The sequence below is a fragment of the Somniosus microcephalus genome, chromosome 4, assembly GCF_052327205.1.
Source record: "Somniosus microcephalus isolate GS21.2 chromosome 4, FLI_Smic_1.0, whole genome shotgun sequence".
Taxonomy (NCBI): domain Eukaryota; kingdom Metazoa; phylum Chordata; class Chondrichthyes; order Squaliformes; family Somniosidae; genus Somniosus; species Somniosus microcephalus.
In genome coordinates this window covers 82,304,086-82,375,595 of record NC_140990.1, presented here as the reverse complement: position 1 = coordinate 82,375,595, position 71,510 = coordinate 82,304,086, and the positions used below count along the sequence as shown (strand labels likewise).

At 49.0% G+C, this 71,510-nt stretch overlaps 2 protein-coding genes across 2 annotated transcripts; one reads left to right on the top strand and one right to left on the bottom strand.

Moving 5' to 3' along the window:
* Positions 1–28,068: 28,068 nt before the first annotated feature.
* On the top strand, positions 28,069–70,285 carry LOC147119356 (uncharacterized). The gene is made up of 5 exons (XM_085984081.1): positions 28,069–28,457; positions 28,533–28,732; positions 36,607–36,614; positions 68,332–68,705; positions 68,787–70,285. Exons 1-5 carry the CDS (start codon positions 28,069–28,071, stop codon positions 69,619–69,621), a joined length of 1,806 nt encoding a protein of 601 aa, XP_085840207.1. The 3' UTR covers positions 69,622–70,285.
* On the bottom strand, positions 48,744–57,271 carry LOC147119357 (uncharacterized). Its single transcript, XM_085983641.1, has 2 exons — positions 57,235–57,271; positions 48,744–50,144 (listed from the first exon to the last, which is right to left on the bottom strand). The coding sequence occupies exons 1-2, from the start codon at positions 57,269–57,271 to the stop codon at positions 49,300–49,302; spliced, it is 882 nt and encodes a 293-aa protein (XP_085839767.1). The 3' UTR covers positions 48,744–49,299.
* Positions 70,286–71,510: the final 1,225 nt, after the last annotated feature.

Sequence of the window (71,510 nt, the reverse complement as noted above, 5' to 3'; positions counted from 1 at the left end):
AGACAAATGAAGGAGATGAGAAGAAAAGAATTTGAGGAGAAAGTGAGTGATGATAAGAAACATTGAAATTCCAAAAATGAGACAGGAGAGCAGAAGATAAGTAAGAAGAAAGAAAGATCTTGACTATCGCTCCTTTCACAATTTCAGGACATCTCCAAGCGCTGTGCAGCAATTGCAGGACTTCTGAAGTGTGGTCATGTAGGAATGTAATGTAGCAGCCAATTAGGGAGAGATGTGGAGAGGAAAGGCAAGAGAAAGAGCAGGAAAGGAAAATATACGGACAAAAATGGGAGGCAGTTTTAAAAAATTTGTTCATGGGACCTGGGTGTCGCTGGTAATGCCAGCATTTACTGCCCATCCCTGATTGCCCTTGAGAAAGTGGTGGTGAGCCGCCTTCTTGAACCGCTGCAGTCCGTGTGGTGAAGGTACTCCCACAGTGCAGTTCGGGAGGGAGTTCCAGGATTTTGACCCAGCGACGATGAAGGATCGGCCGATATACTTCCAAGTGAGGATGGTGTGTAACATGGAGGGGAACTTGGAGGTAGTGGTGTTCCCGTGCGCCTGCTGCCCTTGTCCTTCTAGGTGGTAGAGGTCATAGAGTCATAACGGCACAGAAGGAGGCCATTTGGCCCATCGAGTCCGTGCCGGCTCTCTGTAGAGCAATCCAATCAGTCCCATTCCCCCGCTCTATCCCCGTAACCCTGCAAGTTTATTTCCCTCAAGTGCCTATCCAGTTTCCCCTTGAAAACATTGAGTGTCTCCGCTTCCACCACGTCCGTCGGCAGCGAATTCCAGGTCTTCACCACTCGCTGCGTAAGAAAGTTTTTCCTCACATCGCCCCTGTATCTCTTACCCCAAATCTTAAATCTGTGTCCCCTAGTCCTTGTACCATCAACTAGTGGGAACAGACTCTCCCCGTCGAGCCTTTCCAAACCCGTCATAATCTTGTACACCTCTATCAAATCATCCCTCAACCTCCTTTGCTCTAATGAAAACAAATCCAGCTTCTCCAACCTGTCCTTGTAGCTAAGATCCCCCATCCTCAGAACCATTCTGGTAAATCTCCTCTGCACCCTCTCAAGGGCCTTCACATCCTTCCTAAAGTGTGGTGACTAGAACTGGATGCAAAACTCCAGTTGTGGCCTAACCAGCACTTTATAAAGTGCAGCATAACTTCTCTACTTTTGTACTCAATACCTCTATTTATGAAGCCCAAGATCCCAAATGCTTTGTTAACCACTCTCTCAATATGTCCCGTCACCTTCAGGGACCTACGCACATTAACTCCCAGGTTCCTCTCTCCCTGCACACTGTTTAAAACTGTGCCATTAAGTGTATATTGCCTCTCCCTGTCCCTTCTGCCAAAATGCATCACCTCACACTTCTCTGCATTAAATTCCATCTGCCACTTGTCTGCCCATTCTACTAGCCTTTCTATGTCCTGTTGCAGTCGATTGGTATCATCCTCACTGTTTGCCACACCCCCAAGTTTGGTGTCATCGGCAAATTTAGAAATTCTACTCTGCATTCTAATATCCAGGTCATTTATATATCAAAAAAAGCAGTGGCCCCAGCACTGACTCTTGAGGAACTCCACTGTCTACCATCCTCCAGTCTGAAAAACAGCCATTTACCACAACTCGCTGTTTTCTGTCCTTAAGCCAATTCCTAATCCAAGCTGCCACTGACCGACCTATTCCATGAGCCTCAGTTTTGATATCCAGCCTTCTATGTGGTAACATAGGAACTTTCAAAGGCAATTGGACATGTACTTGAAGAGGACTAGTTTGCAGAGTTCTGGGGATAAAGCAGGGGAGTGGGACAAAATTCAACAGCTCTTTCAAAGAGCCGGCACAGACACGATGGGCCCAATCACCACCTTCTGTGCTGTAAGATTCTATGAACAGTGTGAACTCGCTGGTGTCTCTTCAGGCTTTTAAAGCTCTTCCCACAGTCAAAACATTTAAATGGTTTCTCATCAATGTGAACTCGCTGGTGTCCCTTCATCTCCCCGGTGCTTTCAAAGCTCTTCCCACAGTCAGAACATTTAAACGGTCTCTCATCAGAGTGAGCTCGCTGGTGCCTCAGCAGGTGGGATGGATAAACAAATCCCTTTCAACACACGGAGCAGGTTAACGGACTGTCCACGGTGTGACTGCGCCAATGAACTTCCAACAGACGGGGAACTGAAGCCCTTCCCACTGTCCCCACCGTTACCCGGTTTCTCCCCGGGGTGACGGTGCACGTGTCTCGCAAGGTCAGGCGATCGGCTGAAACCGAGTCCACACACGGAACACGTGTGCGGTTTGTCCGCGTTGTGATCGCTGCTCTCTCCTTCCATGTGCAAAGGCCGATGATATTCAGGTCCCGATGAATCCATCAACTCTATCAGATCTTAACGTCAGTGCTGGACCTGCCCTGGGAGTGTTTGATGGGGACAGTGTAGAGGGAGCTTTACTCTGTATCTAACCTATGCTGTACCTGTCCTGGGAGTGTTTGATGGGACAGTGTATGGAGAGCTTTACTCTGTATCTAACCTGTGCTGCACATGCCCTAGGAGTGTTTGATGGGACAGTGTAGAGGGAGCTTTACTCTGTATCTAACCCGTGCTGTACCTGCCCTGGGAGTGTTTGATGGGACAGTGTAGAGGGAGCTTTACTCTGTATCTAACCCGTGCTGTGCCTGCCATGGTAGAATCATGTGAGACTCCAGAATTTTTATAAATAATTGATAGTCAGACATGACATAAGAAAGTCAAACAACCTTATTCTGGGGAACACCACTCAGAACCGAGGGTGATCAGGACCCTGTTCTGGGCGAGTTGACGATGTTCTTGTTCTTCTTGCTCGAATGTCGCTCATGGTTCTCACTAAGCCTGGATGTTTTCTACCCTTACTTTCCTGAGTCTGTTGCTGGGCAGAATACAATATGTAGCCTTGTTTTACCAATAGTTCAACAGCTGCCTTTGTTACGTTTCACCTTTCACAGCTGTCAGCAGATTGTGTAAGCTTTGACCTTGAATAGTCTAACAGTCTAGACAGTGCGGCGCTCCCTCAGTATTGCTCCTCCGACAGTGCGGCGCTCCCTCAGTACTGCCCCTCCGACAGTGCGGCGCTCCCTCAGTACTGCCCCTCCGACAGTGCGGCACTCCCTCAGTATTGCCCCTCCGACAGTGCGGTGCTCCCTCAGTACTGACGCTCCGACAGTGCAGCGCTCCCTCAGTACTGCCCCTCCGACAGTGCGGTGCTCCCTCAGTACTGCTCCCCCGACAGTGCGGCGCTCCTTCAGTACTGCCCGTCCGACAGTGCGGCGCTCCCTCAGTACTGCTCCCCCGACAGTGCGGCGCTCCCTCAGCACTGCCCCTCCGACAGTGCGGCGCTCCCTCAGTACTGCCCCGCCGACAGTGTAGCCCTCCCTCAGCACTGCCCCTCCGACAGTGCGGCGCTCCCTCAGCATTCCCCCCCGACAGTGCGGCGCTCCCTCAGCACCACACTGGAGTGTCAGCCTCGCTTTATGTGCTCAAGTCCCTGTAGCGGGATTTGAACCCACAACCTTCTGACTCTGCTATCCACTGAGCCACAACTGACTCCAGTCTTTTACACAGTTTCATCATAACTTCCTTGCTTTTGCACTCTACGCCTCTCTTAAAGCGGGGGAGTTATGATGAATTGTTAAACAGTTTTTTTTTGCAGCGTGACCAAGGCTGTCTGTAGGAAACAATTTTGCATTTGAAAGAAGGTTGTATTGTGAAGCTTCTGCCCCTTCGGCCCCTCTCGCAGATTCCAGCCCCAGCTCTGTGCTGACTGAGCTGCTCTCACCTGGGGACAGCGCGTCACAATCGGCCCCAGCGCACCTGAGCTGGAAAGGAGGCGCCACGCTGCCATTGGTTGGAGGACCAGGACGCCCAGTTCAGTCCTCCCACCTCAGCCCTTGTCCTATTGCTCAGAGCTCCCGTCAGTCACAGGCCGGGCCGGCCCTCCATCCCTGAATGGCCTCTTCCTGTGATGACGTCACAATCGGGCCCCAGCCTCAGCGCCGGGGAGGAAGGTCCCGGCCCCTAGCCGCGCTGCCATTGGTTGGAGGACCAGGCCCCCCAGTTGTGTCCTCCCAGCTCAGCCCTCTTCCTATTGGTCAGCGCTCCCGTCAGTCAGAATCACATTGCTCCGGCTCACTCCGCCACCCCGGGCGGCTCAATCCGCTCCGTTCGGCATCCGCGGAGGTCCCGCCCGCCCGACTCTCAGGTTTGGTTTTTCTCATATTTTACTTTATAATATCGCTCTCCGCTCCCCCCCTCACCTCGATTTAAATCGATTCCCCAACACTTTACTTTACCCCGGCCGCTGATTCTGCCTCTTCCCCGGGCCCAGCCTTCCGTCTGCTCCCCGGAGGCCCCGCGCAGGCGCACTGGCAGCCTCGTGTTATGGTGGGGCCGAATGAGCATGCGCGGCCCCACCTCTCCACATTTAAAGGGACACCCACCCCCTCCACATTTAAAGGGACTCCCTCCCCCCTCCACATTTAAAGGACACCCACCCCCTCCACATTTAAAGGGACACGTACCCCCTCCACATTTAAAGGGATACCCACCCCCTCCACATTTAAAGGGACACCCACCCCCTCCACATTTAAAGGGACACCGACCTCCTCCACATTTAAAGGGACTCCCTCCCCCCCTCTCGTGTTCTTCAGATTAAACAAAGAAGAAACATAGAAGATAGGAACAGGAGTCGGCCATTCGGCCCCTCGAGCACTGCCCTCGAGCTCGGACCCTCAAGCAGCGGCGGCAGGCGGGCGGACTTGCGAGGGACGAGGTGGCTGAGCGGCGGCGGTTAAAAGCGGCTCCGAGACCAGGTAGGCCTCAGAGCAGCGGCGGCAGGCGGGCGGACCTGCGAGGGAATGAGGCGGCTGAGCGGTGGTGGTTAAAAGCGGCTCCGAGTCCAGGTAGGCCTCAGAGTAGCGGCGGCAGGCGGGCGGACCTGCGAGGGAATGAGGCGGCTGAGCGGCGGCGGTTAAAAGCGGCTCCGAGTCCAGGTCGGCCTCAGAGTAGCGGCGGCAGGCGGGCGGACCTGCGAGGGAACGAGGCGGCTGAGTGGCGGCAGTTTAAAAGCGGCTCCGAGACCAGGTAGGCCTCAGAGCAGCGGCGGCAGGTGGGCGGACCTGCGAGGGAACGAGGCGGCTGAGCGGCGGCAGTTTAAAAGCGGCTCCGAGACCAGGTAGGTGTACTAATCTGCAGTCTCCGAGCTCAGAGGGAGTGAGAGAAGTAAAAAGTAATCGAAGTGTGATGTCATCAGAAAGCAGGTACGTGATTGGTTGGTGAGTAGTTCTCTCTTTTTAAACTTTAACTCTTTGGTTTATAGTTACTAAGGTCTCTCTGGTGTAGCAGGACTGCTGGTAAACCATTTAACTGTAGTGTAATTGGTGGGATTGATTTAATTTAATTTAATTTCAATTAATTAAAGGGTAAGTCATGGCAGGACAGCCCGGCCACGTGGTCTGCTCCTCCTGCGCTATGTGGGAACTCAGGGACACTTCCTGTGTCCCTGACAACTACGTGCGCAAGAAGTGTATCCAGCTGCAGCTACTGACAGACCGCATTGCGGTGCTGGAGCTGCAATTGGATGCATACTGGAGCGTTCACGATGCTGAGGACGTCGTGCATAGCACATTTAGGGAGTTGGACACACCGCAGGTAGAGGTGGACAGGCAGAAAGGGAAGGGGTGACCAACAGGCAGAGTACTAGGCGCAGGCAGGTAGTGCAGGGGTCCCCTGTGGACATCCCCCTCTCAAACAGATACACCACTTTGAGTACTGTTGGGGGGGATGGCTTATCAGAGGAAGGCAGCAGCAGCCAACTTCCTGGCACCAGGGGTGGCTCTGCTGCACAGGATGGGAGGAAAAAGAGGGGTAGAGCTATAGTAATAGGGGATGCTATTGTAAGCGGAATAGATAGGCGTTTCTGCGGCCGATGGTGTGTTGCCTCCCTGGTGCAACGGTCAAGGATGTCTCAGAGTGGCTGCAGAACATTTTGGAAGGGGAGGGTGAACAGCCAGTTGTCGTGGTGCATATAGGTACCAACGATATAGGTAAAAACTGGGATGAGGTCCTAAAAGCAGAATATAGGGAATTAGGAGGTGAATTAAAAAATAGGACCTCAAAGGTAGTAATCTCAGGATTGCTACCAGTGTCACGTGCTAGTCAGAGTAGAAATAGAAGGATATTTCAGATGAATACGTGGCTAGAGGAATGGCGCCAGGGGGAGGGATTCAAGTTCCTGAGACATTGGAACCGGTTCTGGGGGAGGTGGGACCAGTTCAAACCGGACAGTTTGCACCTGGGCAGGACTGGAACCGATGTCCTAGGGGATGTGTTTGCTAGTGCTCTGGGGGAGGGTTTAAACTAAAATGGCAGGGGGTTGGGAACCTGAGCAAGGGGACAGAGGAAAGGGAAACAAGGATAAAAGCAAAAGGAAGGAGAAAAACAAATATGGCAGTCAGAGAAATCAACAGTTTAAATCAAACATGGCCACAGTAAATAACAATTCTAATAGGTCTAAGAGCATTAAAAAAATAAGCCTGAAGGCTTTGTGTCTTAATGCGAGGAGCATTCGTAATAAGGTGGATGAATTGGCTGTGCAAATGGAGGTAAATGAATATGATTTGGTTGGGATTATGGAAACATGACTCAAGGATGGCCAAGGCTGGGAACTCAACATCCGGGGGTATTCGATATTCAGGAAAGATAGGCAAAAAGGAAAGGGAGGTGGGGTAGCATTACTGGTTAAAGAAGGGATTAACACAATTGTAAGAAAGGATATTAGCTCTGATGATGTGGAATCTGTATGGATAGAATTGAGAAATACCAAAAGGCAGAAAACGTCAGTGGGAGTGGTATTTTGACCTCCATACAGTAATGCAGAGGTTGGGGATGGCATTAAAAGGTAAATTAAAGAAGCGTGCAATAAGGGCACAGCAGTCATCATGGGTGGCTTTAATCTACATATACATTGGGCTAACCAAATTAGTAACAATACTGTGGAGGAGGAATTCCTGGAGTGTTTACGGGATGGTTTCCTGGACCAATATGTCGAGGAACCAACCAGAGATCAGGCCATCTTAGACTGGGAATTATGGAATGAGAAAGGATTAATTAGCAATCTTGTTGTACGAGGCCCCTTGGGTCGGAGCGATCATAATATGATCGAATTCTTCATTAAGATGGAGAATGAGGGAGTTGACTCAGAGACTTGGGTCCTCAATTTAAATAAAGGAAACTACGATGGTCTGAGGCGCGAGTTGGGTAGGATTGATTGGGGAATGTCACTCAAAGGGTTGACAGTGGATAGGCAATGGCAAACATTCAAAGACCGCATGGATGATCTACAGAATTTGTTCATCCCAGTTTGGCATAAAAATAAAACAAAAAAGGTGACTCAACCGTTGCTAACAAGGGAAATTAGGGACAGCATAAGATCCAAGGAGAGGACATATAAATTGACCAGAAAAAGCAATAATCCTGAGGATTGGGAGCAATTTACGATTCAACAAAGGAGGACAAAGGGATTAATTAAGAGGGGGAAAATAGAGTATGAGAGTAAGCTTCCATGGAACATAAAAACTGACTGTAAAAGCTTTTATAGATAAGTGAAGAGAAAAAGATTGGTGAAGTCAAGCGTAGGTCCTTTGCAGTCAGAATCAGGGGAATTTATAATGGGGAACAAAGAAATGGCAGACCAACTAAATACATATTTTGGTTCTGTCTTCACAAAGGAGGACACAAATAACCTCCCAGAGATGCCAGGGGGCATAGGGTCTGATGAAAGGGAGGAACTGAAAGAAATCAGTATTTGTAGGGAAATGGTGTTAGGGAAATTGACGGGATTGAAGGCCAATAAATCCCCAGGGCCTGATAATCTACATCCTAGGGTACTTAAGGATGTGGCCCTAGAAATAGTAGATGCATTGCTGATCATCTTCCAACATTCGATGGAATCTGGAAAAGTACCCATGGATTGGAGGGTAGCCAATGTTACCCCACTATTCAAAAAAGGTGGTAGAGAGAAAATGGGGAATTACAGACCGGTAAGCCTGACATTGGTAGTGGGGAAAATGGTAGAGTCCATTTGAAAAGATGTAATAGCAGAGCACTTGGAAAACAGTGACAGGATCGGACAAAGTCAACATGGATTCACAAAAGGTAAATCGTGCTTGACTAATCTACTGGAATTTTTTGAGGATGTAACTGGTAAAATAGATAAGGGAGAACCAGTGGATGTGGTGTATCTGGACTTTCAGAAGGCCTTCGATAAGGTCCTGCATAAGAGATTAGCGTGTAAAGTTAAGGCACATGGGGTTGGGGGCAAGGTATTGACTTGGATAGAGAACTGGTTGGCAGACAGAAAGCAAAGAGCTGGAATAAACAGGTCTTTTTCCGAGTGGCAGGCAGTGACTAGTGGGGTACCGCAAGGATCGGTCCTTGGACCCCAGCTATTCACAATATTTATTAATGATCTAGACAAGGGAACTAGATGTAATATCTCCAAATTTGCAGACCACACAAAGCTGGGTGGGCGTGTGTGCTGTGAGGAGGATGTCGAGAAACTCCAGGATGATTTGGACATGTTGGGTGATTGGGCAGAAACATGGCAGATGCAATATAACGTGGATAAATGTGAGGTTGTCCACTTTGGTGGCAAAAACAGGAAGGCAGTGTGGTAAACCACTGTTATACCTGCCTGTGTGTGTGTTTGTATTCCACTGTGTACATGACTGTACATGCCTCGGCTGACTCCTCCCACGAGTCCAGGTATAAAGGTGACTGCTCCACAGTCCCTCTGTATTCTGGACTGGTCGACCACTCGAGGCACACCTTCATTCTCTTGTTAATAAAAGCCTGTTAGTTACTCGCTTAACCTCAGTCTTTTGAGTAATTGATAGCACATCAATTTTATTGCGGGCCACAGGTCCAATTACACCCGACAGCGACTGTTGGAGCAGAGTGACCTCGACCTCAACAAGGCCTCTGAACTCGCACTATCATTGGACGCAGCCTACCGGGGCATGGATGCCTACTCCTCTGCACCGTGGACGCCGCGGGGAACGACAGCCTGGGACACGGTAGGACCATCTCATAGCGCCGTGCCACCCCAGTCGGGACCAGCGGCAGCAGCGAGGAGGAGCTCGGGAGAAAACCCGGCGACCAGCGAGGCCCGAGACCAGTCGGGAGCAGTGATTCAGAGCCGGTACAAAAACCGGAGAGAGGCGAGGCCCGAGACCAGTCGGGAGCAGTGATTCAGAGCCGGTATAAAAACCGGAGAGAGGCGAGGCCCGAGACCAGTCGGGACCAGCGGGAGCAGCGAGGAGGAGCTCGGGAGAAAACCCGGCGACCAGCGAGGCCCGAGACCAGTCGGGAGCAGTGATTCAGAGCCGGTATAAAAACCGGAGAGAGGCGAGGCCCGAGACCAGTCGGGACCAGCGGGAGCAGCGAGGAGGAGCTCGGGAGAAAACCCGGCGACCAGCGAGGCCCGAGACCAGTCGGGAGCAGTGATTCAGAGCCGGTATAAAAACCGGAGAGAGGCGAGGCCCGAGACCAGTCGGGACCAGCGGGAGCAGCGAGGAGGAGCTCGGGAGAAAACCCGGCGACCAGCGAGGCCCGAGACCAGTCGGGAGCAGTGATTCAGAGCCGGTATAAAAACCGGAGAGAGGCGAGGCCCGAGACCAGTCGGGAGCAGTGATTCAAAGCCGGTATAAAAACCGGAGAGAGGCGAGGCCCGAGACCAGTCGGGACCAGCGGGAGCAGCGAGGAGGAGCTCGGGAGAAAACCCGGCGACCAGCGAGGCCCGAGACCAGTCGGGAGCAGTGATTCAGAGCCGGTATAAAAACCGGAGAGAGGCGAGGCCCGAGACCAGTCGGGAGCAGTGAATCAGAGCCGGTATAAAAACCGGAGAGAGGCGAGGCCCGAGACCACAGCTGGGGCAGTCGGGAGAGCAGGAGGCCAGTAACTGGTGAGTTTAAAAGCTCACCTTTCGCGGGCTTTTTCTTTCACAGCTGGTGCAGTCGGGAGAGCAGGAGGCCAGTAATTCTTATATAGGTGGAGCTGTTGCTCAACCCGAAACACTACAGTGTAGTGTCTCCCACCCTTCCACCTCCTCTAACCTTTTAGGGGTTAGGGGAAGTTGAAAAGGTAGGTTCAATTTATTTTATTTCAGGAGCCTAACCTAGGTGGAGAAGGTTCCAGGACAGGAGGCGGCAGTGAAAATACAACACCAGAAAACAGGTAGGTGACTGGTTGGTGAGTACTTTCACAAACTTATTCTAAGTAGAATTCAATAATTAAGCTAAATCGTAGTAAATAAAAGGGTATTGTAAGGGTTAAGTCATGGAAGGGCAGCTCGGACCCGTGTCATGCTTCTCCTGTGCCATGTGGGAAATCAGGGACACTGTCCCTGACAACTATGTGTGCAGGAAGTGTGTCCAGCTGCAGCTCCTAGCAGACCGCATGGCGGCGCTGGAGCTGCGAATGGACTCACTCTGGAGCATACGCGATGCTGAGGATGTTGTGGATAGCACATTCAGTGAGTTGGTCACACCGCAGGTAAAGGCTAGCTCAGACAGTAAATGGGTGACCAAAAGGCAGGGTAAAGGCAGGAAGGTAGTGCAGGAGTCACCTGCGGTCATCTCCCTCCAAAACAGGTTTACCGTTTTGGGTACTGTTGGGGGAGATGACTTATCAGGGGAAGGCACCAGCAGCCAGGTTCAGGGCACCATGACTGGCTCTGCTGCACAGAAGGGCGGGAAAAAGAGGGATAGGGCTATAGTGATAGGGGATTCAATTGTAAGGGGGATAGATAGGAGTTTCTGTGGCCGAGACCGAGACTCCAAGATGGTATGTTGCCTCCCTGGTGCAAGGGTCAAGGATGTCTCGGAGCGGGTGCAGAGCATTCTGAAGGGGGAGGGGGATCAGCCAGTTGTCGTGGTACATGTAGGTACCAACGATGTAGGTAAAAAGAGGGAGGAGGTCCTACAAGCTGAATTTAGGGAGTTAGGAGCTAAATTGAAAAGTAGGACCTCAAAGGTAGTAATCTCTGGATTGCTACCAGTGCCACGAGCTAATAAGTTTAGAGAGAGTAAGATAGATAAGCTAAATACGTGGCTTGAGCAGTGGTGCAAGGGAGAGGGATTTAAATTCTTGAGGCATTGGAACCAGTTCTTGGGGAGGAGTGACCTGTACCAAGGGGACGGTCTACACCTGAACTGTGAGGGAGCCGATGTCCTCGGGGTAATATTTTCGAGGGCGGTTCGGGAGGATTTAAACTAATTTGGCAGGGGGATGGGAACCTAGATAGTGGAAAAGAGGGAAGTCATATGAAGTCAGAAATAGATGGTAGAAAGGTGAGAAGCAATAAGCAAAGGAGAGAAACACAAAGGGCCAAACTAATTCATAATGAGAGTGTGAAAAAAGCAAGCCTGAAGGCTTTGTATCTTAATGCTAGAAGCATTAGGAACAAGGTGGATGAATTAGTTGTGGAAATAGAGGTAAACAAGTATGATTTGATTGGGATTACAGAAACGTGGCTGCAGGGTGGGCAAGGCTGGGAACTTAACATCCAGGGATATACAATATTTAGGAAGGATCGGCAAAAAGGTAGGGGAGGTGGGGTAGCATTGCTGGTAAAGGAGGGGATTAATGCAATGGAAAGGAAGGATATTAACTCGGATGAAACGGAATCTGTATGGGTAGAAATGAGAAATAGCAAGGGGAGGAAAACGTTAGTGGGTGTGATATATAGGCCTCCAAATAGTAATATGGAGGTGAGGGAAGGCATAAAAAGGGAAATTAGAGAAGCGTGCGATAAGAGCACAGCTGTCATCATGGGTGACTTTAATTTACATATTGATTGGACTACCCAAATTAGTAAAAATTCTGAGGAGGAGGAATTCCTGGAATGTTTTCGGGACGGTTATCTGGACCAATATGTCGAGGAGCCGACTCGAGATCAGGCCATTTTAGACTGGGTATTGTGCAATGAGAAGGGACTTATCAACAATCTTCTTGTACGAGGCCCCTTGGGTCAGAGCGATCATAATATGATCGAGCTCTCAGTCGAGATGGAGAGTGAGGAAATTGAATCAGAGACTAAGGTCCAGAACTTAAATAAAGGGAATTACGAGGGTATGAGACGGGAATTGGGTAAGATTGATTGGGTGGTGTTTCTGGGGGGATTGACAGTGGATAGACAATGGCAAGCATTCAAAGATAGAATGGAAGAATTCCAGAACATGTTTATACCGGTTTGGCATAAAAATAAACCTAAAAAGGTGGCTCAACCGTGGATAACGAGGGAAATTAGGGACAGCATAAAATCAAAAAAAAGGGCATATCAACTGGCAAAAAAAAGCACCAGACCGGAAGATTGGGGGCAGTACAGGATACAGCAAAAGAGGACAAAGGGATTAATCAGGAAGGGGAAAATAGAATACGAAAGTAAACTTGCAGCAAACATAAAGACAGACTGCAAAAGCTTTTATCGGTATATCAGGAGGAAAAGACTGGTAAAATCCCAAGTCGGTCCCTTGCAGTCCGATTCGGGAGAATATATAATGGAGAATAAGGAAATGGCAGACCAATTAAACTCATACTTTGGTTCTGTATTCACAAAGGAGGACACAAATAACCTCCCAGGAATATCGGCAAACATAGGGACTAATGAGAGGGAGGAGCTGACAGAAATTAGTATCTCTAGGGATATGGTGTTGGGTAAGTTGAGGGGACTGAAGGCCGACAAATCCCCGGGGCCTGATAAACTACATCCTAGGGTACTTAAGGAGGTGGCCCTGGAGATAGCAGATGCTCTAAGGATCATCTTCCGGAACTCCATTGACTCGGGAACAGTACCCGTGGATTGGAGGGTAGCTAATGTTACCCCAATATTTAAAAAGGGGGGTAGAGAGAAAGCAGGGAATTATAGACCAGTAAGCCTTACATCGGTTGTGGGCAAAATGCTAGAGTCCATTATTAAGGATAAAATAGCGGAGCACTTGACAAATGGGGAAAGGATCGGACAGAGTCAACATGGATTTACAAAGGGTAAATCGTGTTTGACTAATCTGCTGGAATTTTTTGAGGAAGTAACTGGTAAAATAGATGGGGGAGAGCCAGTGGATGTGGTGTACCTTGACTTCCAGAAAGCCTTCGATAAGGTTCCACACAAAAGATTATCATGCAAAATTAAGGCTCATGGGATTGGGGGCAAAGTATTAACGTGGATAGAGAACTGGCTGGCGGATAGAAAACAGAGAGTTGGAATAAACGGCTCGTTTTCGGAGTGGCAGGCAGTGACCAGCGGGGTGCCGCAAGGATCTGTCCTGGGACCCCAGCTGTTCACAATATATATAAATGATCTGGATCAGGGAATTGGATGCAATATTTCCAAATTCGCTGACGACACTAAACTAGGAGGAGGGGTGGGCTCTGATGAGGATGTCAGGAGGCTACAGTGCGATTTGGACAGGTTGGGGGAATGGGCGGATACGTGGCAGATGCACTATAATGTGGATAAATGCGAGGTTATCCACTTTGGGGGTAAAAACAGGAGGGTAGATTATTATCTAAATGGCAATAGATTGGGAGATGGGGAAGTGCAGAGGGACCTGGGTGTTCTTGTGCACCAGTCACTGAAGGAGAGCATGCAGGTGCAACAGGCGATTAAGAAGGCAAATGGTATGTTGGCCTTCATATCAAGGGGGTTCGAGTATAGGAATAGGGATACCTTACTACAGCTGTACAAGGTGCTGGTGAGACCGCATCTGGAGTATTGTGTACAGTTTTGGTCGCCCCATCTGCGGAAGGATGTTCTTGCCATGGAAAGAGTGCAGCGGCGATTCACCAGGCTGATACCTGGAATGGCGGGAATGACCTACGAGGAGAGATTGAATAGTTTGGGCTTGTACTCACTGGAGTTTAGAAGATTGAGAGGGGATCTCATCGAAACATATAAAATTATGGCAGGCCTGGACAGGCTGAATTCAGAGAGAATGTTTCCAATGGCAGGGGAGCACAGAACCAGGGGCCACAGTCTAAAAATAGCGGGCAAATCATTTAAAACAGAGATGAGGAAGAATTTCTTCACTCAAAGAGTGGTGAGCCTGTGGAATTCCCTGCCACAGAGGGCTGTGAAGGCTAATTCAATAAATATTTTCAAGAGAGAATTGGATATATTTCTGAAGGCTAAGGGGATTAAGGGTTACGGAGAAAAGGCGGGGACGGGGTACTGAACTGGTAAGATCAGCTAAGATCTCAGACGAAGATCAGCCATGATCTCATTGAATGGCGGAGCAGGCTCGAAGGGCCGAATGGCCTACTCCTGTTCCTATCTCTATGTTTCTATGTTTCAGCCACGGCCCAACTACCGCAGCAATGTCCCAAGGCCAGAAATGCTACTTCTGTGGCCAGGCCAAACACCCCAGAGCGCGCTGCCTGGCGAAAAATGCGATCTGCTCGGGCTGCGGGAAGAAGGGACACTACGCCAGCGTCTGCAGGGCCAAAGCCACCCCGAACCCCAGCAGCGCCGCGTGTGGGCCGTGCGGGCCGCCATCTTGGGCCTCCCCAGTCATGTGCGAACCACCGGAACAGCAGCCATTTTGGATGCCTCCAGCCACATGGGGATCATGGACGCCGCCATCTTGGACGCCAGCCGGGATGCAGCAGGCCCCCAACACCGCCTCATCTGATACCCGCAGCGACACACCGACCCCTACGCTGGCCTCCGTTACGCTGGACCAAGCGAGACCGCACCAACTGGCCCGGTCCACAATGGACATTAAGGTAAATGGTCACGAAACAACCTGCCTTTTTGACTCTGGGAGCACGGAGAGCTTCATCCACCCCGACACGGTGCGGCGTTGCTCTCTCCCAGTCCTGCCTGCGCACCAGCGGATTTCTATGGCCTCCGAGTCCCAGTCGGCGGACATTGGCAGCTACTGCATGGTGACACTCTTAGTAGACGGGACTGTGTACGATAATTTTAAACTTCTGGTCCTGCCCCACCTCTGCACTGCCGTTCTACTGGGGTTAGATTTTCAGTGCCACCTTAAAAGTGTTACGATGGCGTACGGTGGACCCCTCCCCCCACTCACAGTCCGCAGCCAGCAGCTTCCAAATTGCCCGCCGCGCACCAGGTGCAACCTCTCCACACTCAGAGTCACCCCCCCCCCACTGTTTGCTAACCTCACCCCCGACTGTAAGCCCATCGCCACAAAGAGCAGGCGATACAGTGCCGGGGACAGGGTTTTCATTAAAACCGAAGTGGAGCAGCTCCTGAAGGAGGGGATTATTGAGGGCAGCACCAGCCCCTGGTGAGCCCAGGTTGTGGTCGTTAAGACCGGCGAGAAGCAGCGCCTGGTCATCGACTACAGCCAGACAATAAATCGCTACACCCTGCTGGACGCTTACCCACTCCCCCGCATAACTGATATGGTCAACCAGATCACGCAGTACCGCGTCTTCTCGACCATTGACCTGAAATCAGCGTACCACCAGCTCCCTATCCGCCCTGAGGACCGCCAGTATACTGCCTTTGAGGCAAACGGCCGCCTCTACCACTTCCTTAGGGTTCCCTTTGGCGTCACCAACGGGGTCTCCGTCTTCCAAAGGGAGATGGACCGGATGGTCAATCAAAATGCGTTGCAGGCCACTTTCCCATATCTGGACAATGTGACCATCTGCGGCCATGACTTGCAGGACCATGACGCAAACCTCGAAAAATTCCTCTGCACCGCCCAACTCCTGAACCTGACGTATAACAAGGAGAAGTGCATATTCCGCACAACCCGCCTCGCCATCCTTGGCTGTGTTGTGGAACACGGAGTCATCGGCCCCAACCCCGACCGGATGCGTCCCCTTATGGAACTCCCACTGCCCCACTGCCTCAAGGTCCTGAAGAGGTGCCTAGGGTTTTTCTATTACACCCAGTGGGTCCCCTACTATGCGGACAAGGCCCGTCCGCTGATCAAGTCCACCTCTTTTCCCTTGACGGCAGAGGCCCGCTTAGCCTTCCACCGTATCAAGGAAGACATTGCCAAAGCCACCATGCACGCAGTGGACGAATCCATCCCCTTCCAGGTGGAAAGCGACGCGTCCGACTTTGCCCTGGCCGCTACCCTTAATCAGGCGGGGAGACCCGTGGCCTTCTTTTCACGAACCCTCCAGGGCCCGGAGACCAGACACTCCGCTGTTGAGAAGGAGGCCCAGGCTATTGTGGAGGCTGTGCGTCATTGGAGGCACTACCTGGCCGGAAAACGATTTACCCTGCTCACTGACCAGCGTTCAGTTGCTTTTATGTTTAACAACAAGCAGAGGGGCAAAATCAAAAACGACAAGATCTTGAGGTGGAGAATCGAACTTTCCACCTACAACTTCGAGATCTTGTACCGGCCCGGGAAGCTCAATGAACCCCCGGATGCTCTATCGTGTGGCACCTGCGCCAGCGCGCAGATCGATAGACTGCGGGCCCTCCACAATGACCTCTGCCACCCGGGGGTCACCAGGTTCTTCCACTTCATCAAGGCCCGCAACCTGCCTTACTCCATTGAGGAGGTCAGGACCATGACCAGGAACTGCCAAGTCTGCGCTGAGTGCAAACCGCACTTTTATAGACCAGACAGGGCTCACCTGATGAATGCCACTCGCCCCTTCGAGCGCCTGAGCGTTGATTTTAAAGGGCCTCTCCCCTCCTCCGACCGCAATGTGTGCTTCCTCAACATTATTGATGAGTACTCCCGTTTCCCGTTCGCCATCCCCTGCCAGGACATGACCAGTGCCACGGTCATTAAATGTCTGAACGACCTCTTCACCCTGTTCGGTTTCCCCAGCTATATCCATAGCGACCGGGGCTCATCGTTTATGAGCGACGAACTCCGTCAGTACCTGCTAACTAGGGGTATTGCCACAAGCAGGACCACCAGTTACAACCCCCGGGGGAACGGACAGGTGGAAAGAGAGACTGCGACAGTTTGGAAGGCTGCCCTGCTAGCCTTAAAGTCTAGGGGCCTTCCGACCTCCCGCTGGCAGGATGTGCTCCCCGATGCGCTCCACTCTATTCGGTCACTGCTTTGCACTGCCACTAACGCCACCCCCCATGAGAAAATGTTTGTCTTCCCAAGGAAGTCCACATCGGGGACATCGCTACCACCAGGGCTGATGTCCCCAGGGTCGGTCCTACTGAGAAGACACGTGAGGACCCATAAAATGGACCCCCTGGTCGAGAGGGTCGACCTCCTCCACGCCAACCCCCAGTATGCTTACATTGCGTACCCGGACGGGCGGGAGGACACAGTCTCCATACGAGACCTCGCACCCTCGGGGGCCCCAGTAACCCACTACCCACTACCACCCCCCCCCACGATCCAATATCCAACCCCAGCAGACGGCACGCCTGGGCCCCGCGACCCGCTCCACACCCACGAGGACTACACACCAGTGCCCCAGCCTACGCGGGACTCGACGCCGGAAGCTTCACTACCCCTGCCGTCGCCACGTCGATCACAGTGGCAGACAAGACCTCCGGAGAGACTCCAATACACAAACTTTTAATACACTTCACCCCGCCGGACTCATTTTTAAACAAGGGGTGAATGTGGTAAACCACTGTTATACCTGCCTGTGTGTGTGTTTGTATTCCACTGTGTACATGTCTGTACATGCCTCGGCTGACTCCTCCCACGAGTCCAGGTATAGAGGTGACTGCTCCACAGTCCCTCTGTATTCTGGACTGGTCGACCACTCGAGGCACACCTTCATTCTCTTGTTAATAAAAGCCTGTTAGTTACTCGCTTAACCTCAGTCTTTTAAGTAATTGATAATAATCTGCCTGATGCGCTATCTAAATGGCAATAGATTGGGAGAAGGGGAAGTGCAACGAGACCTGGGTGTCCTTGTGCACCAGTCACTGAAGGTAAGCATGCAGGTGCAGCAGGCGGTAAAGAAGGCAAATGGTATGTTGGCCTTCGTAGCGATAGGGTTTGAGTACAAGAATAAGGATGTCTTGCTGCAGTTGTACAGGGCCTTGGTGAGACCACATCTGGAGTATTGTGTGCAGTTTTGGTCGCCTTATCTGAGGAAGGATGTTCTTGCCATGGAAGGAGTTCAGCGAAGATTCACCAGGCTGATACCTGGGAGGGCAGGAATGACGTATGAGGAGAGATTGGGTCGATTGGGCTTGTACTCGCTGGAGTTTAGAAGAATGAGAGGTGATCTCATTGAAACTTATAAAATTCTGACAGGACTGGACAGACTAGATGCAGGAAGGATGTTCCCGATGGTTGGGGAGTCCAGAACCAGGGAACACAATCTAAGGATAAAGGGTATGCCATTTAGGACAGAAATTAGGAGGAATTTCTTCACCCAGAGAGTGGCGAACCTGTGGAACTCTCTACCACAGAAGGCAGTGGAGGCCAGTTCATTAAATATATTCAAGAAGGAGTTGGATATATTTCTTAAGGCTAAAGGGATCAAGGGGTATGGGGAGAAAGCAGGGACCGGGTACTGAATTTGGATGATCAGCCATGATCGAATTGAATGGCAGAGCGGGCTCGAGGTGCCGAATGGCCTATTCCTGCTCCTATCTTCTATGTTTCTATGTATAGCCTGCTCTCTGGTTTGCTCCAGAATGTGCTGTTCAAAGAAACTATCCCAAAAACATTCTATGAACTCCTCATCTAGGCTACCTTTGCCCATCTGATTTTTCCAGTCTATATGTAGGTTAAAATCCCCCATGCTTATTGCCATACCTTTCTGACAAGCTCCCATTATTTCTTCCTTTGTACTCCATCCTACCGTGTGGTTACTGTGAGGGGGCCTGTACACCACTCCCACAAGTGACTTCTTGCCTTTGTCATTTCTCATCTTAACACACAGGTGCAGCAAGCAATTAGGAAAGCAAATGGTATCTTAGTCTTTATTACAAGAGGATTGGAGTATAAGAGTGAAGAAGTCTTACTGCAATTATATAGGGCCTTGGTGAGACCACACCTGGAGTACTGTGCACAGTTTTGGTCTCCTTACCTAAGGAAGGATATACTTGCCTTAGAGGGAGTGCAACAAAGGTTTACCAGACTGATTCCTGGGGTGGGGGGATCGTCCTATGAGGAGAGATTGAGGAGACTGGGCCTATATTCCCATGAATTTTGAAGAATGAGAGGTGATCTCATTGAAACATCTAAAATTCTTACAGGGCTTGGCAGGGTAGATGCTGGGAGACTGTTTCCCCTGGCTGGTTAGTCTAGAACCTGGGGTCACAGTCTCAGAATAAGGGGTCGGCCATTTAGGACTGAGCTGAGGAGAAATTTCTTCACTCAGAGGGCGGTGAATCTTTGGAATTCTCTGCCCCAGAGGGTTGTGGAGGCTCAGTCATTGAGTCTATTCAAGGCTGAGACAGATAGATTTTTGGACTCATGGGGAATTGAGGGATATGGGGATCGGGCGGGAAGGTGGAGATGAGGTAGAAGATCAGCCATGATCTTATTGAATGGCGGAGCAGGCTCGAAGGGCTGAATGGCCTGCTCCTGCTCCTATTTCTTATGTTCTTAAGAAAGCTGTTTGCTATAGCCTGCTGCACCCCGACAAACACACAGAGGATTTCAGTTACGTGGAGAGACTGGAGAAGCTGGGATTGTTCTCCTTGGAGCAGAGAAGGTGCAGCGGAGATTTAATAGAGGTGCTCAAAACAGGAAGGGTTTTGACAGAGTAAATAGGAGCATGGGAACAGGAGGAGGCCATTCAGCCCCTCCAGCCTGTTCCAACATTCAATGAGATCATGGCTGATCTGTGTCTTAACTCCACCCACCTGCCTTGGCTCCATATCCCTTTGCTACCTCGTCTAGCAAAAATCTATCGCTCTGGGATTTAAAATGATTAATTGAGCTGGCATCGACTGCTTTCTGTGGGAGAGGGTTCCACACTTCTACCACCCTTTGTGTGAAGGAGTGTTTCCCAACTTCTCTCCTGAATGGCCTGGCTCTGATTTTAAGGTGATGCCTCCTTGTCCTCGACTCCCCCACCGGCGGAAAAAGTTTCTCTCTATCTACTCTAACAATTCCTTTCAAAATCCTAAAATCCTCAATCACTCAACCTTCTAGATTCCAGGGAACACAAGCCTAGTTTATGTAATCTCTCCCTCATAATCTAACCCTTGGAGCCCGGGTAACATTCTGGTGAATCTGCGCTGCACTCCTTCCAAGGCCAATATATCCTTTCTGAGGTGCGGTGCCCAGAACTGTACACAGTGTTCCAGGGAGTTCCTGGGAGTTAATGTGCGTAGGTCCCTGAAGGTGACGGGACATATTGAGAGAGTGGTTAACAAAGCATATGGGATCTTGGGCTTCATAAATAGAGGTATTGAGTACAAAAGTAGAGAAGTTATGCTGAACCTTTATAAAGCGCTGGTTAGGCCACAACTGGAGTATTGTGTCCAGTTCTGGTCACCACACTTTAGGAAGGATGTGAAGGCCCTTGAGAGGGTGCAGAGGAGATTTACCAGAATGGTTCCGGGGATGGGGGATCTTAGCTACAAGGACAGGTTGGAGAAGCTGGATTTGTTTTTATTAGAGCAAAGGAGGTTGAGGGCTGATTTGACAGAGGTGTACAAGATTATGACGGGTTTGGATAGGGTAGACGGGGAAAGGCTGTGCCCACGAGTTGATGGTACAAGGACTAGGGGACACAGATTTAAGGTTTTGGGCAAGAGATACAGGTTGGACGTGAGGGGATAGAGCGGGGGAATGAGACTGACTGGATTGCTCTACAGAGAGCCGGCGCAGACTCGATGGGCCGAATGGCCTCCTTCTGTGCCATTATGACTCTATCACTCTCTGGGGTCTAACCAGGGCTTTGTATGATTTTGAACAACTCTATCAAATCTCCTCTTAATCTTCTCTGCTCCAAGGAGAACAACCCCAGCTTCTCCCGTTTCTCCACAGAACTGAAGTCCCTCATCCCTGGTCCCATTCTCGTAAATTTCTTCTGCACCCTCTCTAAGGCCTTGACATCCTTCCTAAAGTGTGGTGCCCAGCGGAAGCCTAGCCAGTGTTTTATAAAGGCTTAGCATAACTTGCTTGCTTTTGTACTCTATTCCTCTATTAATAAAGTCAAGGATCCTGTATGCTTTATTAACAGCCTTCTCAACTTGTCCTGCCACCTTCTAAGATTTGTGTACATACACCCCGAGGCCTCGCTGTTCCTGCACCCTCTTTAAAACTGGACCATTTAGTTTATATTGCCTCTCCTCATTCTTCCTACCAAAATGAATCACTTCACACTTCTCTACATTAAATTTAATCTGCCATGTTTCTGCCCATTTCACCAGTCTGGCTCCATCCTCCTGAAGTCTGTTACTATCCTCATTGTTTGCTACATTTTCGTGTCCTCTGCAAATTTTGAAATTTTGCCCTGGATCCCCAAGTCCAGGTCATTAATATATATCAAAAAAGCAGTGGTCTGAATCAATGTTCACGTTAAGTTGCGCAGACACGCAGCGGTCTGGAGGTCCCGCGCAGCCGGCTCACCGCCCTATAAATGGAATAAACGCGCATGCGCGGAAATTTGAATGGGCCGTGCAGCCCGTTAAAGGGGCCGCAAACCTGAAAAAAAAATTAGAGGGAACATTGGTCCTAATACCGACACCTGGGGAACATCACTGTTTACCTCCCTCCAGTCTGAAAAGCAACCATTCACTGGAGTAATCTGGTTAACCTGGTTCTCCTGTAGCTGGGCTCAGCAAGTCTTTGTTTCAGGGCCTATAAAAACAGGCTTTGAAGTGCGATTTTGCACTGAGTGTGGTTTTCAACAGAGTGCTGAGAGTTGGGTGAGTCAGGGAGTCTTAACTGGTTGCTGAAATCAAACTTTTGTTTGTTTCACATTTACTGTGTACTGTTTACTGTTTAAAATCTAAATTTCCCAGCTTTAAGCAGGGTTAAAAAGGGATAAACAAGTCCTACAACTCAGAGCAGCTGAAGGCAGTTAACAAGGGAAACTGGAGTAATCTGGTTAACCTGGTTCTCCTGTAGCTGGGCTCAGCAAGTCTTTGTTTCAGGGCCTATAAAAACAGGCTTTGAAGTGCGATTTTGCACTGAGTGCGGTTTTCAACAGAGTGCTGAGAGTTGGGTGAGTCAGGGAGTTAGGTGAGGCAAGGCCTCAGAGCTTCGGCGGGTGCTTCAGCGGTAGAGCAGGCCTACAAAGGGCTCCAGAGACCAGGTAAGGCTTACTTTACTGGTGGTATTGAATTAATTTAATTTAAATTGATTGAAGGGGTCGGTCATGCCAGGAGAGCCCAGCCCCGTGATATGTTCCTCTTGCTCTATGTGGGAATTCAGGGACGCTGCCAGTGTCCCTGACCAACACGTGTACCAGAAATGCATCCAGCTGCAGCTACTAGCGGGCCGTCTTGGGGCGCTGGAGCTGTGGGTGGATGGGTTGTGGAGCATTCACGATGCTGAGAGGGTCGCGAATTACTCGTACAGTGAGTTGGTCACACCGCAGGGTAGGGCTGCAGAGGCAGAAGGGAAATGGGTGACCACCAGGCGGAACAATAGAAGCAGGCAGGTAGTGCAGGAGACCCCTGTGGCCATCCCCCTTTCAACCAGGTATACCGCTTTGGATACTGTTGGGGGGGATGACGTGCCAGGGGAAGGCAGCAGCAGCCAACTTCCTGGCACTGGGGGTGCCTCTGCTGCCCAGGAAGGGAGGAAAAAGAGTGGGAGAGCAATAGTGGTAGGGGATTCTATAGTAAGGGGAACAGATAGGCGTTTCTGTGGCTGTAGACGTGAATCCAGGATGGTTTGTTGCCTCCCTGGTGCCAGGGTCAAGGATGTCACTGAGCGGCTGCAGGGCATTCTGGAGGGGGAGGGCGAACAGCCAGACGTGGTCCACATTGGTACCAACGACATAGGTAAAAAGAGGGATGAGGTCCTGCAGCAAGAATTTAGGGAGCTAGGTAGAAGATTAAAGAGCAGGACCTCAAAGGTTGTAATCTCTGGATTACTCCCGGTGCCACGTGCTAGTGAGTATAGGAATAGGAAGATAGAACAGATGAATGCGTGGCTAAAGGGATGGTGCAGGAGGGAGGGCTTTAATTTCCTGGATCACTGGGTCTGCTTCTGGGAAAGGTGGGACTTGTACAAGTCGGACGGTTTACACCTGAACCAGAGGGGGACCAATATCCTTGCGGGGAGGTTTGCTAGCACTGTTGGGGGGGGTTTAGACTAACTTGGCAGGGGGATGGGATACAGAGTGGAGCTATAGTAGGGGGTGATTTACAGCCAAATACGGAGGAAAAAACAAGTCAGCTGGGAAGGCAGAGCAAATATGTGAAGGCAAAAGGGAATATGGCAAGGCTGGAAGGCATTTATTTTAATGCAAGGAGTCTTGCAAATAAGGTGGATGAACTGAAGTTGTTGTTGAACACATGGGAGTACGATATTGTTGCTATCACGGAGACATGGTTGAGGGAGGGTCAGGACTGGCAGCTCAATATTCCGGGGTATAGAATCTTCAGGCGAGACAGAGGGGGGTGTAAAAGGGGAGGGGGTGTTGCAATATTAATTAAGGAGTCAATTACTGCTGTAAAGAGGGATGATGTATTAGCGGGTTCCTCTAATGAGGCCATATGGGTAGAACTTAAAAACAAAAAGGGGGCAATCACTTTGCTGGGAGTGTACTATAGGCCCCCAAACATTCAGGGGGAGATAGAGGAACAGATATGTAGGCAAATCTCAGAGAAGTGCGAAAATAATAGGGTAATAATAGTGGGGGATTTCAACTTCCCCAATATTAATTAGGATAGTCAGAGTGTGAAAGGCTTAGAGGGTGCAGAATTCTTAAAGTGCATCCAGGAGAGCTTTTTGAGCCAACATGTAGAAAGTCCTACAAGAGAGGGGGCGGTACTGGACATAATTCTAGGGAATGTAGCCGGGCAAGTGGTGGAAGTGTCAGTAGGAGAGCATTTTGGCGACAGTGACCATAATTCGGTGAGATTTAAGGTGGTCATGGAAAAAGACAAAGACGGCCCGGAAATAAGGGTTCTAAATTGGGGGAAGGCCGATTTTAATATGGTAAGGCAGGATCTGGCCAAAGTGGACTGGGAGCAGCTACTTATAGGAAAATCCACATCAAAGCAGTGGGAGACTTTCAGAAGGGAAATAGAGAGAGTACAACGCCAACATGTTCCTGTAAAGGTCAAGGGTGGGACCAACAAGCAAAGGGAACCTTGGATGACAAGGGATATACAAAAATGCATTAGGAAAAAAAGGGGGGCTTTTGGCAGTTACAAAAGACTAAAGACGGAGGAAGCCCTAGAGGAGTATAAAAAGTGCAGGGGCATACTTAAAAAAGAAATTAGGAGAGCGAGGAGGGGCCATGAAATAACACTGGCGAACAAAATAAAGGAAAATCCTAAGATGTTTTATAAGTATATTAAGGGCAAGAGGATAACCAGGGAAAGGGTAGGGCCCATTAGGGACCAAAGTGGCAATCTGTGTGTAGAGCCAGATGATGTAGGCGGGGTTTTAACTGAATTTTTTGCATCTGTGTTCACTATGGAGAAAGACGATGTAGACATAGAAATCGGGCAAGGGGACTGTGATATACTTGAACATATTAGCATCGAGAGGGAGGAGGTACTAGCGGTTTTAGCAGGCCAAAAAGTGGATAAATCCCCAGGCCCGGACGAGATGTATCCCAGGCTGCTGTGTGAGGCAAAGGAGGAGATTGCAGGGGCTCTGACACAAATTTTCAGAACCTCTCTGGCCACAGGGGATGTACCAGAGGACTGGAGAACAGCTAACATAGTACCATTATTCAAGAAGGGTAGCAGGGATAAACCAGGGAATTACAGGCCAGTGAGCCTAACATCTGTGGTAGGGAAATTATTGGAAAAAATTCTGAGGGACAAAATTAGTCGCCACTTGGAGAGGCAAGGATTAATCGGGGATAGTCAGCATGGCTTTGTCAAGGGTAAATCATGTCTGACCAATCTGATTGAATTTTTCGAGGGGGTGACTAGGTGTGTGGATGAGGGAAATGCTGTGGATGTGGTATACATGGACTTCAGTAAGACTTTTGACAAAGTCCCGCATAGGAGGCTGGTCAAGAAGGTAAGAGCCCATGGGATCCAGGGTGCCTTGGCACGTTGGATCCTAAACTGGCTGAGTGGCAGGAGGCAGAGGGTGATGGTCGAAGGCTGCTTTTGTGACTGGAAGCCTGTGTCCAGTGGGGTACCTCAGGGGTCGGTGCTGGGTCCCTTGCTGTTTGTGATCTACATAAATGATTTGGATGAGAATGTAAAAGGTATGATCAGTAAGTTCGCAGATGACACGAAAATTGGTGGGGTGGTAAATTGCGAGGAGGAAAGCCTCAGGCTACAGGAAGATATAAACGGGTTGGTCAGATGGGCGGAAAAGTGGCAAATGGAATTTAACCCTGAAAAGTGCAAGGTGATGCATTTTGGACGGACAAATAAGGCAAGGGAATACACAATGAGTGGTAGGACATTGGAAGTACAGAGGGTCAGAGGGACCTTGGTGTACATGTACATAGATCCCTGAAGGCAGCGGAACAGGTAGATAAGGTGGTTAAAAAGGCATATGGGATACTTGCCTTCATTAGCCGAGGCATAGAATATAAGAGCAGGGAGGTTATGATGGAGCTGTACAAAACGCTGGTAAGGCCACAGCTGGAGTACTGTGTGCAGTTCTGGTCACCTCACTATAGGAAGGATGTGATTGCTTTGGAGAGGGTGCAGAGAAGATTCACCAGGATGTTACCTGGGATGGAGCGCCTCAGCTATGAAGAAAGACTAAACAGGCTGGGGTTGTTTTCCTTGGAGCAAAGAAGGCTGAGGGGGGACCTGATTGAGGTGTACAAAATGATGAGGGGCATAGATAGGGTAGATAAAGAGGAACTTTTCCCCTTAGTAGGGGGGTCAATAACAAGGGGGCATAGATTCAAGGTAAGGGGCAGGAGGTTTAGAGGGGATTTGAGGAGGAACTTTTTCACCCAGAGGGTGGTTGGAGTCTGGAACTCACTGCCTGAAAGGGTGGTAGAGGCAGGAACCCTCACAACATTCAAGAAGCATTTGGATGAGCACTTGAAATGCCATTGCATACAAGGCTATGGACCAAATGCTGGAAAGTGGGATTAGATTGGACAGGGCTTGATGGACGGCGCAGACACGATGGGCCGAAGGGCCTCTTTCTGTGCTGTAAAACTCTATGACCACTACTCTCTGCCCCTTGGCAGAAAATTGGGAGGGGGCGAGAGCAAACAGCAACTGATTTCTCGCCAAACACTCACGGTAGCAGGGGATTAGCCCTACTTTAAATGTCAGTCTCTTACATATACATTATAATATAAAGGGAAACGCTGTCCCTTTAAAATCAGCCATCCACGGGGACGCGGTCCCTTTAATGAAAATCATATAGAAAAAGAGAGCGCCTGTCCCTTTAAGGGAACCCCCACCACTCCCATATTTCTCTTAAAGTGCTTGAAATTAATAATTAAAAATGCTGAAAATTAATATTAAGAAAATTAATTCAGGGAGAAGAAATATTTTTACTCACAAGTATTTGTTCCACAGGGTTTGTTATTTCATCAATTTAAAAGCGAACTTCTTTTCTTTAATAAAAAGTATCTTCTGCAAAACAAAATTAGTTTGAGCTGTAAAATGTGAAAGGAACATTAAAAATAAACTTTCCCAGGCTCAGCTCGAGGAACAGCACCTCATCTTTCGATTGGGCACTTTACAGCCTCCTGGACTCAACATCGAGTTCAACAATTTCAGAGAATAATCCCTGCCCCCATTTTTCATGCAGTATGATTTTGCCATTCCCATTTGCAACATTTTCACAGGATGTTCTTTCAATTCCTTCCTCCCCTCCTAAACCCCCTCCCCCCCCGTCTCTGCACCTGCTTAATATCTGTTACATCTCCAGCTTTTTCCAGTTCTGATGAAGGGTCCCAGACCTGAAACGTTAACTCTGTTTCTCTCTCCACGGATGCTGCCTGGCCTGCTGAGTATTTCCAGCATTTTCTGTTGTTATTTCAGATTTCCAGCATCCGCAGTATTTTGCTTTTATATCACAGATCCTGAACCCCTTTACAAAATGGCGGTGGGCCGATCCGTCCAATGAGCCGGTTCCAGGTCCCGCCTCCTCCTTCGCCGCGATTGGTTGGAGGACCAAAGCCCCTTGGTCGGTCCTCCAGGCTCAGCCTCCCCTCGCTCATTGGTGGAGAGCTCACGTCTATCATTGTACGACGGCGACGTCGTGACGTGACTGGTTGGGCGAAGAGGGGGGTGGGCGCATGGGGCGCCGGCTCACTCCTCCAGCCCCGCCCCACTCGCTCCCTATTTGTCGGAAGCTCACGTCAATCAGGCCCTGGGCCCGGGTCACGTGTCCCTGGAGTGCGCTCTGCCAAACTGAAGAAGCTCCGCTCGGGGCCCGGATCCGTGGACTCTCAGGTTTGGATTCCCCTTTATTCTCTCCCCATCTCTGATCTCAATCAGATCTGGGGGAAAATTCACTTTCCCTCATTGATTGCGGCTCTTAACCAACACCAACTTTACAAAGAAAGCCCCGCGCGGCAGCCTGGAGCTCAGGGGCCCAGCGCGCAGGCGCGGGGGAGGGTGATTGACAGGGGCCCAGGGTGTGTGCTGAGCATGCGCGGTGCGGCCATGCGCCTGTGGAGCAGGAGAGGGCAGGGCCATGGGGTGCATGTGCGGTGTCAGCCACAACTCAGCGCGGCGGCCGGAGCACTTTCTGGAGCACGGGGGCTTGTGGGGATTGCAGCCGCCATTACTGTTGATCCTTTCAACCAACCTGTGCAGCAGCTGGGGCCTGAAAATCAGCTTCACTGCCCCTGGGCTGGGAAAGGGCGACATGAGACAACATTCTCCCTCTTACCCCCTTTCTACACTCCTTTTACAGGGTTTTAGAAGTGGAGCATTTCCAGTCAGGAAGCTCAGACCAAACATCACCTCAAGATCTGACAGAGTCGCTCGATCCATCAGGACCCGGCATTTGCACATGGAAGGAGAGAGCAGCGATCACAGTGCGGAGAAACCTCACACGTGTTCCATGTGTGGACTCGCCTTCAGCCGATTGCCTGACCTGGCGAGACACATGCACCGTCACACCGGGGAGAAACTGAGTAAAGGTGGGGATGGCGGGAAGCAATTCAGTTCCCCGTCTACGTCAGAAGTTCATCCGCACAGTCACCCCGGCGACAGTCCGTTCACCGGCTCCGTGTGTGGAAAGGAATTTGTTTATTCATCCCAACTGCTGACGCACCAGCTTGATCACACTGACGAGAGACCATTTAAATGTTCTGACTGTGGGAAGGGCTTTAAAAGCACCCAGGAGCTGATGACACACCACTTTGTTCACACTGGGGAGGAGCCGTTTACCTGCTCTGAGTGCGGGAAGGGATTTGATCATTTCTCTGCCCTGAAAACACACCAGGGAGTTCACACCGGAGAGAGGGCATTCAGCTGCTCCGTGTGTGGGAAGGAAATCGCTCAGTCATCCAACCTACTGAGACACCAGCGGGTTCACAATGGGGAGAGGCCGTTCACCTGCTCCGTGTGTGGGAAGGGATTCACTCGGTCCTCCAATCTGCGGACACACCAGTTTGTTCACATTGACGACAGACCATTTAAGTGTTCTGCCTGTGGGAGGAGCTTTAAAAGCTGCGATAACCTGACGATACACCAGCGCTATCACACATCAATCAGGCTTTTTGTCTGCTCCGTGTGTCCTGTCATCCACCCTGCTGAGGCACCAGCGAGTTCACACTGGGGAGAGGCCATTCACCTGCTCCGTGTGTGGGAAGGGATTCAGTGAATCGTCCGTCCTGCGGACACACCGGCGAGTTCACACTGATGAGAGACCGTTTCAATGTTCTGTCTGTGGGAAGAGCTTTAGAAGGTCCGAAAACCTGCAAAAACACCAGCGAGTTCACACAGTTGTGATAGCTGGGGCAACAGGAACGTGGAACAGATGCATGTTTTACACATTTTGAACTGCTGTTTAATCATTCAAACTGTGTTGCTGATAATTCCCTTGATTTGACTGTTCGTGGTGTTCCATAAAATGCACAGTACAGAAACAGGCCATTCAGCCCAACTAGTCCTTGCCTGGGTTTATGCTCCACACGAGCCTCCTCCCACACTATCAACATATCCTCCTACTCCTTTCTCCCTCATGTCTTTATCTGGCTTTCCCTTAAATTCATCTATGCCATTCACCTCAACTACTCCTTGTGGTAGTGAGTTCCAGATTCTAAGAACATAAGAAATAGGAGCAGGAGTAGGCCACTTGGCCCCTCGAACCTGCTCCGCCATTCAATAAGATCATGGCTGATCTTGGGCTCAAAGCCACTTTCCCGCCCACTCCCCATAACCCTTCACTCCCTTATCTTGCAAAAATCTGTCTATCTCCACCTTAAATGTATTTAATGACCCAGCCTCCACAGCTCTCTGGGGCAGAGAACTCCACAGATTTATGACCCTCCGAGAGAAGAAATTCCTCCTCATCTCAGTTCTAAAAGGGCGACCCTTTATTCTGAAACTATGCCCCCGCGTTCTAGATTTCCCCACGAGGGGAAACATCCTCTCTGCATCTACCTTGTCGAGCCCCCTCAGTATCTTATATGTTTCAATAAGATCACCTCTCATTCTTCTAAATTCCAATGAATATAGGCCCAACCTGCTCAGCCTTTCCTCATAAGTCAACCCCCTCATCTCAGGAATCAACCATGTGAATTGTCTCTGAACTGCCTCCAATGCAAGTATATCCTTCTTTAAATAAGGAGACCAAAACTGTATGCAGTACTCCAGGTGTGGTCTCACCAATACCCTGTACAGATGTAGCAGGACTTCCCTGCTTTTATACTCCAACCCCCTTTGAAATAAAGGCCAACATTCCATTTGCCTTTTTGATTACTTGCTGTACCTGCAGGCTAACTTTTTGTGTTTCATGCACAAGGACCCCCAGGTCCCTCTGAACTGTAGCATTTTGTAATCTCTCTCCATTTAAATAATAATTTGCTTTTTTATTTTTCCTGCCAAAGTGGATAACCTCACACTTTCCCACATTATACTCCATCTGCCAAATGTTTGCCCACTCACCTAGCCTGTCTATATCCCTTTGCAGATTCGTTGTGTCCTCTGCACAACTTGCTTTCCCACCCATCTTTGTATCCTCCGCAAACTGAAAAATGACCCATTTATCCCAATGCTCTGCTTTCTGTTAGTTAGCCAATTCTCTATCCATGCTAATATATTACCCCCAACCCCATGAGCTCCCACTCCCTGGGTAAAGACGTTTCTCCTGAATTCCCTACTGCATTTATTAATGACCATCTTATATTTATGGCCCCATAAATATGATGAGATTCTGTTAAGCTGACCAGTATGTTGTTGTACTTTGTCTTTTTCTGATGAATGAAACATTACTGAGCCCCTGTACCTGTGTTATGGAATGAAGTGCCAGACAAGTGAAGGCACAACGTCTGGGTGTGAATCTCTTCTTCTTAGGCAGTCCCTCGGAACCGAGGATGACTTGCTTCCGCATTAAAAATGAGTTCTCAGGTGACTGATGAGTCCAATGCGGGACCTACAGTCTCTGTCACAGGTGGGGCAGACGGTGGCTGAAGGGGTGGGTGGGTGGGGTGCTTGGGTTGACGTGCACTCCTTGCGCTGCCTGCGCTTGCTCCCGGCGAAGAGACTCGAGGTGTTTGGCGCCTTCCTGGATGCTTCTCCTCCACTTTGTGCGGTCTTGGGCCAGGGATTCCCAGGTGTCGGTGGGGATGTTGCACTTTTTCAAGGAGGCTTTGAGGGTGTCCTTGAAGCGTTTCCTCTGCCCACCTGGGGCTCTCTTTCCCTTGTTGACAGTAAGCTTCCGAGGTATGGAAAGTGGTCCACATTGTCCAAGGCCTTGTCATGGATTTTGATAATCGGGGGGCAGTACTAATAATAACCTCACGGACCTTATAGGTGTGATAACCAGACGGGTTTGTGGTTATGGTCTGGTCTGGCTGGAGTGTCTAGAATTGGGGGCATAGTCTCAGGATAAGGGGTCGGCCATTTAAGACCGAGATGAGGAGATCTTGAGGTGATGTTTGGTCTGAGCTTCCTGTCTGTAAATGCTCCACTTCTAAAACCCTGTAAAAGGAATGTAGAAAGGGTAAGGGGGGAGCAGGAACTTTTTTGGCTAATTTTGCCTCAAACAGGGTAGAGCCGGTCCCACTGGTGTCCAGCTGTGCCCACAATAACCAGCGGGCCAGAAACAGCCCAATCCACCTCACTGACTTAGCCCTGAAGTCAAATCAAGTCTCATCAAAGTCTCATCAAATGACATCCTTTGTGACTGTGACAAAGGTAAACTATCCCTCCTCGTCCTTCCTGACTTGTCTGCAGCCTTTGACACGGTTGACCACTCCATCCTTCTCCCAACGCCTCTCCACCATTGTCCAGCTGGGTGGGACTGCACTCGCCTGGTTCCATTCTTATCTATCTAATCGTAGCCACAGAATCACCTGCAACGGCTTCTCTTCCCGCTCCCGCATCGTTACCTCTGGTGTCCCCCAAGGATCTACCCCCTCCTATTTCTCATCTAAATGCTGCCCCTTGGCGACATCATCTGAAAACACAGCATCAGTTTCCACATGTACGCTGACGACACCCAGGTCGACCTCACCACCACTTCTCACGACCCATCCACGATCTCTAATCCGGTTCTGGGTGAGCAGAAATTTTCTCCAATTAAATATTGGGAAGACTGAAGCAATTGTTTTCAGTCCCTGCCACAAACTCTGTTCCCTAGCCACTGACTCCATCCCTCTCCCTAACATCTGTCTGAGGCTGAACCACACTGTTCACAACCTTGGTGTCATATCTGACCCTGAAATGAGCTTCCGACCGCATATCCGCAGCATAACAAAGACCGCCTACTTCCACCTCCATAACATGGCCCGTCTCCACCCCTTGCCTCAGCTCATCCGCTGCTGAAACCCTCACCCGGGCCTTTGTTACCTCTAGACTTGACTATTTCAACACACTCCTGGCTGACCTCCCACATTCTACCCCACGTCAACTTGAGGTCATCTAAAACTACCCGTGTCGTAACTCAACGCCAAGTCCCGTTCACCCATCACCCCTGTGCTCGCTGACCTACATCGGCTCCCGGTTAAGCAATGCTTCGATTTCAAGTCTCATCCTTGTTTTCAAATCCCTCCATGGCCTCGCCCCTCCCTATCTTAGTTATTCCCTTCAGCCTCGCAACCACCCACCCCCCGCGATAGAATCACAGAAAAATTGCGGCACAGAAGGAGGCCATTCGGCCCATCTTGTCCGTGCCGGCCGATAAGTGCTATCCACACTAATCCCACTTTCCAGCACTTGGTCCGTAGCCTTGTAGGTTACGGCACTTCAAGTGCATATCCAAGCACTTTTTAAAATGTGATGAGAGTTTCTGCCTCTACCACCCTGTCAGGCAGTGAGTTCCAGACCCCCACCACCCACTGGATGAAAACATTTCTCCTCAACTCCCCTCTAAACCTCCTACCAATTCCTTTAAATCTACGCCCCCTGGTTGTGGACCCCTCTGCCAAGGGAAATAGGTCCTTCCTATCTAGGCCCCTCAGAATTTTATACACCTCAATCAGGTCTCCCCTCAGCCTCCTTGGTTCCAAAGAAAACAACCTCCTCCCCCCCGAGACATCTGCGTTCCTCCAATTCTGCCCTCTTGAGCATCCCTGATTTTAATTGCTGCACCATTGGTGGCCGTGTCTTCTGTTGCAGGGGGCCCTAAGCTCTGGAATTCCCTCCCTGAACCTCTCCGCCTCTCTTTCATAGAAAATAGGAGCAGGAGTCGGCCATTCGGCCCCTCGAGCCTGCTCCGCCATTTAATGAGATCATGGCTGATCAAAACCCACCTCTGTGACCAAGCTTTTGGCCATCTGCCCTAATTTCTCCTTATGTGGCTCAGGGTCACATTTTTCAATGTCGTGAGTTCCTCACGATGCTCTCCCATTGCGGCCACCCTGTAACCAGAGATTATTCTAGAAGCCTGGGTAGAAATGTCAATGTAATTACTGTAGAAATTACTTTTTTTACATTATTGCTTGTTCATTTTATGTGCTTTATGTCTTTTATTTATTTTATGTCTGCTTTATTTATATTTATTAAAGTATGTATGCGTGTATATGTCGGTATGTGTTTTTATGTGATGGCGCTGATGAAGATGGCTGCCGTCCTTGCGAGCTCCGTGTGTACCAGGCAGCGAAGTGTTCTTGCTGCTTGGTGCTCTCGGCTCGTCAAGAAAAAAACATTTCACTGACTAGATTACACTTCTTGTGTTTAGTTATGTGATAAATAAAAAGTGAAATTGAAATAGAAATACAATACTCCTGTGCAGAGTCTTGGGACGTTTTCCTACGTTAAAGGCGCTACAGAAATACAAGTTGTTGTTGTTCTCATTGTTGGAGGTGAGCTCTGAACAGGCCCCGCCCCCTCCCGCTACTCCGCATGCGCCGCTCCAAGGTGCGTGCGGGCTCTGAACAGGCCCCGCTCCCTCCCGCTACTCCGCATGCGCCGCTCCAGGTGAGCGCGGGCTCTGAACAGGCCCCGCCCCCTCCCGCTACTCCGCATGCGCCGCTCCAGGTGAGCGCGGGCTTTGCACAGGCCCCGCCCCCTCCCCCTACTCCGCATGCACCGCTCCAAGGTGCGCACGGGCTCTGAACAGGCCCCGCCCCCTCCCGCTACTCCGCATGCGCCGCTCCGAGGTGAGCGCGGCCTCTGAATAGGCCCCGCCCCCTCCCACTACTCCGCACGCGCCGCTCCAAGAGCGCGGGCTCTCAACAGGCCCCGCCCCCTCCCACTACTCCGCATGCGCCGCTAAGAGGTGATCGCGGCCTCTGAACAGGCCCCGCCCCCTCCCCCTACTCCGCATGCGCCACTCCAAGGTGAGCGCGGGCTCTCAACAGGCCCCGCCCCCTCCCCTTACTCCGCATGCGCCGCCGGGCCCTGCTCCCGAGGATGCGCCCATACCGCGCCTTCGCAGGGCCTCGCATTCTGGGTCGGCCCGGGCAACCGCGAGAGTCCGCATCACCAGCGGAAAGTGAGTTTTATCAGGTTTTTTTATATATAGCGGAGACAAGCGCGGGCGGGGAGATAAATAAAAAGAAAATACAAACCGCACCGTCCCAGCGCCCTCCCGGCACCGAGTGGAGCGGATTGAGCGGCCGCAGCCCCTTGTCTTCTGCAGGGAGCCGGACTGGGGCACGTCATCAACTCCACGGCGGTGACTGACGTGAGCTCCGACCAATAGGGAGAGAGCGGGCGAAGCTTGGAGGACTGAGGTGGCGGCGGAACCTCCAACCAATCGGGGTGCCCGAGGGGCGGGACTTCCGCCGTCCGCTTCTCCCGCTGCTGAGACAAGTGGAATGCAGCAGAGGGCGCTCTTCTGAGTTTGGGGCTCAGGCATGTTAGTGGAGCAGTGCAGAGGGAACTTTACTCTGCACTGGTATTTACTCCCTCAGCACTGCACTGGAGGGGCAGCACAGAGTTTTAGACTCGTGTCTCTGGAGTGGGACTTCAACCCACAACCTTCTGACTCAGAGGGGAGAGCGCTGCCGCCTGAGCCACGGCTGACACTCTGTATCTAACCCGTGCTGTACCTGCCCTGGGAGTGTTTGATGGGACACTGCAGAGGGAGCTTTACTCTGTATCTAACCCATGCTGTACCTGCCCTGGGAGAGTTTGATGGGACAGTGTAGAGGGAGCTTTACTCTATATCCAACCCGTGCTGTACCTGCCCTGGGAGTGTTTGATGGGACAGTGTAGAGGGAGCTTTACTCTGTATCTAACCCGTGCTGCAGCTGCCCTGGGAGTGTTTGATGGGACAGTGTAGAGGGAGCTTTACTCTGTATCTAACCCGTGCTGTACCTGCCCTGGGAGTGTTTGGTGGGACAGTGTAGAGGGAGCTTTACTCTGTATCTAACCCGTGCTGTACCTGCCCTGGGAGTGTTTGATGGGAAGTGTAGAGGGAGCTTTACTTTGTATCTAATCGGTGCTGTACCTGCCCTGGGAGTGTTTGAAGGGACAGTGTAGAGGGAGCTTTACTCTGTATCTAATCCGTGCTGTACCTGCCCTGGGAGTGTTTGATGGGACAGTGTAGAGGGAGCTTTTCTCTGTATTTAACCCGTGCTGTGCCTGCCCTGGGAGTGCCTGATGGGACAGTGTAGAGGGAGCTTTACTCTGTATCTAACCCGTGCTGTACCTGCCCTGGGAGTGTTTGATGGAACAGTGTAGAGGGAGCTTTACTCTGTATCTAACCCGTGCTGTACCTGCCCTGGGAGTGCTTGATGGGACAGTGTAGAGGGAGCTTTACTCTGTATCTAACCCGAGATGTAGCTGCCCTGTGAGTGTTTGATGGGACATTGCAGAGGGAGCTTTACTCTGTATCTAACCCGTGCTGTACCTGACCTGGGTGTGTTTGATGGGACAGTGTAGAGGGAGCTTTACTCTGTATCCAACCCATGCTGTACCTGTCCTGGGAGTGTTTGATGGGACAGTGTAGAGGGAGCTTTACTCAGCAGGCAGTGGAAACCAGTTTTCTAACCAATCAGCAGCTGTGACTCATTTGGCTGTAAACAAACGAACAGTATAAAAAGACCAGTCCTAGTGCGAGCAAGCACTGAGTGCAAGTCAGCAGAGAGTGCTGTGAGTTTGGGTAAGTGTGAGAGTTCTTTAACTGTTATTTCTCTTTAAATCATTCTTGATAAGATTACTTAAGCAGTTTAAGTAAAGGGGAAAAGTTAAATATTTGGGATTCTGTTGGTTTAAGAAGAGTAAAACAAGGTTACACTGCAGTAGGAGTAAATTGGCACAGCAGGCAGTGGAAACCAGTTTTCTAACCAATCAGCAGGGGTGACTCATTTGGCTGTAAACAAACAAACAGTATAAAAAGAGCAGTCCTAGTGCGAGCAAGCACTGAGTGCGAGTCAGCAGAGAGTGCTGTGAGTTTGGGTAAGTGTGAGAGTTCTTGAATTGTTATTTCTCTTTAAATCATTCTTGATAAGATTGCTTAAGCAGTTTAAGTAAAGGGGAAAAGTTAAATATTTGGGATTCTGTTGGTTTAAGAAGAGTAAAACAAGGTTACACTGCAGTAGGAGTAAATTGTCACAGCAGGCAGTGGAAACCAGTTTTCTAACCAATCAGCAGGGGTGACTCATTTGGCTGTAAACAAACAAACAGTATAAAAAGACCAGGCTAGAGCGAGCAAGCACTGAGTGCGAGTCAGCAGAGAGTGCTGTGAGTTTGGGTAAGTGTGAGTTAGGGTAAGTGGGGTGTTAGGTGCTCTTTTCAAACTTTAACTCTGTGGGTTGTAGTTAATAAGGCCTTTCTGGTGCAGAGTGACTGTTGGTAAACCATTTAACTGGTGTAATTAGAGGGATTGATTTAATTTAAATCCAATTAATTAAAGGGGATACTAGCATCTAAAATTGGGCAGAGGGTGTCCATAACTAACAGTAAAAAATTTAAATAATTACACAGAATGGAGCAGGTGATGTGTTACTGTTGCGAGATGTGGGAGCTGGTGGATCCCATTGAGGCTCATGGTGATTACGTCTGTGACAAGTGTCTGCTGCTACAGGAACTCCAGCTCCGTGTTGATGAGCTGGAGTCTGAGCTTCAGACACTGCGGCACATCAGGGAGGGGGAGAAGTACCTGGACTCTGTGTATCAGGAGGTGGTCACACCTATGAAGTTAATTAATTCAGATGTAGCCCATGGTCAGGGACAGGACAGTGTGACTACGAGTGAGGCAGGTATGGGGATCCAGGAGGTAGAGCTGGAGGAGCCGCAGCCCTTGCTCTTGTCCAACAGGTTCGAGGTTCTTACTCCCTGTGGGGGCAGGAGCAGGAACTGCAGGGAGGATGAGCAACCTGGCCACAGCACCATGGAACGGGGGGCCATTCAAGAGGGGGGAGTAAATAGAAATGTTGTAGTGGTAGGGGATAGTATTATTAGGGGGATAGATAGAGTTCTCTGCAGCCGAGAGCGAGAGTCCCGAAGGTTGTGTTGCCTACCCGGTGCCAGGGTTAAGGACATCTCCTCTGGGCTGGAAAGAAACTTGCAGTGGGAGGGGGTGGATCCAGTTGCCGTGGTCCATGTTGGTACAAACGACGTAGATAGGACTAGGAAGCCGGTTCTGTTAAAGGAGTATGAGCAGCTAGGGGTCAAATTAAAAAACAGAACCTCAAGGGTCATAATCTCTGGATTATTACCTGAGCCACGAGCGAATTTGGCTAGGAAAAATAAAATTAGAGAGTTAAATGCGTGGCTCAAAGACTGGTGTGGGAGAAATGGGTTTTGCTTACTGGGACACTGGCACCAGTACTGGGACAGGAGGGAGCTGTTCCGTTGGGACGGGCTTCACTTGGCCAGTGCTGGGACTAGAGTCCTGGTGGATCATATAACTAGGGCTGTAGAGAGGGCTTTAAACTAACTAGTGGGGGGTGGAAGTTCCTAGAGAGCAATTAATAAAAATGACAACAGAGAAGGTCATAGACGTAGGTAGCAGTGGGAAATTAAAAACCAGAGCGTGTCAGGAAGGGGCAGAAGGTATGGAGTAAATGGTAAAGTAATAAAAAGGGCAAAAGCAGGAACTAAGTGTCACAAAACATATTTGAAAGTTCTCTATCTGAATGCACGTAGCATTCGTAACAAAATAGACGAGTTAATGGCACAAATAACTACATATGGGTATGATCTTGTGGCCATTACAAAAACATGGCTGCAGGGTGACAATGCCTGGGAATTAAACATACCAGGTTATTTAACGATCAGGAAGGACAGGCAGGAAGGAAGGGGAGGTGGGGTGGCTATGTTAATAAAGGAAGGAATCACTGTAATACAGAGAAATGATATTGGGTCAAAAGATCAGGATAATGAAACAGTTTGGGTGGAGATAAGGAATAATAAGGGGAAAAAAACACTAGTGGGCGTAGTCTATAGGCCTCCGAGCAGTTGCAACTCTGTTGGACGGAGTATCAATCAGGAAATAGTTGAGGCTTGTAATAAGGGAACATCTATAATTATGGGGGATTTTAACTATCATATTAATTGGACAAATCAAATTGGGCAGGGCTGCCTTGAGGATGACTTCATTGACAGTATTAGAGATGGGTTTCTTGAGCAGTATGTAACTGAACCGACCAGGGGGCAAGCAACCTTAGATCTGGTCCTGTGTAACGAGACAGGATTAATTAAAAATGTTCTAGTAAAGGATCCCCTTGGAATGAGTGACCATAACATGGTTGAATTCCATATTCAATTAGAGGGTGAGACGGTTGGGTCTCAAACAAGCGTGATAAGCTTGAATAAAGGAGACTATGAAGGTATGAGAGCAGAATTGAGTAGAGTGGATTGGGAAAATAGATTAAAGGGTAAGACGATACATGATCAGTGGTGTACATTTAAGGAGTTATTTTACAACTTCCAAAAAATATATATTCCACTGAGAAGAAAATGGTGTAAAAGAAAAGACAACCATCCGTGGCTAAGTAAAGAAATTAAGGATAGTATTCGACTAAAAACAAGGGCATATAAGGTAGCCAAATCTAGTGGGAGGATAGAGGATTGGGTAAACTTTAAAAGACAGCAAAAAATAACAAAAAGATTGATTAAGAAAGGGAAGATAGATTATGAAAGTAAATTAGCAAAAAATATAAAAACAGATAGTAAGAGTTTTTATAGTTATATATAAAGAAAAAGGGTGGCTAAAGTAAATGTTGGTCCCTCAGAGGATGAGACCGAAATATGGAGATGGCAAAAACACTGAATAAATATTTTATATCAGTCTTTACAGTAGAAGACACTAAGAATATCCCAACACTGGACAAACAGGGGCTAAAGGGGGGGAGGAGCGAAACACGATCAAAATCACTAAGGAAGTGGTACTCGGTAAAATAATGGGACTCAAGGCGGATAAATCACCTGGACCTGATGGCTTACATCCTAGGGTCTTGAGGAAAGTGGCGGTAGGGATTGTGGATGCATTGGTAATAATTTTCCAAAACTCCCTGGACTCGGCAATGGTCCCGGCAGACTGGAAAACTGCTAATGTAACACCCTTATTTAAAAAGGGCAATAGACAGAAGGCTGGAAACTGACCGGTTAGCCTAACATCTGTGGTAGGTAAAATTTTGGAGTCCATTATTAAGGAGACAGTAACAGGATATTTGGATAATCATAATTTAATAGGACAAAGTCAGCATGGTTTTATGAAGGGAAAGTCATGTTTGACAAATTTGCTGGAGTTCTTTGAGGAAGTAACATATAGGGTGGATAAAGGGGAACCAGTGGACGTAGTGTATTTAGACTTCCAAAAGGCATTTGACAAGGTGCCACACAAAAGATTATTGCTTAAGATAAAAAATCACGGGATTGGGGGTAATATTCTGGCATGGATAGAGGATTGGCTATCTAACAGAAGGCAGAGAGTTGGGATAAATGGTTCATTCTCAGACTGGCAATCAGTAACTAGTGGTGTTCCGCAGGGGTCAGTGCTGGGTCCCCAACTCTTTACAATCTATATTAACGATTTGGAGGGGATCAAAGTTTGCAGATGATACTAAGATGGGAGGGAAAGTAGTGAGTGAGGAGGACATAAAAAACCTGCAAGGGGACATAGACAGGCTAAGTAAGTGGGCAGAGATTTGGCAGATGGAATACAATACTGGAAAGTGTGAGGTTATGCACTTTGGCAGGAAAAATCGTAGAGCAAGTTATTATCTTAATGGCAAGAAACTGGAAAGTACTGAAGTACAAAGGGATCTGGGGGTCCTGGTGCACGAAACTCAAAAGGTTAGTATGCAGGTGCAGCAAGTGATTAAGAAGGCCAATGGAATGTTGGCTTTCATTGCTAGGGGGATAGAATATAAAAATAGAGAGGTATTGCTTCAGTTGTACAAGGTATTGGTGAGACCGCACCTGGAATACTGCGTACAGTTTTGGTGTCCATACTTAAGAAAGGACATACTTGCTCTCGAGTCAGTACAAAGAAGGTTCACTCGGTTAATCCCGGGGATGAGGGGATGGATATATGAGGAGAGGTTGAGTTGATTGGGACTCTACTCATTGGAGTTCAGAAGAATGAGAGGCGATCTTATTGAAACATATAAGATTGTGAAGGGGTTGGATCGGGTGGATGCGGGGAGGATGTTCCCGATGATGGGTGAAACTAGAACTAGGGGGCATAGTCTTAGAATAAGGGGCTGCTCTTTCAAAACTGAGATGAGGAGGAACTACTTCACTCAGAGGGTGGTAGGTCCATGGAAAATGCTGCCCCAAAAAGCTGTAGAAGCTACATCATTACATAAATTTAAAACAGAAATAGACAGTTTCCTAGAAGTAAAGGGAATTAAGGGTTATGGGGAGCGGGCAGGAATTTGGACATGAGTCTAGGTTCGGATCGGTCATGGCCCTGTGGGTAGCGGAGCGGGCCCAGGGGCCGTGTAGCCTGATCCTGCTCCTATTTCGTGTGTCTAATTCTGTTAGATTCAGGAGATGGTTCTGTGATAGTGGATTGGCGGTTAGGATCAGATCAGCCATGATCTTATTGAATGGCGGAGCAGGCTCGAGGGGCCGATTGGCCTACTCCTGCTCCTATTTCTTATGTTCTTATGTTATGTACCTGCCCTGGGAGTGTTTGAAGGGACAGTGTAGAGGGAGCTTTACTCTGTATCTAATCCGTGCTGTACCTGCCCTGGGAGTGTTTGATGGGGCAGTGTAGAGGGAGCTTTACTCTGTATCTAACCCGTGCTGTACCTGCCCTGGGAGTGTTTGATGGGACAGTGTAGAGGGAGCTTTAATCTGTATCTAACCCGTGCTGTACCTGCCCTGGGAGTGTTCGATGGGACAGTGTAGAGGGAGTTTTACTCTGTATCTAACCCGTGCTGTACCTGCCCTGGGAGAGTTTGATGCGACAGTGTAGATGAAGCTTTACTCTGTATCTAACCCGTGCTGTACCTGCCCTGGGAGTGCTTGACGGGACAGTGTAGAGGGAGCTTTACTCTGTATCTAACCCGTGCTGTACCTGCCCTGGGAGAGTTTGATGCGACAGTGTAGAGGGAGCTTTACTCTGTATCTAACCCGTGCTGTACCTGCCCTGGGAGTGTTTGATGGGACAGTGTAGAGGGAGCTTTACTCTGTATCTAACCCGTGCTGTATCTGCCCTGGGAGTGTTTGGTGGGACAGTGTAGAGGGAGCTTTACTCTGTATCTAACCCGTGCTGTACCTGCCCTGGGAGTGTTTGATGGGACAGTGTAGAGGGAGTTTTACTCTGTATCTAACCCGTGCTGTACCTGCCCTGGGAGTGTTTGAAGGGACAGTGTAGAGGGAGCTTTACTCTGTATCTAATCTGTGCTGTACCTGCCCTGGCAGTGTTTGATGGGACAGTGTAGAGGGAGCTTTACTCTGTATCTAACCCGTGCTGTACCTGCCCTGGGAGTGTTTGATGGGACAGTGTAGAGGGAGATTTACTCTGTATCTAACCCGTGCTGTACCTGCCCTGGGAGTGTTTGATGGGACAGTGTAGAGGGAGCTTTACTCTGTATCTAACCCGTGCTGTACCTGCCCTGGGAGAGTTTGATGCGACAGTGTAGAGGGAGCTTTACTCTGTATCTAACCCGTGCTGTACCTGCCCTGGGAGTGTTTGATGGGACAGTGTAGAGGGAGCTTTACTCTGTATCTAACCCGTGCTGTACCTGCCCTGGGAGTGTTTGATGGGACAGTGTAGAGGGAGCTTTACTCTGTATCTAACCCGTGCTGTAACTGCCCTGGGAGTGATGGCGGGACAGTGTAGAGGGAGCTTTACTCTGTATCTAACCCGTGCTGTACCTGCCCTGGGAGTGTTTGATGGGACAGTGCAGAGGGAGCTTTACTTTGTATCTAACCCGTGTTGTACCTGCCCTGGGAGTGTTTGATGGGACAGTGTAGAGGGAGCTTTACTCTGTATCTAACCCGTGCTGTACCTGCCCTGGGAGTGTTTGATGGGACAGTGTAGAGGGAGTTTTACTCTGTATCTAACCCGTGCTGTACCTGCCCTGGGAGAGTTTGATGCGACAGTGTAGATGAAGCTTTACTCTGTATCTAACCCGTGCTGTACCTGCCCTGGGAGTGCTTGACGGGACAGTGTAGAGGGAGCTTTACTCTGTATCTAACCCGTGCTGCACCTGCCCTGGGAGAGTTTGATGCGACAGTGTAGAGGGAGCTTTACTCTGTATCTAACCCGTGCTGTACCTGCCCTGGGAGTGTTCGATGGGACAGTGTAGAGGGAGCTTTACTCTGTATCTAACCCGTGCTGTATCTGCCCTGGGAGTGTTTGGTGGGACAGTGTAGAGGGAGCTTTACTCTGTATCTAACCCGTGCTGTACCTGCCCTGGGAGTGTTTGATGGGACAGTGTAGAGGGAGTTTTACTCTGTATCTAACCCGTGCTGTACCTGCCCTGGGAGTGTTTGAAGGGACAGTGTAGAGGGAGCTTTACTCTGTATCTAATCTGTGCTGTACCTGCCCTGGCAGTGTTTGATGGGACAGTGTAGAGGGAGCTTTACTCTGTATCTAACCCGTGCTGTACCTGCCCTGGGAGTGTTTGATGGGACAGTGTAGAGGGAGATTTACTCTGTATCTAACCCGTGCTGTACCTGCCCTGGGAGTGTTTGATGGGACAGTGTAGAGGGAGCTTTACTCTGTATCTAACCCGTGCTGTACCTGCCCTGGGAGAGTTTGATGCGACAGTGTAGAGGGAGCTTTACTCTGTATCTAACCCGTGCTGTACCTGCCCTGGGAGTGTTTGATGGGACAGTGTAGAGGGAGCTTTACTCTGTATCTAACCCGTGCTGTACCTGCCCTGGGAGTGTTTGATGGGACAGTGTAGAGGGAGCTTTACTCTGTATCTAACCCGTGCTGTAACTGCCCTGGGAGTGATGGCGGGACAGTGTAGAGGGAGCTTTACTCTGTATCTAACCCGTGCTGTACCTGCCCTGGGAGTGTTTGATGGGACAGTGCAGAGGGAGCTTTACTCTGTATCTAACCCGTGTTGTACCTGCCCTGGCAGTGTTTGATGGGACAGTGTAGAGGGAGATTTACTCTGTATCTAACCCGTGCTGTATCAGCCCTGGGAGTGTTTGATGGGACAGTGCAGAGGGAGCTTTACTCTGTATCTAACCCGTGCTGTATCAGCCCTGGGAGTGTTTGATGGGACAGTGTAGAGGGAGATTTACTCTGTATCTAACCCGTGCTGTACCTGCCCTGGGAGTGTTTGATGGGACAGTGTAGAGAGAGCTTTACTCTGTATCTAACCCGTGCTGTACCTGCCCTGGGAGTGATGGTGGGACAGTGTAGAGGGAGCTTTACTCTGTATCTAACCCGTGCTGTACCTGCCCTGGGAGTGTTTGATGGGACAGTGCAGAGGGAGCTTTACTCTGTATCTAACCCGTGCTGTACCTGCCCTGGGAGTGTTTGATGGGACAGTGTAGAGGGAGCTTTACTCTGTATCTAACCCGTGCTGTAGCTGCCCTGGGAGTGTCTGATGGGACAGTGTAGAGGGAGCTTTACTCTGTATCTAACCCGTGCTGTACCTGCCCTGGGAGGGTTTGGTGGGACAGTGTAGAATGAGCTTTACTCTGTATCTAACCTGTGCTGTACCTGCCCTGGGAGTGTTTGATGGCACAGTGCAGAGGGAGCTTTACTCTGTATCTAATCTGTGCTGTAGATAGAGTTTTTTGCAGCCGAGAGCGAGAGTCCCGAAGGCTGTGTTGCCTGCCCGGTGCCAGGGTTAAGGACATCTCCTCTGGACTGGAGAGAAACTTGGAGTGGGAGGGGGAGGATCCAGTTGTCGTGGTCCATGTTGGTACCAACGACATAGATAGGACAAGGAAGGAGGTTCTGCTGAGGGAGTTTGTGCAGCTAGGGGCCAAATTAAAAAGCAGAACCACAAGGGTAATAATCTCTGGATTATTACCTGAGCCACGAGCGAATTTGGCTAGGACAAATAAAATTAGAGAGTTAAATGCGTGGCTCAAAGACTGGTGTGGGAGAAATGGGTTTTGCTTCCTGGGACACTGGCACCAGTACTGGGGCAGGAGGGAGCTGTTCCGTTGGGACGGGCTTCACTTGGCCAGTGCTGGGACTAGAGTCCTGGCGGATCATATAACTAGGGCTGTAGAGAGGGCTTTAAACTAACTAGTCGGGGGGGAGGTTCCTAGAGAGCAAATAATAAAAATGACAACAGAGAAGGTCATAGACTTAGGTAGCAGTGGGGAAATTAAAAACCAGAGCATGTCAGGAAGGGGCAGAAGGTATGGAGTAAAAGGTAAAGTAATAAAAAGGGCAAAAGCAGGAACTAAGTGTCACAAAACATCTTTGAAAGTTCTCTATCTGAATGCACGTAGCATTCGTAACAAAATAGACGAGTTAATGGCACAAATAACTACATATGGGTATGATCTTGTGGCCATTACAGAAACATGGCTGCAGGGTGACAATGCCTGGGAATTAAACATACCAGGTTATTTAACGATCAGGAAGGACAGGCAGGAAGGAAGGGGAGGTGGGGTGGCTATGTTAATAAAGGAAGGAATCACTGTAATACAGAGAAATGATATTGGGTCAAAAGATCAGGATAATGAAACAGTTTGGGTGGAGGTAAGGAATAATAAGGGGAAAAAAACACTAGTGGGCGTAGTCTATAGGCCTCCGAACAGTTGCAACTCTGTTGGACGGAGTATCAATCAGGAAATAACTGAGGCTTGTAATAAGGAAACATCTATAATTATGGGGGATTTTAACTATCATATTAATTGGACAAATCAAATTGGGCAGGGCTGCCTTGAGGATGACTTCATTGACTGTATTAGAGATGGATTTCTTGAGCAGTATGTAACTGAACCGACCAGGGGGCAAGCAACCTTAGATCTGGTCCTGTGTAACGAGACAGGATTAATTAAAAATGTCCTAGTAAAGGATCCCCTTGGAATGAGTGACCATAACATGGTTGAATTCCATATTCAATTAGAGGGTGAGACGGTTGGATCTCAAACAAGCGTGCTAAGCTTGAATAAAGGAGACTATGAAGGTATGAGAGCGGAATTGAGTAGAGTGGATTGGGAAAATAGATTAAAGGGTAAGACGATACATGATCAGTGGTGTACATTTAAGGAGTTATTTTACAACTTCCAAAAAATATATATTCCACTGAGAAGAAAAGGATGTAAAAGAAAAGACAGCCATCCGTGGCTAAGTAAAGAAATTAAGGATAGTATTCGACTAACAACAAGGGCATATAAGGTAGCCAAATCTAGTGGGAGGATAGAGGATTGGGAAAACTTTAAAAGACAGCAAAAAATAACAGAAAGATTGATTAAGAAAGGGAAGATAGATTATGAAAGTAAATTAGCAAAAAATATAAAAACAGATAGTAAGAGTTTTTATAGTTATATATAAAGAAAAAGGGTGGCTAAAGTAAATGTTGGTCCCTTAGAGGATGAGACCGGGAAATTAATGGTGGGAAATATGGAGATGGCGAAAACACTGAATAAATATTTTATATCAGTCTTTACAGTAGAAGACACTAAGAATATCCCAACACTGGACAAACAGGGGGCTAAAGGGTGGGGGGGGGGGGGGGGGGGGAGTAGCTAAACACGATCAAAATCACTAAGGAAGTGGTACTCGGTAAAATAATGGGGCTCAAGGTGGATAAATCACCTGGCTTACATCCTAGGGTCTTGAGGGAATTGGTGGTAGGGATTGTGGATGCATTGGTAATAATTTTCCAAAACTCCCTGGACTCGGCAATGGTCCCGGCAGACTGGAAAACTGCTAATGTAACACCCTTATTTAAAAAGGGCAGTCGACAGAAGGCTGGAAACTATAGTCTGGTTAGCCTAACATCTGTGGTAGGTAAAATTTTGGAGTTCATTATTAAGGAGACAGTAACAGGACATTTGGATAATCATAATTTAATAGGACAAAGTCAGCATGGTTTTATGAAGGGGAAGTCATGTTTGACAAATTTGCTGGAGTTCTTTGAGGAAGTAACATATAGGGTGGATAAAGGGGAACCAGTGGACGTAGTGTATTTAGACTTCCAAAAGGCATTTGACAAGGTGCCACACAAAAGATTATTGCTTAAGATAAAAAATCACGGGATTGGGGGTAATATTCTGGCATGGATAGAGGATTGGCTATCTAACAGAAGGCAGAGAGTTGGGATAAATGGTTCATTCTCAGACTGGCAATCAGTAACTAGTGGTGTTCCGCAGGGGCCAGTGCTGGGTCCCCAACTCTTTACAATCTATATTAACGATTTGGAGGGGATCAAAGTTTGCAGATGATACTAAGATGGGAGGGAAAGTAGTGAGTGAGGAGGACATAAAAAACCTGCAAGGGGACATAGACAGGCTAAGTAAGTGGGCAGAGATTTGGCAGATGGAATACAATACTGGAAAGTGTGAGGTTATGCACTTTGGCAGGAAAAATCGTAGAGCAAGTTATTATCTTAATGGCAAGAAACTGGAAAGTACTGAAGTACAAAGGGATCTGGGGGTCCTGGTGCACGAAACTCAAAAGGTTAGTATGCAGGTGCAGCAAGTGATTAAGAAGGCCAATGGAATGTTGGCTCTCATTGCTAGGGGGATAGAATATAAAAATAGGGAGGTATTGCTTCAGTTGTACAAGGTATTGGTGAGACCGCACCTGGAATACTGCGTACAGTTTTGGTGTCCATACTTAAGAAAGGACATACTTGCTCTCGAGTCAGTACAAAGAAGGTTCACTCGATTAATCCCGGGGATGAGGGGATGGACATATGAGGAGAGGTTGAGTAGATTGGGACTCTACTCATTGGAGTTCAGAAGAATGAGAGGCGATCTTATTGAAACATATAAGATTGTGAAGGGGTTGGATCGGGTGGATGCGGGGAGGATGTTCCCGATGATGGGTGAAACTAGAACTAGGGGGCATAGTCTTAGAATAAGGGGCTGCTCTTTCAAAACTGAGATGAGGAGGAACTACTTCACTCAGAGGGTGGTAGGTCCATGGAAAATGCTGCCCCAAAAAGCTGTAGGAGCTACATCATTACATAAATTTAAAACAGAAATAGACAGTTTCCTAGAAGTAAAGGGAATTAAGGGTTATGGGGAGCGGGCAGGAATTTGGACATGAGTCTAGGTTCGGATCGGTCATGGCCCTGTGGGTAGCGGAGCGGGCCCAGGGGCCGTGTAGCCTGATCCTGCTCCTATTTCGTGTGTCTAATTCTGTTAGATTCAGGAGATGGTTCTGTGATAGTGGATTGGCGGTTAGGATCAGATCAGCCATGATCTTATTGAATGGCGGAGCAGGCTCGAGGGGCCGATTGGCCTACTCCTGCTCCTATTTCTTATGTTCTTATGTTATGTACCTGCCCTGGGAGTGTTTGATGGGACAGTGTAGAGGGAGCTTTACTCTGTATCTAACCCGTGCTGTAACTGCCCTGGGAGTGATGGCGGGACAGTGTAGAGGGAGCTTTACTCTGTATCTAACCCGTGCTGTACCTGCCCTGGGAGTGTTTGATGGGACAGTGCAGAGGGAGCTTTACTCTGTATCTAACCCGTGTTGTACCTGCCCTGGGAGTGTTTGATGGGACAGTGTAGAGGGAGATTTACTCTGTATCTAACCCGTGCTGTATCAGCCCTGGGAGTGTTTGATGGGACAGTGTAGAGGGAGATTTACTATGTATCTAACCCGTGCTGTATCAGCCCTGGGAGTGTTTGATGGGACAGTGCAGAGGGAGCTTTACTCTGTATCTAACCCGTGCTGTATCAGCCCTGGGAGTGTTTGATGGGACAGTGTAGAGGGAGATTTACTCTGTATCTAACCCGTGCTGTACCTGCCCTGGGAGTGTTTGATGGGACAGCAGAGAAGGAGGCCTGTGCCAGCTCTCTGGAAGAGAACTTCAGCTAGTCCTACTCCCCCGCCCTTTCTCTGTAGCCCTTCAAAAATTTTCATTCAGGTACTTTTCCAGTTCCCTTTCGAAAGCCCGATTGAACCTGCCGCCAACACCCTTTCAGGCAGTGCATTATTATCTGGAATGATTATAACCACTCACTGCATAAAAAGATTTTCCCCATGTTTTCTTTGCTTCTTCTGCCAATCACCTTAAATCTGTGTCCTCTGCTTCTCGACGCTTCTACCACTGGGAACAGTTTCTCTCCAGCTACTGTCTCGACCCCTCATGATTTTGAACACCTCTATCAAATCTCCTTTCAACTTTCTCTTCTCTAATGAGAACAACCCCAGCTTCTCCAGTCTATCCACATAACTAAAGTCCCTCATCCCTGGAAGAATTTTTGTAGATGGTAGCTTCACTCTGTGTCTTACCCCATGCTGTACCTGCCTGGGAGTGTTTGATGTTGCTGAGAATGTTAAAATGTTCCATTCCCCCACAATGAGTTCCAGAACCTCGATGGTAATAAAATGCACAAAGCGCGGAGCAGGCTCGAAGGGCCGAATGGCCTACTCCTGCTCCTATCTTCTATGTTTATGTAACAGAAGCTTCTCCCCTGGACACAGATATTGAGAGGACAGGGAATGTCTGTAAGAAATCATCAATTAGCTCTCGTCTTATCTTAGAAACAAGGACTCAATCGACTGTGTGTTTCAAACAAAGCTGATTTATTTATACAGAATAGCAAAATGCAGCTCAGTTATTGGGGTTTTAACATCCACAAAATATAAGATGGTCACTAATAAATCCAGCAGGGAATTCAGGGGAAACTTGTTTACCCAGAGAGTGGTGAGAATGTGGAACTCACTACCACAGGGAGTGGTTGAGGCTAAAAGTACAGATGCATTTAAGGGGAAGCCACATGAGTGTGTAAGGAATAGGAGGATATGTTGATAGGGTTAATTGAAGTAGGGTGGGTGCGGAGCATAAACACTGGCATGGACCAGTTGGGCCGAATGGCCTGTTTCTGTGCTGTACATTCTATGTAACGCCATGAACAGTCAAATCAGAGCAATCATCAGCTCAACAGTCTTAAAGATTAAACAGCATTACAAAAGTTTGTAAAACATTCATCTATTCCACGTTCTTGTTGCCCCAGCTTTTTGCAGGGCCCTGCGCTGCAGAACAGTGTGACCTCGCTGGTGCTTCAGCAGATGCGAAGACTGTGTGAATCCCTTCCCACACACGAAGCAGGTGAATGGCCTCTACCCAGTGTGAACTCGCTGGTGTCTCAGCAGATTGGATGACTGAGTGAATCGCTTCCCACACACGGAACAGGTGAACGGCCTCTCTCCAGTGTGCACTCGCTGGTGTATCAGCAGATGCGAAGACTGAGTGAATCCCTTCCCACACACAGAGCACGTGAATTGCCTCACCCCAGTGTGAACTTGCTTGTGTCTCAGCAGGCTGAATGAATGGGTGAATCCCTTCCCACACACTGAGCAGGTGAACAGCCTCTCGCCAGTGTGAACTCGCTGGTGTCCATTCAGATTCCTGGAGCTTTTAAAGCTCATCCCACAGACAGAACATGTAAACGGTCTCTCATCAGTGTGAACTCGCTGGTGTCCCTTCAGATCCCCAAAGCTTTTAAAGTTCTTCCCACAGTCAGAACATTTAAATAGTCTCTCATCAGTGTGATATCGCTGGTGTACCTTCAGATCCCTAGAGCCTTTAAAGCTCTTCCCACAGTCAGAACATTTAAATGGTCTCTCATCAGTGTGAACTTGCTGGTGTGTCAGTAGGTGGCATGGCTGAGTGAATCCCTTCCCACACACTGAGCAGGTGAACGGCCTCTCCCCAGTGTGAGCTCGCTGATGTCTCAGTAGGTGGAACGTCCGAGTGAATACCTTCCCACACACAGAGCAGGTGAATGGCCTCTTTCCTGCTCCCTCCAGCTGGTGTCCCTTCAGCTCCTGGGACATTTGAAAGCTTTTCCCACAGTCGGAATGTTTCACCGGCCTCTCCCCAGTGTGAACTCGCTGGTGTGCCAGCAGATTCGAGGACCGAGTGAATCCCTTCCCACACACGGAGCAGGTGAACAGAATCTCTCCTGCTCTCTCCAGCTCGTGTCTCTTCAGATCCTGGGACCTTTTAAATTTCTTCCCACAGTCAGAACATTTAATCGGTCTCTCATCACTATGAACAAGCTGGTGTCTCAGGAGGGTGGCAGAATGAGAGAATCGCTTCAAAAACACGGAGCAGGTCAACGGTCTCTCATCAGTGTGGACAAGCTGGTGTCTCAGCAGCACGGAGGGTGCAATTAATCCCTTCCCACTCACGGAGCGGGTTAAAGGTCTCTCCCTAGTGTGATCTTGCTGGTGTGCCATCGGAGCGGATGACTGAGTGAATCCCTTCCCACACACGGGGCCGGTGAACGGGCTCTCCCCAGTGTGTAGCCACTGGTGTCTCTTCAGGTACTTGTAGATTTTGAAGCTCTTCCCACACTCAGAACATTTAAAATGTCTTTTAATGTTTAAAGTGTTAACTCGCTGGTGTGCCAGCAGATTGGAGGACTGATTGAATCAGGTCCTGAGAATCGAGCAACTGTTTCAGATCTTAACGTGATGTTTGGTCTGAGTTTTCTGTCTGTAAATGCTCCACTTCTAAAACCCTGTAAAAGGAGTGTAGAAAGGAGTAAGCGGGAGAATGTTGCCTCATGTCCCCCTTTCCCAGCCCAGGGGCAGTGAAGCTGATTTTCAGGCTCCAGCTGCTGCACAAGTTGGTTAGCCTAACATCAGTAGTAGGGAAAATGCTAGAGTCTATTATAAAGGATGTGAGAACAGGACACTTAGAAAATATCAACGGGATTAGACAAAGTCAACACGGATTTATGAAAGGGAAATCGTGTTTGACAAACCTACTGGAGTTTTTTGAGGATGTAACTGGTAGAATAGATAAGGGAGAACTGGTGGATGTGGTGTATTTGGATTTTCAGAAAGGCCTTTGATAAAGTCCCACAAGAGGTTAGTGTGCAAAATTAAGGCAATGGGATGGGGGTAATATACTGGCATGGATTGAAAATTGGTTAACAGACAGGAAACAGAGAATAGGAATAAATGGTTCTTTTTCAAGGTGGCATGCGGTGACTAGTGGGATACCGCAGGGATCAGTGCTTGGGCCCCAGCTATTCACAATATATATCAATGATTTGGATGAGGGAACCAAATGTAATATTTCCAAGTTTGCTGACGACACAAAACTAGGTGGGATTGTGAATTGTGAGGAGGATGCAAAGAGGCTTCAAGGCGATTTAGACAAGTTGAGCGAGTGGGCAAATACATGGCAGATACAGTACAAAGTGGATAAATGTGAAGTTATCCACTTCAGTAGGAAAAACAGAAAGGCAGAGTATTATTTAAATGGTGATAGATTGGGAAATGTTGATGTATAGAGGGACCTGGGTGTCCTTGTACACCAGTCACTGAAAGCAAACATGCATGTGCAGCAAGCAGTTAGGAAGGCAAATGGTATGTTGGCCTTCATTGTAAGAGAATTTGAGTACAGGAGCAAGGATGTCTTACTACAGTTATACAGGGCCTTGGTGAGACCACACCTGGAGTACTGTGTGCAGTTTTGGTCTCCTTACCTAAGAAAGGATGTACTTGCCATAGAGGGAGTGCAGCGAAGGTCCACCAGACTGATTCCTGGGATGGCAGGACTGTCGTATGAGCAGAGATTACATAGAAACATAGAAGATAGGAGCAGGAGTAGGCCATTTGGCCCCTCGAGCCTGCTCCGCCATTCAATGAGATCATGGCTGATCATCCAAATTCAGTACCCTGTCCCTGCCTTCTCCCCATATCCCTTTAGCCTTAAGAAATATATCCAACTCTTTCTTGAATATATTTAATGAACTGGCCTCCACCGCCCTCTGTGGCAGAGAATTCCACAAGTTCACCACTCTCTGGGTGAAGAAATTCCTCCTCATCTCTGTCCGAAATGGCTTACCCCTTATCCTTAGACTATGACCCTTGGTTCTGGACTCCCCGGCCATCAGAAACATCCTTCCTGCATCTAGTCTGTCCAGGCCTGACAGAATTTTATAGGTTTCAATGAGATCCCCTCTCAATCTTCTAAACTCCAGTGAGTATAAGCCCAATCGACACAATCTCTCCTCATACGTCATTCCTGCCATCCCAGGTACCAGCCTGGTGAATCTTCGCTGCACTCCTGCCATGGCAAGAATGTCCTTCCTCAGGTAAGGCGACCAAAACTGCACACAGTACTCAAGGTGCGGTCTCACCAAGGCCCTGTACAACTGTACTCGAACCCTCTCGCTACGAAGGCCAACATACCATTTGCCTTCTTAACCGCCTGCTGCACCTGCATGCTTACCTTCAGCGACTGGTGCACAAGAACACCCAGGTCTCTTTGCACTTCCCCTTCTCCCAATCTATTGCCATTCAAATAATAATCTGCCTTCCTGTTTTTGCCACCAAAGTGGATAACCTCACATTTATCCACATTATAGTGCATTTGCCATGTTTCTGCCCAATCACCCAACCTGTCCAAATTGTACTGGAGTTTCACGACATCCTCCTCACAGCATACCCTCCCACCCAGCTTTGTGTCGTCTGCAAATTTGGAGATATTACATCCAATTCCCTCGTCCAGATCATTAATATATATTGTGAACAGCTGGGGTCCGAGGACTGATCCTTGCGGTACCCCACTAGTCACTGCCTGCCACTCAGAAAACGACCCGTTTATTCCAACTCTGCTTTCTGTCCGCCAACCAGTTCTCTATCCAAGTCAATACCTTGCCCCCAATCCCATGTGCCTTAATTTTGCACGCTAATCTCTTATGTGGGACCTTATCGAAAGCCTTCTGAAAGTCCAAATACACCACATCCACTGGTTCTCCCTTATCTATTTTACCAGTTACATCCTCAAAAAATTCCAGTCGATTAGTCAAGCATGATTTACCTTTTGTAAATCCATGTTGACTTTGTCCGATCCTGTCCCTGCTTTCCAAGTGCTCAGCTATTACATCTTTTATAATGGACTCTAGCATTTTCCCCACTACCGATGTCAGGCTTACTGGTCTATAATTCCCCGCTTTTTCTCTACCAGCTTTTTTGAATAGTGTGGTAACATTAGCTACCCTCCAATCCATGGGTACTGTTCCAGAGTCGATCGAGTTCTGGAAGATGACCAGCAATGCATCTACTATTTCTAGGGCCACTTCCTTAAGTACCCTGGGATGTAGATTATCAGGCCCTGGGGATTTATCGGCCTTCAGTCCCATCAATTTTCCTAACACCATTTCCCTACAAATACTGATTTCTATCAGTTCCACCCTTTCATCAGACCCTATGTTCCCCGGCATCTCTGGGAGGTTATTTGTGTCCCCCTTTGTGAAGACAGAACCAAAATATGTATTTAGTTGGCCTGCCATTTCTTTGTTCCCCATTATAAATTCCCCTGATTCTGACTGCAAGGGACCTACGCTTGACTTCCCCAATCTTTTTCTCTTCACATATCTATAAAAGCTTATACAGTCAGTTTTTATGTTCCCTGCAAGCTTACTCTCATTCTATTTTCCCTTTCTTAATTAATCCCTTTGTCCTCCTTTGTTGAATCCTAAACTGCTCCCAATCCTCAGGATTATTGCTTCTTCTGGCCAATTGATATGTCCTCTCTTTGGATCTTATGCTATCCCTAATTTCCCTCGTTAGCCACGGTTGAGTCACCTTTTTTGTTTTACTTTTATGCCAAACTGGTAAGAACAAATTCTGTAGCTCATCCATTCGGTCTTTGAATGTTTGCCATTGCCTATCCACCGTCAACCCTTTGAGTGCCATTCCCCAATCAATCCTACCCAACTCGCTCCTCAGACCATCGTAGTTTCCTTTATTTAAATTGAGGACCCTAGCCTCTGAGTCAACTACTTCATTCTCCATCTTAATGAAGAATTCGATCATATTATGATCGCTCCGACCCAAGGGGCCTCTTACAAAAAGATTGCTAATTAATCCTTTCTCGTTACATAATACCCAGTCTAAGATGACCTGATCTCTGGTTGGTTCCTCGACATATTGGTCCAGGGAACCATCCCGTAAACACTCCAGGAATTCCTCCTCCACAGTATTGTTACTAATTTGGTTGGCCCAATCTATATGTAGATTAAAGTCACCCATGATGACTGCTGTGCCCTTATTGCACGCTTCTTTAATTTCCCTTTTAATGCCATCCCCAACCTCCGCCTTACTGTTTGGAGGTCTATATACCACTCCCACTAATGTTTTTTTCCCCTTAGTATTCCTCAATTCTACCCATACAGATTCCACATCATCAGAGCTAATATCCTTCATTACAATTGTGTTAATCCCTTCTTTAACCAGTAATGCTACCCCACCTCCCTTTCCTTTTTGCCTATCTTTCCTGAATATCGAATACCCCTGAATGTTGAGTTCCCAGTCTTGGCCATCCTTGAGCCACGTTTCCGTAATCCCAACCAAATCATATTCGTTTACCTCTATTTGCGCAGCCAATTCATCCACCTTATTACAAATGCTCCTCGCATTAAGACACAAAGCCTTCAGGCTTGTTTTTTTAACGCTCTTAGACCTATTAGAATTATTATTTACTGTGGCCATGTTTGATTTAAACCGTTGATTTCTCTGACTGCCACTTTTGTTTTTCTCCTTCCTATCTTTTGCTTTTATCCTTGTTTCCCTTTCCTCTGTCTCCCTGCACAGGTTCCCAACCCCCTGCCATTTTAGTTTAAACCCTCCCCCACAGCACTAGCAAACACTCCCCCTAGGACATCGGTTCCAGCCCTGCCCAGGTGCAAACCGTCCGGTTTGAACTGGTCCCACCTCCCCCAGAACCGGTTCCAATGTCCCAGGAACTTGAATCCCTCCCCCTGGCACCATTCCTCTAGCCACGTATTCATCTGAAGTATCCTTCTATTTCTACTCTGACTAGCACGTGGCACTGGTAGCAATCCTGAGATTACTACCTTTGCGGTCCTGTTTTTTAATTTATCTCCTAACTCCCTATATTCCGCTTTTAGGACCTCATCCCGCTTTTTACCTATATCGTTGGTGCCTATATGCACCACGACAACTGGCTGTTCACCCTCCCCTTCCAAGATGTTCTGCAGCCGCTCGGAGACATCCTTGACCCTTGCACCAGGGAGGCAACACACCATCCTGGAGTCTCGTTTGCGGCCACAGAAACGCCTAGCTATTCCCCTTACAATTGAATCCCCTATTACTATAGCTCTACCCCTCTTTTTCCTCCCATTCTGTGCAGCAGAGCCACCCCTGGTGCCAGGAAGTTGGCTGCTGCTGCCTTCCTCTGATAAGCCATCCCCCCAACAGTACTCAAAGTGGTGTATCTGTTGGAGAGGGGGATTGCCACAGGGGACCCCTGCACTACCTGCCTGCGCCTTGTACTCTGCCTGTTGGTCACCCGTTCCCTTTCTTCCTGTCCAACCTCTACCTGCGGTGTGTCCAACTCCATAAATGTGATATTCACGATGTCCTGAGCATCGTGAACGCTCCAGTATGCATCCAATCGCAGATTGGATCGACTAGGCCTGTACTCACTAGAGTTTAGAAGAATGAGAGGGGATCTCGTTGAAACGTATGAAATTCTGACAGGGCTAGACAGACTGGATGCAGGGAAGATGTTTCCCGTGGCTGGGGATTCTAGAACGAGGGGTCACAGTCTCAGGATGCAGGGTAGGACATTTAGGACTGAGATGAGGAGAAATTTCTTCACCGAGGGTGGTGAACCTGTGGAATTCTCTACCACAGAAGGCTGTGGAGGCCAAGTCACTGAATATATTTAAGAAGGAGATAGATAGATTTCTAGACACAAAAGGCATCAGCGGGTATGGGGAGAGAGCGGGAATGTGGTATTGAGATAGAGGATCAGCCATGATCATATTGAATGGTGGAGCAGGCTCGAATGGCTGACTCCTGCTCCTATTTTTCGATGTTTCTATGCAAGGATCAACAGTCCGAGGGCTCCGCAGGCACCGAATGGAGCGACTTCACTCGGGCGGAGCCGGAGAGTGCCTCGGGCACGCGACCGCAGGCAGCGGGCGGGATTGATGTGTCTGCCGACCAATAGGGAGCAAGATCGCGGGAGCAGTGGGCGGGCGACGCGCGCTGGGACCTCGTGACGTCAACACCACTTGGTTGACTGACACTCAGTGCTGACCCTTGACCTCCCTTTCCCCCGCTCCCCAGGATAGGTTGCACATTCCAGCTGCACACTGTGGGGGAGCTCAGCTGATCCCGGCCTGGGAGGCAGTTGGGGAGACTGCAGTTAGCCTCAGTGCCCTGGACTCCTGCTACTGATCACTGTCCAGTCGCCCCCCCCAGCAGCAAAGGCCGAGTCTGCAAAAGGGGCTTGATTTTGTCTGTGATATCTCCCAAGGTTGAACAGGCAGCCAACAATCACTGCAACCAGTGACTGTGGAACTGTATCCCAGTGCCTACCTGCCCTTTACAATCGAGGGGGTGAAACATGAATGACAGTTATAAAAACTAAAAATCACAATTTACCTTGTGTGAGGGTGCCGGTCAGTTCCTTCAGTAACCCCTAGATGGCACCTTCACTGGTTGGTTTCCCTTTGTTAATTGTTACTTGTTTCTCCTGTTTATTACTTAACTGCCTTTTATCAGGTTTATTGGTTTCACCTGTTTTTGCTTGTATTTAAGTTCTGTGGTTTCTTCTCTCTGGACTCAGTCTTGACAAGGTGCTCTGTCTTGACTAGGTGCTCAGTTTTGGACAAGCCGGTTGCCCTGAGGTAGCTTGTCTTGAGCTCAGTCTGGACAAGCCAGTTGCCTCACGGTAGCTTGTCTTGAGTTCCTATCTTGACTAGCCGTTTGCCTATGTGGTAGCTTGTCTTGAGCTCTTATGTTTTGCAACTGTTTACCTGTGTGATTCTAGTAAAGTACTGTTATTTAAGACTGCATATCTGCTTCTCGCCTCGTCTGTCTGCACTTGGGTCCAGAACCAGCCTCCGCCCGGACAGCACGGCCCCGTGTCTACACGGCCCTGCGACAGCAACCCTGACACCTCATGCCTGTAACTGAGTCAAATGTTCCAAGGCACTTCACAGGAGTGTTAGCAAACACAATCTGACCCCGAGCCACATAAGGAGATATTCGGCAAATCACCAAAAGCTTGGTCAGTGAAATCGGCTTGAATTAGCATCTTTAAGCAGGAAAGAGAGGCGGAGAGGTGTAGGGAGGGAATTCCAGAGCTTAAGGCCGAGGCAGCAGACGGCACGGCCACCAATGGTGGAGCGATTAAAATCAGGGATGCACAAGAGGCCAGAATTGGAAGAGCACAGATATCTCGGATGGTGTGGGGCTGGAGGAGATTACAGAGATAGGGAGGGGTGAAGCCATGGTTGGGGATTTGAACACAAGGATGAGAATTTTGAAATCGAGGCGTTGCTTAACCGGGAGCCAATGTCGGTCAGCGAGCACAGGGGTGATGGGTGAACGGGACTTGGTGCCAGTTAGGACACGGGCAGCAGAGTTTTGGATGACCTCAAGTTTACGTAGGGTAGAACGTGGGAGGCCAGCCAGAAGTGGGTTGAAAGTCAAGTCGAGGTAACATAAGAACATAAGAAATAAGAGCAGGAGTCGGCCATTTGGCCCCTCGAGCCTGCTCCGCCATTCAATAAGATCATGGCTGATCATCGACCTCAACTCCACTTTCCCGCCCCATCTCCATATCCCGTGATTCCCCTAGAGTCCAAAAATCTATCGATCTCAGCCTTGAATATACTCAAAGACTCAGCATCCACAGCCCTCTGGGGCAGAGAATTCCAAAGATTCACAACCCTCTGAGTGAAGAAATTCCTCCTGATCTCAGTCTTAAATGGCCGACCCCTGATCCTGAGACTATGCCCCCTAGTTCTAGACACTCCAGCCAGGGGAAACAACCTCTCAGCATCTATCCTGTCAATCCCCTTCAGAATCTTGTATGTTTCAATGAGATCACCTCTCATTCTTCTAAACTCCAGAGAGTATCGGCCCATTCTACACAATCTCTCATCATAGGACAGCCCTCTCGTCCCAGGAATCAATCTAGTGAACCTTCGTTGCACCGCCTCCAAGGCAAGTATATCCTTCCTTAGATAAGGAGACCAAAACTGTGCCCAGTACTCCAGGTGTGGTCTCACCAAGGCCCTGTACAATTGGAGCAAGACTTCCTTACTCTTATACTCCAACCCCCTTGCAATAAAGGCCAACATGCCATTTCCTTCCTTATTGCCTGCTGTACCTGCGAGCTAGCTTTCTGTGTTTCTTGCACAAGGACACCCAAATCTCTCTGAACACCAACATTTGAAAGTTTCTCACCATTTAAAAAAGATTCTGTTTTTCTATTCTTCCTACCAAAGTGAATAACCTCACATTTCCCTACATTATACTCGATCTGTCACCTTACTGCCCACTCACTTAGTCTATCTATATCCCTTTGCAGACTTTGTGTCCTCCTCACAGCTTACTGTCCCACCTAGCTTTGTATCATCAGCAAACTTGGATACATTACACTCGGTCCCTTCATCTGGGTCATTAATATAGATTGTAAATAGCTGAGGCCCCAACACTGATCCTTGCGGCGCCCCACTAGTAACAAAGGCATGGATGAGGGTTTCAGCAGCAAATGAGCTGGGGCAGGGGCGGAGACGGGCGATGTTACGGAGGTGGAAAAAGGCGGTCTTAGTGATGGTGCGGATATGTGATCGCAAGTTGATTTCAGGGTCAAATGTGAAACCAAGGTTGCAAACAGTGTGGTTGAGCCTCAGACAGATGCTGGGGAGAGGGAAGGAGTCGGTGGCTCGGGAACGCAGTTTGTGGTGGTGACCGAAGACAATGGCAGATCCCTGAAGGTAGCAGGACAGGGAGATATGGTGGTTAAGAGGGCATCTGTGGACAGGCACTCCAAGGTCCCTCTGTTCCTCTGCACTTCTCAATGTCCTACCATTTATAGTGTATTCCCTTGCCTTGTCAACCCTCCCCAAATGCATTACCTCGCACTTGTCCGGATTGAATTCCATTTGCCACTGTTCTGCCCACCTGACCAGTCCATTCATGTAGAAACATAGAAAAAAAATAGGAGCAGGATCAGGCCATTCGGCACTTCGAGCCTGCTCCGCCATTTAATATGATCATGGCTGATCCTCTATCTCAATACCATATTCCCGCTCTCTCCCCATACCCCTTGATGCCTTTTGTGTCTAGAAATCTATCTATCTCCTTCTTAAATATATTCAGTGACTTGGCCTCCACTGCCTTCTGTGGTAGAGAATTCCACAGGTTCACCACCCTCTGAGTGAAGAAATTTCTCCTCATCTCAGTCCAAAATGTCCTACCCCGTAACCTGAGATTGTGAACCCTCAGCCAGGTGAAACCCTCCCTGCATCCAGTCTGTCTAGCCCTGTCAGAATTTCATACGTTTCCATGAGATCCCCTCTTATTCTTCTAAACTCTAATGAATACAGGCCTAGTCGACCCAATCTCTCCTCATACGATAGTCCTGCCATCCCAGGAATCAGTCTGGTGAACCTTCGCTGCACTCCCTCTATGGCAAGTACATCCTTTCTTAGGTAAGGCGACCAAAACTGCACACAGTACTCCAGGTGTGGTCTCACCAAGGCCCTGTATAACTGTAGTAAGACATCCTTGCTGCTGTACTCAAATCCTCTTGCAATGAATTGGGAGCAAGCTACTGACTTGGATAAAGAACTGGTTGGCAGACAGGAAGCAAAGAGTTGGAATAAACGGGTCTTTTTCCGAGTGGCAGGCGGTGACTAGTGGGGTACTGCAGGGATCGGTCCTAGGACCCCAGCTATTCACAATATATATGTAAATAATCTAGACGAGGGAACTAGATGTAATATCTCCAAGTTTGCAGACGACACAAAGCTGGGTGGGCGTATGCTATGAGGAGGATGCCGAGAAACTCCAGTATGATTTGGACAGGTTGGGTGATTGGGCAGAAGCATAGCAGATGCAGTATAATGTGGATAAATGTGAGGTTATCCACTTTGGTGGCAAAAACAGGAAGGCAGATTATTATCTGAATGGCAATAGATTGGGAGAAGGGGAAGTGCAATGAGACCTGGGTGTCCTTGTGCACCAGTCGCTGAAGGTAAGCATGCAGGTGAAGCAGGCGGTTAAGAAGGGAAATGGTATGTTGGCCTTCATAGCGAGCGGGTTCGAGTACAAGAACAAGGATGTCTTGATGCAGTTGTCCAGGGCCTTGGTGAGACCACACCTTGAGTATTGTGTGCAGTTTTGATCGCCTTATCTGAGGAAGGATGTTCTTGCCATGGAGGGAGTGCAGCGAATATTCACCAGACTGATACCTGGGATGGCAGGAATGACGTATGAGGAGAGATTGGGTCGATTGGGCTTATACTCGCTGGAGTTTAGAAGAATGAGAGGGGATCTCATTGAAACTTATAAAATTCTAACAGGACTGGACAGACTGGATGCAGGAAGGATGTTTCTGATGGCTGGGGAGTCCAGAACCAGGGGTCACAGTCTAAAGATAAGGGGTAAGCCATTTAGGACAGATGAGGAGCAATTTCTTCACCCAGAGAGTGGCGAACCTGTGGAATTCTGTACCTCAGAAGTCAGTGGAGGCCAATTCATTAAATATATTCAAGAAGGAGTTGGATATATTTCTTAAGGCTAAAGGGATCAAGGGATATGGAGAGAAGGCAGGGACAGGGTACTGAGTTTGGATGATCAGCCTTGATCTCATTGAATGGCGGAGCAGGCTCGAGGGGCCGAATGGCCTACTCCTGCTCCTATCTTCTATGTTTCTATGAACCCCAGGACCAGGCCCCTATGGGGAATAGGTATGCAGATCTAGGCGCAAAACTAGCTGCAGAAGAAATGCAGCCAGAGGACGCGTTCAAAAATGAAATAAATATGGTCATGATAGTGGGGTTCAGGAAGTGAATATAATGGAGCTACAAGAAAATACTAGTAAAGAGCAAAAGGAAAAATGAAGACAAGCTGGCGCGCAATTACAAGATGGAATTTGGAAATGGGGCCCACGTAACCAGGTGGTGGCACCGGAATGTTGCAGACAACAACTGATGGCGCTATACCATGGTGTAACACATACTGGCAGAAGTAACATGTTGCACCTACTGACACAGTACCGGTGGTGGCCAAAGATGGGTCGGGAAGTAGCGAAATATTGCCACCGCTGTATAATATGCACAAGAATAATGTAGGACAGAGATGTAGAGTTAGAGTAGCAAACCAACCCAGGCCCCAAGGACCCTGGGAAAACCTACAAATTGACTTTACCGGCCCCTTAGTGCAGGGCCGGGGCAAGAAATATTGCCTGGTAATAACTGACCAATTTACCAGGTGGGTGGAAGCCTTTGCCACCCGAGATTGCTCTGCAAAAACAGTTGCACTAATATTGGCTACCGAGGTTATACCCCGTTGGGGAGTGCCTCTGCAAATTGACTCAGGCAACGGCACTCATTTCACCGGCAAAATAATGAAAGAAATCTGTAAGCTGCTACATGTGACACAAAAATATCACATACCATATCACCCCCAGAGCTCGGAGACGGTAGAAAGAATGAATAGGACACTGAAAAACGCGCTGACAAAAGCCATCCAAGAAACAGGGACGGGATGGTCGGAATTATTACCCAGCATACTAATGAGGCTGCGAGCCACCCCAGGACGAACAACCGGACTGACCCCCTATGAATTAATGACAGGACGAGCTATGAGACTACCAGAGGATTTGGCTGGAGGGGTAGGAAACATAGAAACACAGAAGATAGGAGCAGGAGTAGGCCATTCGGCCCCTCGAGCCTGCTCCGCCATTCAATGAGATCATGGCTGATCATCCAAATTCAGTACCCTGTTCCTGCCTTCTCTCCATATCCCTTGATCCCTTTAGCCTTAAGATATATATCCAACTCCTTCTTGAATATATTTAATGAATTGGCCTCTACTGCCTTCTGTGGTAGAGAATTCCACAGGTTCACCACTCTCTGGGTGAAGAAATTCCTCCTTATCTCTGTCCTAAATGGCTTACCCCTTATCCTTAGACTGTGACCCCTGGTTCTGGACTCCCCGACCATTGGGAACATCCTTCCAGCATCTAGTCTGTCCAGGCCTGACAGAATTTTATAGGTTTCGATGAGATCCCCTCTCAATCTTCTAAACTCCAGTGAGTATAAGCCCAATCGACACAATCTCTCCTCATACGTTATTCCTGCCATCCCAGGTATCAGCCTGGTGAATCTTCGCTGCACTCCTTCCATGGCAAGAACGTCCTGCCTCAGATAAGGCGACCAAAACTGCACACAATTCTCAAGATGTGGTCTCACCAAGGCCCTGTACAACTGCAGCAAGACATCCTTGTTCCTGTACTCAAACCCTCTCGCTACAAAGGCCAACATGCCATTTGCCTTCTTAACCATCTGCTGCACCTGCATGCTTACCTTCGGCGATTGGTGCACAAGGACACCCAGGTCTCGTTGCACTTCCCCTTCTCCCAATCCATTGCCATTCAGATAATAATCTGCCTTCCTGTTTTTGACACCAAAGTGGATAACCTCGCATTTATCCACGTTATATTGCATCTGCCATGCTTCTGCCCAATCACCCAACCTGTCCAAATCATACTGGAGTTTCTCGGCATCCTCCTCACAGCACACACGCCCACCCAGCTTTGTGTCGTCTGCAAACTTGGAGATATTACATCTAGTTCCCTCGTCCAGATCATTAATATATATTGCGAATAGCTGGGGTCCCAGGACCGATCCCTGCGGTACCCCACTAGTCATTGCCTGCCACTTGGAAAAAGAGCCATTTATTCCAACTCTTTGCTTTCTATCTGCCAACCAGTTCTCTATCCAAGTCAATACCTTGCCCCCAATCCGATGTGCATTAACTTTACACGCTAATCTCTTATGCAGGACCTTATCGAAAGCCTTTTGAAAGTCCAAAGACACCACATCCACTGGTTCTCCCTTATCTATTTTACCAGTTACATCCTCAAAAAATTCCAGTAGATTAGTCAAGCATGAATTACCTTTTGTAAATCCATGTTGACTTTGTCCGATCCTGTCACTGTTTTCCAAGTGCTCTGCTATTACATCTTTTATAATGGACTCTAGCATTTTCCCCACTACCGATGTCAGGCTTACCGGTCTGTTATTCCCCGTTTTCTCTCTACCACCTTTTTTGAACAGTGGGGTAACAGTAGCTACCCGCAAATCCATGGGTACTGTTCCAGATTCCATCGAATTTTGGACGATGACCAGCAATGCATCTACTATTTCTAGGGCCACTTCCTTAAGTACCCGAGGATGTAGATTATCAGGCCCTGGGGATTTATCGGCCTTCAATCCCGTCAATTTCCCTAACACCATTTCCCTACAAATACTGATTTCTTTCAGTTCCTCCCCTTCATCAGACCCTATGTTCCCGGACATCTCTGGGAGGTTATTTGTGTCTTCCTTTGTGAAGACAGAACCAAAATATGTATTTAAGACCAGGACCAGTGCAAGATAGATTAAGGCGATACTTAGTACAACTAAATCAGGAGGTACAAGCACTAAATAAAGAAGTGAGGAACCAACAACAGATTAAAGATCTAGAAAGGCAGAATGCTGCACTTAAACCAGACGAGTTGCCCAGAATAGGTCAACAAGTAATGACGCAAGTTATCGGAAGAAAGGGAATGGGGCCCGTTGGATGGGGCCATGTACTGTATTAATGACAAGTGATACGTGTGTTTGTCTACAGGAACCGATGGGTATGCGATGGAAGCAATGGACCCAGGTGAAACCATTTAACACTAAAGACCCCCATTCTACCCTCTCCTCTAGGGGAAAGAGCTCGGAACACGACCAGACCTCTGTTTAAATTACAGATAAACATGGATCCAGTCGATCCTTTATATCAGAGGGTCCGTCTCGGGGAGAAGAAGCTCTCCTGGTTTACCCTTACACCTGAGAACTCAGTTTTAATGTGGAAGCAAGTCATCCTCGGTTCCGAGGGACTGCCTAAGAAGAAAGAAGAAGATATAATTGGAGTAAGACTTCTTTACATAGAAACATAGAAGATAGGAGCAGGAGTAGGCCATTCAGCCCTTCGAGCCTGCTACGCCATTCAATGAGATCATGGCTGATCATCCAAATTCAGTACCCTGTCCCTGCCTTCTCCCCATATCCCTTGATCCCTTTAGCCTTAAGAAATATATCCAACTCTTTCTTGAATATATTTAATGAACTGGCCTCCACCGCCCTCTGTGGCAGAGAATTCCACAGGTTCACCACTCTCTGGGTGAAGAAATTCCTCCTCAATTCAGTCCTAAATGGCTTACCCCTTATCCTTAGACTATGACCCCTGGTTCTGGACTCCCCGGCCATCAGAAACATCCTTCCTGCATCTAGTCTGTCCAGGCCTGACAGAATTTTATAGGTTTCGATGAGATCCCCTCTCAATCTTCTAAACTCCAGTGAGTATAAGCCCAATCGACACAATCTCTCCTCATACGTTATTCCTGCCATCCCAGGTATCAGCCTGGTGAATCTTCGCTGCACCCCTTCCATGACAAGAACGTCCTTCCTCAGGTAAGGCGACCAAAACTGCACACAATACTCAAGGTGCGGTCTCACCAAGGCCCTGTACAACTGCAGCAAGACATCCCTGTTCCTGTACTCGAACCCTCTTGCTACGAAGGCCAACATACCATTTGCCTTCTTAACCGCCTGCTGCGCCTGCATGCTTACCTTCAGTGACTGGTGCACAAGAACACCCAGGTCTCTTTGCACTTCCCCTTCTCCCAATCTATTGCCATTCAAATAATAATCTGCCTTCCTGTTTTTGCCACCAAAGTGGTGAACTCACATTTATCCACATTATTATAGTGCATTTGCCATGTTTCTGCCCAATCACCCAACCTGTCCAAATCGTACTGGTGTTTCACGACATCCTCCTCACAGCTTACCCTCCCACCCAGCTTTGTGTCGTCTGTAAATTTGGAGACATTACATCCAAATCCCTCGTCCAAATCATTAATATATATTGTGAACAGCTGGGGTCCTAGGACCGATCCTTGCGGTACCCCACTAGTCACTGCCTGCCACTCGGAAAACGACCCCTTTATTCCAACTCTTTGCTTTCTGTCCGCCAACCAGTTCTCTATCCAAGTCAATACCTTGCCCCAATCCCGTGTGCCTTAATTTTGCATGCTAATCTCTTATGTGGGACCTTATCGAAAGCCTTCTGAAAGTCCAAATACACCACATCCACTGGTTCTCCCTTATCTATTTTACCAGTTACATCCTCAAAAAATTCCAGTAGATTAGTCAAGCATGATTTACCTTTTGTAAATCCATGTTGACTTTGTCCGATCCTGTCCCTGCTTTCCAAGTGCTCTGCTATTACATCTTTTATAATGGACTCTAGCATTTTCCCCACTACCAATGTCAGGCTTACCGGTCTATAATTCTCTGCTTTTTCTCTACCACCTTTTTTAAATAGTGGGGTAACATTAGCTACCCTGCAATCCATGGGTACTGTTCCAGAGTCTATCGAGTTCTGGAAGAGGACCAGCAATGCATCTACTATTTCTATTCCTGTATTCAAATCCTCTTGTAATGAAGGCCAGCATACCATTTGCCTTCTTAACTGCCTTTCACGACCACCGGACGTCCCACAGCGCTTTACATCCAATGAAGTACTTTTGAAGTGTAGTCACTGTTGTAATGTGGGAAACGCGGCAGCGAATTTGCGCACAGCAAGCTCCCACAAACAGCAATGTGATAATGACCAGATAATGTTTTTTCGTCATGTTGATTGAGGGATAAATATTGGGCTCAAAACACCGGGGATAACTTCTTCAAAATAGCACCACGGGATCTTTTACGTCCACCTGAGGGGGCAGACGGGGGCCTCGGTTTAACGTCTCATCTGTAGGACGGCACCTCCGACACTGCAGCGCTCCTTCATTACTGCCCCTCCGACAATGCGGCTCTCCCGCAGCACTGCCCCTCCAACAGTGCAGCACTCCCTCAGTACTGCACCTCCGATGGAGCGGCGCTCCCTCAGTACTGCCCCTCCGACAGTGCGGCGCTCCCTCAGTACTGCCCCTCCGACAGTGCGGAGCTCCCTCAGTACTACCCCGACAGTGCAGCGCTCCCTCAGTACTGCCCCTCCGACAGTGCGGCACTCCCTCAGTACTGCCCCTCCGACAGTGCGGCACTCCCTCAGTACTGCCCCTCCGACTGTGCGGTGCTCCCTCAGCACTGCCCCTCCGACAGTGCGGCGCTCCCTCAGCACTGCCCCTCCGACAGTGCTGTGCTCCCTCAGTACTGCCCCCCCGACAGTGCGGCGCTCCCTCAGCACCACACTGGAGTGTTAGCCTCGCTTTATGTGCTCAAGTCCCTGTAGCGGGATTTGAACCCACAACCTTCTGACTCTGCTATCCACTGAGCCACAGCTGACTCCAGTCTTTTACAGTTTCATCATAACTTCCTTGCTTTTGCACTCTACGCCTCTCCTAAAGCAGGGGAGTTATGATGAATTGTTAAACAGTTTTTTTTGCAGAGTGACCAAGGCTGTGTGTAGGAAACAATTGTGCATTTGAAAGAAGCTTGTATTGTGAAGCTTCTGCCCCTTTGCCAGGCCCGCTGCCTGCGGCCCCTCTCCCAGATTCCAGCCCCAGCTCTGTGCTGACTGAGCTGCTCTCACCTGGGGACAGCGCGTCACAATCGGCCCCAGCGCACCTGAGCTGGAGAGGAGGCCCCGCCCCCTCGCCGCGCCGCCATTGGTTGGCCCTCGTCCTATTGGTCAGAGGTCCCGTCAGTCACGGGCCGGCCTCCACCTGAATGGCCTCTTCCTGTGATGACGTCACAATCGAGCCTCAGGGGAGGAAGGTCCCGCCCCCTAGCGGCGCCGCCAATGGTTGGAGGACCAGGCCGCCCAGCTCAGCCCTCTTCCTATTGGTCAGCGCTCCCGTCAGTCAGAATCACACTGGTCCAGCTCATTCCGCCAGCCCGCGCGGTTCAATCCGCTCCGTTCGGCGTCCGCGGAGGTCCCGCCCGACTCTCAGGTTTGGTTTTTCTCGTCTTTTTCTTTATAATCTCGCTCTCCGCTCCCCCCTCACCTCAATTTAAATCGATTCCCCAACACATTACTTTACCCGGCCGCTGATTCCGCCTCTTCCCCGGGCCTGGACTTCCCTCTGCTCTCCGGAGGCCCCGCGCAGGCGCACTGGCAGCCTCGTTTTGTGGTGAGGCCGGATGAGCATGCGCGGCCCCGCCTCTCCACATTTAAAGGGACACCCACCCCCTCAACGGTTAAAGGGACACCCACTCCCTCCACATTTAAAGGGACACCCACCCCCTCCACATTTAAAGGGACACCCACCCCCTCCACATTTAAAGGGACACCCACCCCCTCCACATTTAAAGAGACTCCCTCCCCCTCTCGTGTGTTCTTCTGATTAAAGGGACAGTGACAATTCCCCCGGCCACCGCACCTTAGCAAGGATGTGAAACTCCTTGAGAGCCAGCCAGTTGGTAGCACCCTGAGTCAGAAAGTTGTGGGTTCAAAGTCCCCACTCCAGGGACTCGAGCACATAAATCTAGGCTGACGCTCCAGGGCAGTGTCGAAGGAGCGCCGCACTGTCGGAGGGGCAGTACTGAGGGAGCACCGCACTGGGAGGGCTGTCTTTTGGATGAGACGTTCAGGTGGACATAAAAGAGCCCACTATTTCGAAGAAGGGCAGGAGAATGATCCCCGGTGTCCTGGCCATTATTTGTCATGCAAATTGGCTGCAGTGTTTCCCACATTACAACAGCAACTACACTTCAAAAAGTACTTAATTGGCTATAAAACCGTTGGTCGTGAAAGGCGCTGTATAAATGCCAGTCTTTCTTTATTTTCTCTCCTGTATTTATATTAATTACTTATATAAACCTCTTTTACTGTCTCTTGCAAGGGGAGGAATTGCAGACGGGCAGCTTAACGCAAACTTCACACGAAGATCTGACAGAGCCACTCGATTCATCAGGACCTGAATATCATCGACATATGGAAGCGGAAAGTAGCAATCAGAGTGCGGACAAACTGCACACGTGTCTTGTGTGTGGACATGGATTCAACCGAACGAGCAGCCTGGGGAGGCACAAGTGTAACCAAAGCGAGGACAGTCCGTGCAAATGTCGGGAATGCGGGAAGGGATTCAGTTGCCTCTCCGAGCTGGAGACTCATCAACGCAGTCACTCCGCGAAATGGCCGTTCACCTGCTCTGTCTGTGGGAAGGGATTCAGTCGTTCATGCTCCCTGCAGACACACCAGCGAGTTCACACCGGGGAGAGGCCGTTCACCTGTTCCGTGTGCGGGAAGGGATTCACTCAACAATCCGCCCTGCTGAGACACCGGCGAGTTCACACCGACGAGAAGCCATTCGCCTGCTCTCACTGTGAAAAAAGGTTTAACCAGTCTTGCCACCTGTTGATACACGAGCGTGTTCACACCGATGAGAGACCTTTTCAGTGCTCTGACTGCAAGAAGGGCTTCAGAATATCCAGCCACCTGATACAGCACCAGCGAGTTCACACCGGGGAGGGCCTGTTCACCTGCTCCATGTGTGGGAAGGGATTCACTCTCTCCTCCACCCTGCTGATACACCAGCGAGCTCACACTGGGGAGAGCCCATTCACCTGCTCCGTGTGCGAGAAGGGATTCAGCCATTCTTACTCTCTGCGGGTGCACCAGCGAGTTCACACTGACGAGAGACCCTGTAAGTGCCCTGACTGTGAGAAGAGCTTTAAAAGCGCCGAGGATCTGAACAAGCATCAACGCATTCACACCGGGGAGAGGCCGTTCAGCTGTTCTCACTGCGGAAAGAGGTTTGGTAAGTCATCGAACCTGGTGAGACCCCAGCGACTGCACAACGGGGAGAGGCCGTTCACCTGCTCCGAGTGCGGGAAAGGTTTCACTCGTCCCTCCTCTCTGCGGGAACACCAGCTGGTTCACACTGACGAGAGGCCGTTCTCCTGCTCCGAGTGCGGGAAAGGATTCACTCGTCCCTCCTCTCTGCGGGAACACCAGCTGGTTCACACTGACGAGAGGCCGTTCTCCTGCTCCGAGTGCGGGAAAAGATTCACTCGTCCCTCCTCTCTGCAGGAACACCAGCTGGTTCACACTGACGAGAGGCCGTTCACCTGCTCCGAGTGCGGGAAAGGATTCACTCGTCCCTCCTCTCTGCGGGAACACCGGCTGGTTCACACTGACAAGAGGCCGTTTAAATGTTCCGACTGCAACAAGAGTTTCAAATGCTTCAAGGACCTGAAGATGCATCGACGCATTCACACCGGGGAGAGGCCGTTCAGCTGCTTTCACTGTGGGAAGAGGTTTACGCGCTCATCCAGTCTTCGGAAACACCAGTTCACCCACACCGAGAAGATGCCGTTCCCCTGCTCAGTGTGTGAAAAGGGATTCACCAGTTCATCTCACCTGCTGAGACACCAGCGAGTTCACACCTGAGCACACTGGTCCCATTCTGCTGTTAATCACATGAAGGACTGATCTGTGTTAATAATGGCAATTACGGGGTTGGGGGGGGTGGTTTGAAGATGCTGATAATAACCCCAGTAACTAGGCTGGAGTTTAAGAGGGGTCAGCCTTGGCTCAGTGGGCGACACTCTCACCTCTAGAGTCAGAAGGTCGTAGGTTTGAGTCCCACTCTGGAGACTTGAGCACATAATCTAGGCTGACACAAAGAGTTGGAATAAACGGCTCTTTTTCCAAGTGGCAGGCAGTGACTAGTGGGGTACTGCAGGGATCGGTCCTTGGACCCCAGCTATTCACAATAAATATAAATGATCTAGATGAAGGAACTAGATGTAATATCTCCAAGTTTGCAGACGACACAAAGCTGGGTGGGCGTGTGTGCTGTGAGAAGGATGCCGAGAAACTCCAGTATGATTTGGACAGGTTGGGTGATTGGGCAGAAGCATGGCAGATGCAGTATAATGTGGATAAGTGCGAGGTTATCCACTTTGGTGGCAAAAACAGGAAGGCAGATTATTATCTGAATGGCAATAGATTGGGAGAAGGGGAAGTGCAACGAGACCTGGGTGTCCTTGTGCACCAGTCGCTGAAGGTAAGCATGCAGGTGCAGCAGGCGGTTAAGAAAGCAAATGGTATGTTGGCCTTCATAGCGAGAGGTTTCGAGTACAAGAACAAGGATGTCTTGCTGCAGTTGTACAGGGCCTTGGTGAGACCACACCTTGAGTATTATGTGCAGTTTTGGTCGCCTGATCTGAGGATGGATGTTCTTGCCATGGAGGGAGTGCTGCGAAGATTCACCAGACTGATACCTGGGATGGCAGGAATGATGTATGAGGAGAGATTGGGTTGATTGGGCTTATACTCGCTGGAGTTTAGAAGAATGAGAGGGGATCTCATTGAAACTTATAAAATTCTAACAGGACTAGACAGACTAGATGCAGGAAGGATGTTCCCGATGGTCGGGGAGTCCAGAACCAGGGGTCACAGTCTAAGGATAAGGGGTAAGCCATTAAGGACAGAGATGAGGAGGAATTTCTTTACATAAGAACATAAGAAGTAGGAGCAGGAGTAGGCCATACGGCCCCTCGGGCCTGCTCCGCCATTCAATAGGATCATGGCTGATCCGAATCTAGACTCACGTCCACTTCCCTGCCCTCTCCCCGTAACCCCTAATTCCCTTATCTGATAGGAAACTGTCTATCTCCATTTTAAATGTATTTAATGTTGCAGCTTCCGCAGCTCTCTGGAGTAGCAAATTCCATAGATTTACTACCCTCTGAGTGAAGAAGTTTCTCCTCATCTCAGTTTTGAAAGGGCAGCCCCTTATTCTTAGATTATGCCCCCTAGTTCTAGTCTCACCCATCAGTGGAAACATCCTCACCGCATCCACCCGATCAAGCCCCCTCACAATCTTATATGTTTCGATAAGATCGCCTCTCATTCTTCTGAACTCCAATGAGTAGAGTCCCAACCTACTCAACCTTTCCTCATACGTCAACCCCCTCATCTCCGGAATCAACCGAGTGAACCTTCTCTGAACCGCCTCGAGAGCAAGTATATCTTTTCTTAAATATGGAAACCAAAACTGCATGCAGTATTCCAGGTGTGGCCTCACCAATACCCTGTATAACTGCAGCAAGACTTCCCTGTTTTTATACTCCATCCCCCTCGCAATAAAAGCCAAGATTCCATTGGCCTTCCTGATCACCTGCTGCACCTGCATACTAACCTTTTGTGTTTCATGCACCAGGACCCCCAGATCCCTTTGTACTATAGCACTTTGCAGTTTCTCTCCATTTAGATAATAATTTGCTCTTTGATTTTTTTCTGGCAAAGTGCATAACCTCACACTTTCCAACATT

Coding starts and splice junctions, on each gene's coding strand:
- LOC147119356 (XM_085984081.1), top strand. CDS start 28,069: ATGGAAGGAGAGAGCAGCGATCACAGTGCGGAGAAACCTCACACGTGT. Junction 28,458..28,532: donor GAGCCGTTTACCTGCTCTGA/GTGCGGGAAGGG, acceptor GAGGGCATTCAG/CTGCTCCGTGTGTGGGAAGG. Junction 68,706..68,786: donor GTTCACACCGGGGAGGGCCT/GTTCACCTGCTC, acceptor CACTGGGGAGAG/CCCATTCACCTGCTCCGTGT.
- LOC147119357 (XM_085983641.1), bottom strand. CDS start 57,271: ATGCTAATTCAAGCCGATTTCACTGACCAAGCTTTTG. Junction 50,145..57,234: donor TTTCACTGACCAAGCTTTTG/GTGATTTGCCGA, acceptor TGGAGAGAGCAG/GAGAGATTCTGTTCACCTGC.